The sequence below is a fragment of the Epinephelus moara genome, chromosome 20 (assembly GCF_006386435.1).
Source record: "Epinephelus moara isolate mb chromosome 20, YSFRI_EMoa_1.0, whole genome shotgun sequence".
NCBI lineage: Eukaryota > Metazoa > Chordata > Actinopteri > Perciformes > Serranidae > Epinephelus > Epinephelus moara.
The window spans coordinates 24,922,938-24,981,615 of record NC_065525.1 but is presented as its reverse complement, the minus strand read 5'-3'; the positions used below and the strand labels follow the sequence as shown (position 1 = coordinate 24,981,615).

Here is a 58,678-nt window from a genome sequence, read left to right as displayed (position 1 = left end):
GGGGAGAACATGCAAACTCCGCACAGAAGGGCTCCCACACCCGGGATCGAACCGGGAACCCTCTTGCTGTGAGGCGACAGTGCTAACCACCACACCACCGTGCCGCCCTAGGCTAATTTATGCAATGTAAAATGCCACAGGCTTGTGCTAATAACCTTAGCATGTTGTTTTTTGGGGAAAATGTGTCCAGATAAAGAAGTGTTTTGTTTGTAAATGCTGCGAGTTATAGTGAAGCCAATTTGTGTACTTGTGTTTGAAATTGTCTCTATTAAGCCATGTTTAATGTGTGTTTTGAATCAACCAAACTTTATAGCACTTCACAGAAACCTCCGCCGCTGACAAGTGTTTTTGAGGTGTAATTGCAGAGTGACTGTAGCCATGTTTCCATCCAAAAGTGATTCGAATCATTGGGAAATGTGCATTAAAAGAAATACGAATCCTGTGTGTTTCCATTCCATGGACTTTGGTGAAAACTACGAACTTGCGCAAGTTTTCCGCAGAACTGAAAACAAAACAAGTCTCGCATTCTTCTTCTTCTACGTTTTCTGGCGGTTGGCAACCAGCTTGTAAATGCATTACCGCCTTCCCATCCGGAGTGTGGATATCACCATGGAGAGAGGTGCGCTACGTCAGACTTAATTCGAACATAACTGTTTTCATCCCCCGTTTTGCGAATCAGCATTTTTTTTAATCAACCAAAACCCGGCTAAAGCAAGCATATTTTAGTTTGTGCGAATCAGGGGATTTTAATTCAAATTTTGGCGTTTCCATCATAATTTTCTGATGCGATACTTCTAGATGCACATCTAAACAGGCTGATGGAAACATGGCTACAGACACACAACACACAACATCGTATATAAGTACTGTATAAATCCAGTTTAATATGTAAACCTTAACAGCCTCCTAAGCTGAGCTGTAATGTTAGCTAGCTCAGTGATGCTAGGTGAGCTAGCATGTATGTAGATGATGAATGCATTCCTCTGTGCGGTGATTCAGTTGGCGGATGTAGTATAATAGAAAGAAAACAGTTTCTACATGAAACTTCTCACAACAAGGTCTGTGGATTATCTTGAGTAACCAGGTCAGGATTTCCAGGAAGAGACTTTGCTGTTGAGTTTTTCCAAATGTATATTTCTGGCACTTTGAGCACCACATGCCGAGTGCTATCTAGTTGCATTATATTCAAAAGAAGTCAGACAAGCCGATATCTCCAACACTCAGCAACTCACACCAAAACAGTCTATACTGATACATAGGTAAAAGTAAAAATTTGTATTTTTGATTTGTCTCTTTAAGTGACAGTTTTAGAAAAAGTCATGTTTATATTGTGATGAGATTTTTCCCCATGACTGAGCACTGTGTCTACATTAATGTAAAAGCTAAAGTTGTCTGACCTTATGTCAGATATGTTACCTAAAAACACCCAGTTGTTCACAGAGGGTGATAACGGGATTTAGATTACATTGATTAAAATGTCACAACACTGGTTTTGTAATACTTCATGCATCTGTCACTTTCAGCAAATAAACAGCACAGAAAATCTTACCCAGTTGTTTCACTGGTGCACCACTGCAAAGTCATTCCTAACCTACTGTTGTACCAAAGGAAATGACAAACATAAAAATATCAGGTATTGTATCAAGTATTTGGCTGTTGTGTCACTGCAGGAGCAGAACTAGACTAACGTAACACTACGAACAGTTGGACAGAAAACATTCTCCCAACCATGTTGTAAATAAGCACTGCACTACTGACTCCAAGGCTACTCACTAATCCACAGCAAAAGCATGTTGTCCATCAGGGATTAAATTAATCCAGATTCCACATTTGTCTTTTATTTTCTCTGACGTTTGTTTGGACATTGTTTTTTCACAAACACTGCGCTTTAATGCTTTTGAGATACTTAAACTTTACATAGGTGCTTTCATTATACTACTTTTGGCTTATCCTCCAATGCATTTAAGAGGAACATATTGTACTTTTTTACTCCATTGCTTGAATTTGACAGGTTAATTTACATTTCAGATTAATACGTTGATGTTGAAAATGATGGGTTATTATGGGATACACAGTAGTTAGCTACAACATTAAAATACTGCTTACACATTAAAATAATCATCTATTTTGATCATCAGTTCATCATTTTAGTCATATTTAAAGCAAAACTACCAAACTTTCTCTGCAGCTTCTGAAATGTTTTCTGAGGTGAGCTGCTCGTCTTTGTCTTATTTGCTAGTAAACTGAATATATATTCAGGTTTTAGACTGCTGTTTTGACAAAGCAGGACATTTTAATATGTCACTTGTGAATTCAAATCAAATCAAGTTTATTTATCTAGCACTTTTAAAAACAACCACAGCTGACCAAAGTGCTGTACAAATAGGGTGACACTCATATCTAGCAATTTAAAATGTACATACTGTATATGCAAATATAAATCAGAATATCAATGATAAGAACAATTACATACGTAAAAAATATTATAAAATACTAAAATATTAAAATCACTACAAACAACCAAAGACCATTGAAGATTTGTCTTAAAAGTGTCATTGGAGGGGGAGCATTTAATTGAGAGCGAAGGCTATTCCAAAGCTTTGGAGCAGCTACCGCAAAGGCACAATCTCTCTTACCCACCAGCCTCGATCGCGGGACAGTTAAAAGACCTGGTTAAGAAGATCTAAGGGGTCGGGAGTTGGAGTAGGGGCAGAGAAGTACAGCAATACACTGGAGTGCCAGCCCATGTATGGCTTTAAATACAAATGGAAAAAAAAACCTCGAAATCAATCCTGTATTTGACAGGTAGCCAGTGCAGGGATGCTAGCACTGGTGTAATGCTGTCTCTTTTTGGGAAGTTATGATGGGCATTTTTCTGACATAACACAAACAAAATCAAAAATCAGTTTACTGAGAAAATAAGTGTTGGGAAACTTATTTTTGAAACGTAAGAAGTCCGAGATTAGAAGCATCGTTCACTGGTAGAGGTACTAGAAAAGTGCACCCTTATCATACCATAAGCCGTCACTCATGTAATGGTACACATGCGCCCAGCTAAGAGGGTGACATAACATATATGTTGGGGGCAAAAGCCACCTGAAATGGCATGGGGAAGAGCAGAGATAATACTTTGGATAAGTTATTTTTTCTGGTAAATTTCTCTTTTACTTAAGCAAAATGTTTTATGTATAACAGAGTATTTTTATACTGTTGTTTTTACTGTATACTTCTTCCTCCACTTACATTTTGTTTTGGAATAAACATGGGAAATAAATCATATAGGTTTTGTTTTGGTTAAAATTTCTACACCAAAACTTCTCTGCACTGCACAAAAAACTAAATGAGAATGTCATTTCCAAAATGTCTCACTCATACATGTCTCTGCAGGGGTCAGTCTACACAATAACCAGTTTTAATTTGGATACTTTAAGTTATGTTTAATTAGGAGTATTTTTATACTGTTGTTTACATATTGGTACTTCAAATCAGTGGTTCCCAACTGGTGGGTCCTGTTCCAAAAGTGGGTCCCGGGTCCATTCTGAATGGACTGCAAGTGACTCATGATGGTGTCAAGTTTGTAAAAAAAACCACATACACACGTGATCTTGAAGTACAGTGAATTTGGCACAGAACTTTTATCTTAAAGTGCCACTCCCTGCTGTAAAGTGAGTGACTAATGGACAGCTACGTGACAGAGACAGCAAACTAGCTCAATGACATGGCCAAACGTAAGTATGATGCTGAATACACTGGACTGTGTGGACCTTGGATAAATGACTGGACCCTGTGGCTGGACCACTTGGGAATCACTGCTTTAAATGATCTAAATACTATCCATCCATTTTCATCCGCTTATCCAAGGCCAGGTCACAGGGGCAGCAGGCCAAGCAAAGTACCCCAAACATCCCTCTCCCCAGCAATGCTCTCCAGCTCCTCCTGGGGGACCCCAAGGTGTTCCCAGGCCAGATGAGATATAATCCCTCTAGTGTGCTCTGGGTCTGCCCCGGGGCCTCCTACCAGTGGGACGCACTTGAAACACCTCCAGCAGCAGGCACCCAGGAGGCATCCTGATCAGGTGACCGAACCCCTTCAACTGACCCCTTTCGACGTGAAGAAGCAGCGGCTCTACTCCGAGCTCCCTCTGGATGTTCAAACTACTTACCCTATCTCTTAGTCTGCTTGTATCTGGGATCTCATTCTTTCCGTCACTACCCAGGGCTCATGACCATAGATGAGGGTTTGGATGCAGACAGACCAGTAAATCGAAAGCTATGCCTTCCGGCTCAGCTCCGTCTTCACCATAACGGTTTGGTATGGCGCCTGCATCACTACTGAAGCCACACCAAACTGCCGATCCATGTCATGCTCCATTCTACCCTCACTTGAGAACAAGACACCGAGATACTTCAACACCCTCACTTGAGGGAGTAACTCTCCCTCAACCCCGAGAGGGTTTCCGGCAGAGAACCTCGGCCTCAGATTTGAAGGTGCTATATATATATATATATATATATATTTGTAAATACTATTGTTTAAATTTCTTATATTTTCACGTATCTTTCCTCTCTTGCAAGGAGCACCTGTAACATAAATAATTTCCCCTCGGGGATCAATAAAGTATTTCTGATTCTGATTCTGATTCTGATTCACACTTGGCTGCAAACCGCCCCAGTGCATGCTGGTAAATACTTATTCCACCTGTGACTATTGATTCAGGAACAAACACGGGATTAAATAAAGTTTTTCATATAGGTTTAGTTTTGGTTCAACTTTCTGCACAAAGCTTCTCTGCACCGCACAAATAAATCAGAATAGTTTCCAAAATGCCTTTAATTTTTGACTCATACATGTTCCTGCAGGTGTGTTTACACTTCCTAGTGTGCGTGCTGCAGAAACACACGGTGCATTCACCAAAATCCAGTTAGAGGAGTGCAAGCCGGCCCAGAAATAGATCAAAGACAAGATAAATACAGGCTGGAAACTCTGAGGGCACAAATGCCTAAATGATCGTGACCTGGAAAGCGAAAGTAGAGTTGTTCCTTTCTCCACCTCTCTCTCTCTCTCTGTCTGTCTCTCTCCCTGTACGTGTGTGCTGAATGTGTGTGTGTGAGTGCTAGCCCCGCCCCCAGCCCCTCTCCTCCGTGACGTAGCAGGCAGTATGTCGCCAATAGTGTTCAGTTGTAGAAATGGCAGCGCTGAGACAGGAGCATCGGTATGGGCTCTCCTGTGGCAAAATCAACAAAAACACCCCGAATCAAACTCTGTATCACGTCAAACTCACTGACACTGCCATCCGGACCCTCGAAGCCTACCAGAACCTGAAGGTAAGGAGAAATCATCGGGTTGAACTTTGGAGCTTATGTGTGTGTGCGCGTGTTTTTCTTTCCCAGCTGTATTTTCATTTTCTTAAATCGCTTTCCAACTCCGGGAACAGTAAGGAAACACAGCTCTGTCTTATTTGGTATTAAAAAGTAAAAGTTGAAATAGTTGAGCAGGTTGAATGTGATCGACAGAAGCGCTGGCGTCTGATAAATGTTGCTTTACAGTAAAAGACTAAGCTTGATTTATTATTGTCATCATAGCAGGCAGTTCAGTAGGCTGTGATGAATGAAGGGATTTCATTAAATTCCCCTATAAGCCCCGCGTACAATTTGTTTTGTGCAGAAAAAAAGGAGAGGCTGTTTTTCAATTGTGCATGTCTGCTTGTTTACCAGAGCGTAATCTCCCGAAAAACCAAAAGGTATTAAAGTTCCCATATGACAGAGGTTTGTGATTATGAGCCCTGAGCTTTAAAAGCCTCTTTGCTTTTCTATACATACATTACATCTGAAATTCATTATTTAGATTATGGGCGAACACAGACGATTGTCAGTCATTAAATGTTTAAAAAAAAAGGCTGTTTTTTTCTGTTCGTTTCGCTCTCGGGAATAAATTAATGAACAAGCTATCAAGCAAATTATTCGACTCCTCTGAATCGGGAGACTGTTTTATTGCTTTTATGGTCCATTAGATTAGACCGAGATAATTTAGTCTATCCAAATGGTCTTTCCCTGAGCAATGATAAGACAGTTAGTCCCACAGTTAGGACTGCAGCACTTGGAGGCTCTTTTTTTTAAACAAATAAAGAGTATGTGCGTGTGCGCCACAGTCCCAGGTCACACTAAAACTAGACCTGGATGTGGGACTCGGTGGCAGGGCTAGACAACTTGTCGCTTGGCTCTTGTGTATTATTGTTTTTTGCCCTTTACACGCCTGGAAGTCCGCCCAGCTCCGGAGCTCATTGGTCTGTGAAGCAGAGTAAACTCCAGAGCTCACACAGCCTGACAGCTTCCTCCAGGCCAAAGCAGCCAGGCAGGCAGGCAGGAGAGGTTACTGCAAAAGTTTTCCAAGTCAAAGACCACCCCAGAAAACACTGCCTCAGACCGCTGGACTCCCACTGTGGTGGTGTGGGAGATTTTGTCCTCAGGAGCCTCAGCCTGAAAAAGCTTCCTGTTATTAGATGTGATTTATTTATGATTTTCGTGTCTGTGTTGTGGGTGAGAAGTGGAGAAAGGGCCTTGTTAAACCCTAAAATAAACTTCTTATACATGAAAGTTTGAGGGCTGCAACTAAGGATTTATGTGACAAATGTTTTCTCAAGCGAGTAATTGTTTGGTCAGTGAAATGCCACAATCACAATTACACAAATGTCAAAGGATATTCAGTTGAAAAGCAGTGTAACTTTGCCACTTTTGCAAAAACAAAGGACTCAAACAATCAATAGATTGTCAAAATAGTTTCAGAGTAACTTTTTGCTTTGACCAGGGGCCACTTCTACAGCATGACAGGAGGCCAGGGGCCAGTTAAAAAGCAAACATTAATAATTAATACTTAAATAATTAGCTCTGACCTCTGACTCGGGGTCGAGGGGATCCTCCCTTGGCTCATTTTTTATGATAAACAAGCTCTGTTTTGTGGCTTTTTTTATGCACTTCGGCACCTTAATGACATTCAAAGTACAAAAAAAAAAAAATCCCAGAGTGAATCAGTTTATTTTTATAGTGAATTAGATAATGGTCAGCAACCAGCCGACACCCTATCTGGTCTGGAAGTTGAGAATCATTGCAGAATTTCACAAAGCTGACGTTCTTGTTCTGTCCAAAGATGTTAAATTCACTTTTGTTGCAGATTTAGAAACCAGCAAATATTCACAGTGAGAAGTCAGAACCAGTTCATTTTTCTCTCCTTTGCTTTATAAATGACTTCAATGACTAATCAATTATAAAAATAGCTGCTGATTAATTTTCTGTTGATCCTGTAATTCATTATTCTGTCCCACTTTCTAACACAGCACCCTTCATATGAAGAGTTTATTATTGGAAGTAATGGCTCCATTAATATCAAGGTTGTAAAAAAAATATCCCTCCGGCTGGTGTTTATCATTTCTATTTTGTTGCTTTAAATGTTGGTAATCCATTATTGAGCACTCGTGGGTTTCTAGCTGTCTAATAAGATATCATGTCTGTGGATATAAAGAAGTTAAGTAAATAATTTTTGGTCTAAATGCTGCAGCTGAAAGAGAATAAACACCAGGCAAAGAGTATCTGTCACAACCTGGCAACCCTAAAATTAAAATTCTTATTCATGGCTAATCTATAACTAATATTTATTAAGCTGTTAGTTACAACTTATACGTCCTTCTTAAAGGGTGCCTTGTTAGAAAGTGGTGCTAATTAACTGGCATTGTTTCAGTGAGTACAAAAAAATTAATAAATTATCATATAAAAAATAAACTGCTTTATTTTCCACTCAAGATAAACCATCTGATTTAGCCCTACGGCTGTGTTTGTAACAAACATTAAGTGCTTTAATATTTATTATTCCATTCAATATTAAAAGTAAACGGATGATGAAGAAAATCACAACAATACTCTTCAATGGGGAAGACATTTCCCAAAACCATTAATAATAAATTAAGAGCACTGTCAATCACAGGCACAGCTGTACGTCACGGATAATTGTCTCCATCTATTAAGCATGTATCATGCTGCCTCAAAGGCAGATATTTTTTTATGATTTTGATATTTCTTTCATCAGTCAGGGGGGAAAGAAACAATATGATGTTCTGGAGCTTAAGCCAGGTACACTGTGGTCTTGGAGAGCAGTGCATTTATAAACCGCGGCACAGAGGGCTTATAAAAAGTACATTTTGAAAAAAATATATAATTGGTTTCAGAAGGAGCTTTGTGTCTCTCCCCGGGGATCTGTTGTTGCTTTTATTTATTTAATCATTTAGAGGGGAAATCAGCTGAAACACACAAATAACAAACTGACTGACACAAAGTTTTCTGTAGGCTATAGATTGATTAATCACACACATTCCTCTAAAGATTAGGAGCACGACCCCCTGAACTGTGGACCTAATGATACAGAAATATTGCAGCAATTCATCAGAGCAGAGCCTGATGGGAAACGGCAATTATGGCATTGTTTTGGCATTTAGCAAGAAAAGTTTACCAAGGCCTTGTCTCATCGAGCCAGACTGCTGTTATCTGGAGAAATCCACCGTGCAGAGCTGGAACAATGGCGATATATTTCCACTCATAATGTATGAGCTGTCCGTTAGATTAAACATGATTCCTGAATCAGTGACCACTTTCTTCTCTCTCTCTCTCTCTTTCTCTCTCTCTCCCTCCTCAGGCATCACTATCAAATCAGCCAGCGATTTGCTTCAAGGGGAGCCAGGGGGTAAGATGTTTTGCATACTCTCCCTAATGCCTCAGAAATTGAATGCTCTAATTAGTTCTGATTTGCTGTGGAGCACACTTGTGACAGTTTCTCTGCACATCTTACTCGATTCTCAAGCATTCAATAAGCGCCTGCATGTCACAAAAAGGGTCAAAAATCCTCTGATTATCATTTCAGTCAGTGGATTTTGTTGCTTTGGATTGTTTTCTGTCTTAAAACTGAAAGATCCAGCCATCAACAGGGAGAATGTGTCTGCTTTAAATGTACCAGAGAACAACGCCTGAGGGAAAGGTGTCCTTAATTTGCTTAGTTATACTTTGTTGTGTCAAATATCCTGGACTGCATGTGAAGTACATAATCTACAAAAATACTTGGCAGTGAAAGCAAGAGGGCATTCCTGTGAAGCGTCTGTGAAGAAAGATGCTTGTGTCCGGCCAGATTAACCGGGCCGCTATTGCACTCTGCCTGCTAGGCTACTACACGTCTACCACACAATCAGCCCTGTCTAAAAGGAGCTGTTCTAATCCCTGCAAGAGCCGATTGCATCGACGAAAGTGACTTTGCTCTGTACACAAATGCCTTCCCTGTGTGCTCACACAGACCCTGGAAGCCCTAAGACAGTGTACGCTATACCCCCAGGCTGCTAGCCAGGTTACTGGGTCAGGCTTGCAACTGGGGAGGCTTTGTTCGGGGAGGGGGAGGAGGGTAAAGGGGGGTTGGCGAACCCCAGGGAGCCCCCATGTCTCCATGCCTGTTGTCTCTGTGCAGACATGAAAGATTTGAAATACGGGAATGATACATGAGCGGTGGAATTTATACTCAGGCAGCGTGCAAAATATGCCCAAAACACAAATAATACATGTAAACATGTAATAAAACATCTGTAAGACGAGCAGCAGATTAACCTGCTCATAAGAGTCTTTCTGTGAAGAAATGTTAAGTGAGTGCAATTTAAGTGTTCTTTAATCACTGAATGGGATTTGGTGATTATATCTGGGCTGGCACATTACATATTCAAATTGCTTTGCGGAATTCAAGCGCGGGCTCCCTCCCCCTCCGACAATAGTCCCCGAGCTGGACGATTGGGCATTAATGAGGTAGCTGCAACCATTGGTGGTGGGGGAGGCCAGATTAAGCCGTTAGTGGGGGGAGGATGTTGGTGAACATGGCAGTCTGGCATCCAACAGACCCGAGAGGATAACCAGTATCTGTGTCTCCAGGTTGGAGGTTTACAGCATCACAGATGTAGCTACTTTTTAATTTGCCGGATAAGTGTTTGCCAGAGCTCAAATGCAGCGTGAGCTTCAAGAGGTCAAATGTCGCGAGCAAGGAGGTTTGTGTCCACTGACAGTTGGCAGTTGTAGAGCTCCATCACAGGAGCCACGACTGCTTCTCTCTGATCTTTGTCCTCACTGGCTCATGTCACATTTCCTGTAAAGGGGCACTTCCAGGGCCACAGAAACCAGAGGAATTCTTCAAATCACTGTCCTGGCGTCACTCCAGGGCTCAGCGGTATCAGGGGCCAGGGCTCCTATCAAGAAATAGCACGCTGAGGTTTTTCGGCTGCCTTCCTCCCTGACCCTGCGGCATTTAGCCCTACTATTGTAAATTGTCTGCCAAGCTTGTAATCATGCGATGAAAGACACAGGCGCTTGGATGCCACTGAAACTAGCATTCAAGGCGACTGTGAAACTTAGAAATTGCAATAAGAAAATTCTGCTTCTGAATCTCGCTAACCTCTATTTTTACTCGTCTAAAAGTGGATGATATCGGAGGAAAGTGAGCTGAATGGGTTCGATCAATAACGTCTGGAGCGGTGAAAGAAAATTAAAAAAAAAGTGGAGGCTGTGATGCAACTAGAAAGAACTAAGAGAAGCAGAGAGATACTCTTCACATTTCATAAAAGATGGAAGTTGAAACGAAATTAGATTTCTGGATTACTTTGAAATAATCACTAGGGATTAGGGAATATATTCAGAGCTGGTCTGGGTTCCCATGGCCAGGAATTTCACATTCTAGTGCTTATTTTCCTCCAGGGCTGGCAGCGCTGCTTGCTTGTTGGCATGATCTATATCCATTTAGTGAGAAATGAAGCTTGTGTCAGTTCTTATTTATTAGATCCAGGCCACAGGGTGCATATTGATTAGGAAATGTGTTTTATCCATTGCTACAGTGCTTGTTATTTAAAAGCACATACTTCACATACTTCTTTTTCTTGATGTTTCCACTCACATTTCTGTACGGGCTTGTGAGCACTATGTCTCACCTATTACATCGTGGCACTCTGTATTATTTTGCACCACTGAATATAACTTTTATTGGTGTAATACTGTGGCAGTAAACAAGGACATTACATTTGAATACTCTATGTTGTGCTGTGTCAGGTGTGACATCGGTTTCATTCCTCCTCACTTCATAAATGTTGAATTGCAGTTGCCAGAGTAATTGTTTTTGTTTACGGCCCTGTCTGTATTTATGTGCACAGCTGTCACATAAAGGCAGCGGTGTTGGGATGAGGGGAACGTGGAGGTGCTCTTAAAGATATTCTCATGACGACTGTGTGTGAAGGCTGAGCTTCCCCTGGGCTCCCTCCCACCGGCCCTCTTGATTATTTTGCCATTTCACCCCATGCCTTGGCTGAGTCCTTGGGAGACATCAGGGCCTCTATCTCACACACGGCTGCTCTGACTCTACCCCCCGCCACCACGCCGCTTTGCTTCGCCTCCCCACTCGCACTGCAAATAAGCTTTTGCAGAGTGCAAGTGTGTGTATGTGTGCATGCACACATCCTTTTTTCTCTCGTTTTTTTTCTGGAAGCTAATTAGAATAACAATAACAGGAATGTGGTTTGAGAGCCGTCCTCTCCCAGTGGCATAGCAGTGAGAGGGAGAGTTGTCCCACGTGTTTCTGAAAGGGCACACGCCGCTCTATTCATCCAGATGTGTTAAGCGAGGCAAAAGTCTCTGTGTTCTGCACTCGTCTGAGGCCCACTGTGTTTATGCAGAGCTAGTTTGGCCTAAGGATCTTTGGCTCATACAGTATATTTTAGGAACTCGCCTCATGAGATCCTGCAGTTAAAGAGGACTTTTCTTTACTTAGCTCCTCTGTTATTATTGTGTTCTTTTGCTTAAAACAGGGGATTTCGAAGAATGCCATGTTGACTGTGGCAGCATTTTAGTAGAACATTTTTATGGTTACAAGAGTGCTGTAAAAGATCAGAAATCGGTGATACAAACTGGGCAGGCAGTGCGACTAAAAACGGCAATATGTGAGTAAATAACCTTTAATTTGTAAGAATAAGGAACACAGTGAAACACACACAGAGTTTTGTGTTGTTGTTGTTGTTTGTTTACATTCCAAGCTGGGACCATTAGGACGGAAGATGTAACCATCACCCTGGGAAACTGGAAATAGCAGCAAGAGAACTCACAATAACAACACAGGCTGCTTAAAATAAGTGACTAAGGGAATATTGTTTGGTTGTTAACTCATAGGCACGATATCATAAAACTCAACGAGCAAAGCCTTTAAAGGTTCAATTTGGACTATTGTAAAATATTATCATTTACAAAAAATAAAAGGAAATTAATGTTGCTGTTTCCTGTGGAAATGCAACAGATGATATGATGTTTTAGACTGATGATAAATGTTTGGGCAGTGGAGCTTCTGTGCTCATTTACCCCACAGCCTGTTTGGATATTGGCATCAGAATCAAGATTATTAAAACTGCAACGTCAACGGAATGACTAAATATAACGCTCATTATGCTGTGTGTTATTGAGGGCAGTGTGGTGTTTTTAATTACTACAAATAGTTTATAGTATTAGTAATAGTTTATACAGAGACCCTTGGTGGTTTGTGTCCAGTCAGGAAGACATTGTGTTTTATAATATTCCAGAGGTGTGGAGTCACAAGACTTGGACTCAAGTCAGACTTAAGTCACAAATTTGATCACTTTATTCTCAATTTTATAAAATCAAAAAGACTTGCAACTCGACTTCACTTGGACTTTAGACTTGCAAATACTTGATACCTATAAATTAAAAAAGTGTTATTTGATTAGTGTGCTAAGAATTAATTTGCTTCCCTTTAAATCAACGAACATTAATACTATTCATTCCCAGCAAGATGACACTTAAAGCTGCAGTAGGTAGAAAGCCTGAAAACTGTTGATTTTTGAGTCTCATCTGAGTTAGGTTTCATTCGTCTCCGCCCTGAGCCCCTCCTACTAGACGCACACAGAGTATTTTATCCTACTTGGTTCTATTTCTCCCTCTCTGAGAGCCTTGGCTCTCCCTCACCGCGCAGCAGCCTGCCCCGCACATACCCCCTCCGCTCCGCTCCCACGGCCGACCCTCGCGCCCTCCGGCCGGGCCCGGCCCCACCTCACCCTTCTCCTCCCTCTGGGGCTCCGGGGAACCGAGTTCTGTCTTCCTTTTTTGGGTTGTTTAGCTGCGTAGGCAGTTGTAGCCAATGTTGGAATAGCTATTTTACCTGGTGTACTGTTCGCAATTGCCGTTTGCTCTCCCCTTCTGCTGGCGGCACAGGAACGCGCATATGCAGTAGAACAGCCAATAGGAATGCAGTGGTCTGAGCTCACCTTTGATTGGTTGATGCACATCGGCACGATACTGATTCTTTGGAGGCTGAACACAGAGCCTTGGTGAGGTGCGGAAACCTATTGTTTGTCTCAGACCACTTGATTTACATTGTGCTTAGAGGATATTATAAAATTTTTTACTCTATTATACCAAAACAATGTTGCCTACTGGAGCTTTAATTCCCCAGATCCACTTTGTTTAAACCACCCTACAGTATCAAATTAAGTTGCAGGAGAGAACCATGAAGAAGTAAAATTCATTACTGAGTGCCAGTTGGAAAAAATGATGCCAAAGATACCAGAGTTTGCATACAAAAACTATGTGGTGGTCAACAAAACAAACATGCGGGTCAAACATTGCAGACGGAGACGCAACAACTTCAACTTTGTTCAACTTTTAAAGTCATACAGAGAACGGTAAGTTGAGGCTAATATTAACATAGTTAGCGAGCTAATGCTAATTGTTAAAATGGCATCACATTTGGTGAAGAAACTTAAAGTTTAGGACTTGGGACTTGAGTGCAATGACTTGTCTTTGTCCTACCTCTGTAATATTCACATATTTCTTAAGGTTTCTTTTTAGCAAAACACTCTCAGCAAAATCTAATACATCTGTCAAAAGAACAAAGCCTCAATTTGCCATCTAAACATATTCATACCAGAAATCATTAATATTTTTAATATCTCCGTGACTATAAGGAAGTGACAGTTTAAATGACTTCTGATAAATGTGACAATCTTACTATGCAAAGCTGTCAATTATTCATTCGTCATTTGGCGCTTTAAAAATAAATAACAATGCTGACAATAAGGAAATATTTGGTACAGTGTCTGCACTGACCTCGGAGGAGTCTTATCACAAACATTTTGTTCTTGGATTTAAAAATGTGGCACAACAGGAAATGAGCAACACTAACACAGCAAGTGAGCATGGGCAGTGTTGTGTACAGTCGTGAGAAAGCTTAACCTCAGGAACTTGAAACTAACAGAGAGCTGTTGTTTAACTTAAAGACAGAGAGCTTTGACTGGCTTATATAATCCTTATTAGATTTGTGGAGAAAGATACACACTGCACAAAAAAGACTGTCGTATTGAGATCTCTACAGTTATAATCCACAAGTTTACCTCACAAAGCAGTGTGTGCCTGGATATCAACAGGGACATTTTAAAGTTTTCTAATCTATCTTCATTCATCTTCTAACCGCTTCATCCTCTTGAGGGTCGCGGGGGGGCTGGAGCCTATCCCAGCTGACATCGGGCGAGAGGCAGGGTACACCNGGGAGAACATGCAAACTCCGCATAGAAGGGCTCCCACGCCCGGGATCGAACCAGCAACCCTCTTGCTGTGAGGCGAGAGTGCTAACCACCACACCACCGTGCCGCCCCTTCTAATCTATCTTACTTATTATATTTTCATAAGTAATGGGGATACTATGGAGCTTTTCACCTGAAACATGCCTTTCCTTACACCTGTCACAGTTCAATCACACTGACTGCATTATTTGGCTCACCTCCTCAGTCCATGCAATCTGACGTTACACACCACATCTCCGTGCATGTTTTGGATTTCCCCCTCTTTCTCCAAGTTTCCCTGCAAGTTAATCAGGTTTGGGCATACTTTTCCAACGCACAATCTGTGAATTGTTAAAGGATTACAGACTGCCTGCTTGCGTGGAGAGAAAAGTCCAGTAATGGGAGTACAGCGCAGCGCTCCAAGTGGCTTGTGGGATTGCTCCAGTGAAACAGGCTGGGAATCAACAAGGGAAACACATTGCTGCTGTCAGTGCATCTGAGGTCTAATAACCAGCATGTAAAGGGAATTTCCTAACTTCCAAAACACTGGCACCGTCTAATGCAAATTAGACATGGTTTATTTGGGGGAATCCATTTTCAGAAAAAACCCAGTCTGAGCGTAATGTCGTTTTTGTTTACATAATTTGAATAGAGGAAGCAGTGGCCTAACATAGGCTTTTAAAACCTCCATCCCTCTGTGTATAAAGAGGAAGGCACCTACAGTAAGGAGGGGTGGGGTGTCGGGGGAGGGGAGAGACGGAGAGTGTTTGTTGAGGTTGACAGATTAGCCCCAGCCTCTTGGAAAAAGACTGATTCTGCTTGGCATAACAGGCAGTACCTTGGGGGATGCTCGACAGTTGCCCATCCCCATATCCCTGCACTAACTCCCGTCAGTCCCCACCCCCCTTTCATTTGCTTTCCTGTCTCTACCAACCCCCCTCGATGCAAAGATCCTCGAGAGCAGGAACCACCACATCCATCCTGAGAGCATGATTTAAACCATAAGAGGTGATGTCACATGTTTTGTTTTCAAATGAGTCGCAGAGGAATTGTTGATCATACTGTAGAAAGCTCGGGGACGGTGAGGAAGAATAATTAATGTGACCCCTGTGTTTCTCTGACAGACTGCACTTGCTTGCCTGCATGTGACAGCTGAGTGTTTTCTGTCAATGCCTCAACTTGTGGAGTCCATTATGTGATGTATGATCTCAACTTTGCACGAACGTTTAAACCTAAATAAAGAGGAGGAAATACACTTGCTCCAGCCAGGATCCACCCCCCTCTTCTCTGCTGAGTCGCTCGTCACATTCCTACAGGACGACTATTTAGGGCCATCCCTCATGCACTAGCTCTACTGGGAGCCACCACTACCACTGCCACCCCCCTCCTCTTCCTCCATACACACCCAAACCCCCCAATCCCTCCCTTTACCCTCCAACAACACACAGCCACACGTCCCCGCTGTTCATGAATAATCCAGGCGGGCCGACAGGCCATTGCACTCAGCTTTGTGGGGGAAGAAGCTAGAACAAAAGACGGGCAGCTCACAGAGCAGCTATGGCTGAGTAGGCTCAGATGAGAAGACAATGGTAACTAGTGTCAGTACAGACAGGGGCAGGAGGCAAAGACTTCAGAGTAAATCACATATCCAGGCGCCTGCTCCCATCTCAGTGTTGCCATGCCAAATACCAAAGCTGGGAACCTTGCCGTCTCTCTTTCGTCTGCAGAGCAAAGAAAGGAAAGACAGAGAGAGCAACTATCCTCTCATCTTTCCCTGCAGATGTTTGGACTGAGGGGAACAGCAGATCTCTGCAGTGAAGCTATTTTTTCCTTCCTCATCAAATAGGAGGGTTAAGAACTCTGTTTAACCTCATCAAAGATGAGCAGTTTTAACATGCTCGGGGAGTTAAAGATGAAGTTTTACAAGGACATCACCGATGGTGTCCTTTGTCCTTGTTCAACTGCTGAGCCCCCTGCCAAGATTTTTTGTTCCAGTCCAGTTCACACCTTACAACAGCTTGAAAGTATTTGACATCTCCAAACACACAGGCCCTGGAGTAGCAGATGTGGCTGGGCCGAGGCCACAGAGGCAGTTATTGTATCAGCCTGTACGCCCCGTGGGGGGGCTGCACTGACAAGGTGTTAAGGATTGCCGTTCTGATGCCATTTGGTTGCTCCGACTGTAACTGTCTAACGGCTAAACTCTCGTATCACGATAACACACACAGCTCTCACTGCTGTGTGTTGCTTTTATGAAGCTGTTTAATTTTATTTAACTGACTAATGTTAATATTACACTCTGATGATAATAATACCCCATTAAGCTTTTCTCAGACTAATTAATCATGAGATTAAAGGACACACAATCATAATTAGAATACTATTGAGCATAAGCAATTTAATAAATTCTCTCTGTGGATCCAAGCTGGACAAATACAGCTGATTTTATAGTTATATCCATATCCATTCATTATTAACAACTCAAATAGCAGGAATAACAAATTATACATCAGAAAACATTTGTCTGATATATTTAGTGCATTTTTAATAATGACAGTGGTGTAATTTTCTAAAGTAAAATAAGTTGAGTAAAACCGATATTTCTGTTTTGACTTTTTAAATACCTGACTCTTAAAATCATAGTGAGGGGTCATTAAAAGCTTCCAGTTTATTCACCATAAAACCCATTTTGTGCCCCAGACTACTAGAATATTACCACCATCTACAGCAGTGGTTCCAAACTGCAAATGTGTCAAGTTTGTAAAACCACATTTTATTTTGAAGTACGGTGAATTTCCAGCACCATTTCCTGCTGTGAAATGAGTGAGAGAACAGACAGCAACATAACAGAGACAGCAAACGAACTCAGTGACATGGCCAAATGCAAGTATGACGCTGAATATATTAAACTGCGTGGCTCTTGAACTAATGACTAAGGAAGAATCTGGGCTATGTGGATGGACCAGTTGGGAACCACTGGTCTACAGTACACGTGTGCCACACAATCAAAATACTGATAGGAATCTAAATACTGCTTGACAGCATGACATTTAAAAGTTCAAAAATGCACTTGAAAACCAATTTGCTGTCACAGTGCTTATAGAACTGCATGCACTTTGAGTCATGTGTCTGATACATGAATGTGAATACGTGACTCACCAGTTCCTGACCTTAGAGCACTGGAGCTGTTTTTCTATGAGCTGTTATAAGCTGTGGCTGAACCCTGTTGGCCGGGGTGACACCTTTTAAAAACTCCTGTGTGTGCACTCAGTGTGACTCATGTGCCATTTTACCCAAATTTCAATTAAGGATTGTCTGTGCTTGTATTTTCTGTTTGTACATGGATGAGTGTGCACAGTAATTCCACAGAGTTTGACTTATAATAGTCTCTCTGTTGACACAGAGCCTAAACCAGAATCAGCTAGATATTTGACCTCACTCCCTGCATGTGCCCTATGGGAGTGTGAGGCTTCCTCAGGCTAAAAAAATACAAAATGACAACACACACACACGCACACATAGACACACACACACACACACACACACAGCCTCAGGGGATCAGACCAAAGCTCCATATGGAGATGTCTATGACTCAGCGTCTCTATGTAAATCTACACCTACTACTTGACTGACAGCAGCTTTCAGGATCACAAACCTGCCGGCACAAGGGGTGTCACTCCGTAAACACACAAGAAGTCAGAGTTTATTCCATCAGGCAGGGTGGGATGATAATAACATTGGCCACTTTTCATGACTTGGCTGTAATGTTTAGTGTATTCTGCCGTCACTAATCAAAGCTTTAATCTGTAAACTTGCTATTGTTCAACAAAGTTGTAGCGTTGGTTCCTCTTGTTGTTGGTATGCAGCGAAAAGGTCATCGAAAGACCAGGTAACATGATCGTGAATATGTTATTTCCTGAAGTGATAAAGATCGTGAACAGTGGACTTAATAGCAGGGTGAGACGAGTGTCTCCAACCACGATAAACACACTTTACTTGGTGTTTCAACCCTACCATACAGATGGACACAGTATAATAATGATATATTAATTAATAAAACATTACAGATTTTCACCATTGACTTCCATTAAAACTCAACAATATAACTTTTAATTACATATTCTTCTTACAAATGAACACACAAACAAAAAAAACGCACCGTTGCTAAATGCAAAGGGTTTTGCATCTACAGCGAATAGCCTTACTGATACTGGATTTTTGATGGCAGTGACACTGTTTATAAATCTCCTAAAATTCACATTCACATTCACATTAAATCGACTTCTAAAAGACAGATAGGCTTGTAATTTGAGACACTTTGGTTTCTGCACAGATTAAACAAATTAGATATGGTAAGTGGGTTTTAGAGGTGCTGCAAGGCAGATTTTGTCACCTGTGCACATTGCCAGGCAAGCTGTTTCACAGTTTCTGGTCTACGTGCTAAGCTAAGCTAACTGGCTGCTACCTGTAGCTTCATACAGAGGGGTGGGTGATATGTAGTGAGCAAAAACAGTAGTTAAAACCAAATACCTCGATATCAGTATTGCAATTACATTGTAGGGTTAACTATTGGTGCTTCACAATGAGATTTTTCAGAAATAATCATCAGTAATGTGGATACAATGACTAAGGTGGTAAATGTAAATAATAGAACATCTGTAACAGTCTGGTAGGTTCATGAAAATTCATCACTTTACTGTAATGTAGCCTTTAAAACCAGGAAAAGACCACACTTACAATATTATGATATCCAAAACCTAAGATAATATCTAGTCTCATATTACGACGATATTGATTGTTATATTACTCAGCTGTATTCTCAATAAACTTGGCAAGAAAGCGAATAAGCTTATTTCCAAAAATATCAAACTAGTCCTTTTGGTTTCAAGTTCAGAGTCTTATTAGCTGCAGATTTTTGAACCTGACGTTTTTCAGACAGGCTCTCTTTTAAGAGTCAGAAACTGGGTACTAATGGGTTAAATGACATATGGTTATGTAGCTTGAGAAGGAAGCTGTGAATAAAACGGGGGCGACCTCTGAACAGTCTGACCTGAGTGACATTGATTAGAATTAGAATGTGAAGTGTGCACGGTGGCATGGACGGGGGTGACAGGCAAACCTAATGCATGGCTGGAGGGGGCTCACACTGCTGCCATCGATTGAAAGAGGGGACGTGGTGGCACTATTGCAATGCTAAATGTGTAAATGGGTGCTCTCATCGCATCACAAGCTCGCTTTTGTTTAGCTGGACTCTCATTTTAAGTGGAATTCAAATGCAGTTCTTCTACGTGGCTTTCTCTACCTCAATAACCCCATCCTGGTGACTTGTTGCTTCTAATTTTGGTCAAGGCTCCTACTACTTTACTCTCCTAAAGTAATAGGTCCTGAGGACACGGCTCGCTTCTTGTCCCTGCTCACTTTGATGCTTTTTTGGCTGATCGTCCTTAATTAGCGTAAAATTCAAAGCAGACGTATGCAGGACTCTGCTTTACCACTTCACGTGAACGGTCAGACATAAATAGGTCAGAATTAATGGTCAGCTGTATGTCTCAAGTGTTCATGGCCTTGTGTGCTGCTTTGCGTTTTGTGTTGACATGGGTGGGCTTGTGCACATGAAGGATAGCTGGAGGCTGATGGGGGTGGGGTGAATGGCATGCGTTGGGTTTTAGACATGGAGGAGGGGTGTCGAGCAGAGGAGCTGTTCATTGGCCCCGTGCTGCAAAAAAAATGCTTATGGCTTTGCTGCATGACTGGGCATTTGTGACAGCTATAGTCCTGCCTGCCACATCTGCCAGGGACACTGTGCTCTCAGCCAGTCAGCTTATAATCAATCACTTGCGACTGATAACTAAAGAGGCAGCTTCAAGTCCATCTGACTGACATTTGTTTTTCTTGAGACCTGCAGTTATAAAAGCGCCTGTGTGCTTTGGCCGGAGGTGGTACCACAAGGTCTGCCATAAAATGAAGCAAAAGAGAGGAGAAATTTGAGCTGTTGCAGACATCTCACATTTAGTACTACTCATCAGTAAGCACGTATTCAAGCTTGTAAAGGGCGGGCGATAATCATCGAGCTTCTGTTGAATCTAGGACATTCTATCAACAAAAGTACCAAACTGTCCATTTTCAGGCAGAAACAGCTGCAGGCGGTGCAGGAGAGAGCCGCTGCCAAATGTGTTTTAAAGGACATATTACCTGTTGGTTAATGACTTTCTATGTTGAACTGTCCTTTCAGTGAAAGTAGGTTTTTGGGTCAATTTATGTAACAGGTTCCTGACAGAGATAGACTTCACCCTGCTGGCCTGTTTGTTGCTAGGGAGCCGTGGACAGTCTGTGACAGAGGACGTTATTGCCCAAGTGAAAAAAGCTGTCCGCTATACTATTGTTATGTTTTGCCTTTCAGACAGGCTCCGCCCATGACTGGCTACAGGTCATCATCCCTGACCTGGGAGGTACAATGTAGCCTCTGTGATTGGCCCAAGTGGGAGATTATTTAGGTCACATTTTTTTATGTGCAAAAAAAGACACTCAAGATAACTCTAATCAGTTTTAATAAAAGAAGCTGCTTTGTTGATTTGCTTTATCCAGTGTTTTTTTCCACTTTGATATTGCATTGAATCAGATCAGGCTACATCTGGGAGAGATAAAACATGCTTACTTCATAACACACCGTCCAAGTTAGCAGTGCTAGCAGAGACAGTACACTCAAGCATGTGAGAGTGCACTAGAGCACTGGAAGAGTCCTGACCCCACTATGTCAAGAGGTCTTCTTGACTTTAAGAGGTCTATATCTCAGCAATTTCTGTGAAGAAAACTAAAAGAAATTGCATTTTTAAAGTTTAGATAATTGCTCAAATTATAAATGTCACTCAAGACTCACAGCATAAGGGCACAGCAAAGATCTGAACACAACCTACTGTATATAATAGAGCCTTCACTCTTTGCTAAAGAGCCTTGTCCTGCATTAAAAATAGTATGTCGTTAAAACTTCCAAAAAGCTAATAGCGCAACGGCCAAGCATAGGGGAAATGAAATTCACAGGTCATCTGCTCCAAATTCATCCAAATTGCTTGTTTTACACAAACGTTTTGCAGTTTTTGCGTTCATTAACTGGGTTTATTGTAAAGCCTATCATTTGTTCTGTACTGTAATTATTCTGCATTGAATACACCGATAAATCCATCAAGTATGTCACTTAGTTAACGGTCATCAATCTACTCAATGATAGAATAGGGGCTGCTTGAAGAAAAGGGTTGTGACCCACTGCTGCAGGACACTGTAAAAGCAATATTTGAAAAACCTTTATTTTAGGATCTTGAATTTAAGACAAACACTCAGTACGTCACTTTAAAAACAAGTCCTTGGACTTCAACATTACTAGTAAAAATATAATACATATCAGCAATAGAGTGTGCCAGTAAACCCGGAACTCCGTTAGCGCTTTTAGCACTTCCGGTTCTTTCGTCTAAAAGTCAGTACGTTTTTTGAATGGGATTTTGGTAAAATGCCTCAAATAAGGTCTGTGGTTAACAAAAACTTAAGCAAGTTTCAGGTTTTGTTCTACGACATAAAACACGTCAGTAAATACCCTACTTGTGAATTTTGAAGCTTTTACGTGTCGTAAAAAAGGCGGTTGCTAACAAGTTGCTCAATACGACTACAAACTCTGTCGGGGACATTAAACGTCATCACCCCCAAACAGGCGAGAGTGCTGGCAGTCCGCCATTACAGCTTCTTATTTAGCTTAAACAGTCCGATTTCCCCATTATACAATGTTTCTAAAATAAAGCGGCCGAAATCAGTAGAAAGCTTAGTGGCGGTGACGTCAAGAGTCATGTGACCGTGGAGTAGTCATGTAGTCCGTTAAAGCCTAACATTAGCTTTTTACTTCTGGCGATCGCATTTAAGCTTCAAATGCGGTATGAAAGGTGTTCATATGTGAAGATTATCTTGCTGAACAAAACCTGTAAGTATCATAAACTTGTGTTAGCCACAGAGCTTATGTTCTGACATAATCCAAAACGCAATGCAAAAATCACATTCACTTTCTCTTCCGGGAACCAGCCAAGGCTATTCAAGAGAAGGCTGAGACACGGGGTCAAACATGAGGGGATTGCACATGCGCAGTAAAATCTGGTCTGCACTTCCTCAAAGGCTCAGTAGATGGCGTGAGACCGCGGAATAAAGGGGAAGTGCATGCATGTCATTTTCACAGCTTATTACTGGACTGTCACTGGTGGCCTGCGTTGTGGGTGAGAATGACAGAGATGCAATTCCGACAACTTCAGGCAGCCGTCCAAAAGTTTTTTGTGCGGACGCACACGAAAAAACAGGCGCGTCGCACTGAATGCGCGCCGCTACGGCATCGCTTTGGATTGTGAGCGCGCTTGGCGCATGTCTACATTGAAACTAATGGATTTGTGCGTGCAAAAGACGCTACATCTGAACGGCCCCTAAGGCAAATTTAAGACTTTTTAAGAAAGTTTTAATGCCGAATGGAATGACATTTAAGACCACGTTTAAAATAACAATAATTGGAAAAAGAAAATAACCTACATCATCTTAGGGGTAGGGACAATTTTGCCATAGTGTCAGTATTTTTGTTCCTCACTCTGCAAGTGGGCTTGAATCCCATCGTGCTGAGTTCAAAAAACTTTTCACATAAAATTAACAGTGCCTTGTATATATTGCCTTCTACCAGCCATGCTGCAAAATCTTGGTTAAATAGCCAGTTTTTTGTTAGAGCTGCGCTTCCCCATGTTGTCCAGGGTACAGCGACAGCTAGCTAGCAGACAGTGGGTCCTCTGCTCTGAGCATGCCAAGTGGAAACAAAATTTGAGTGTTGTTGGGTCAACTATCCTGATCTGTGTGTTGTTAATGCCAGAGGCATTGGGTAAATTGTTGTTGTAAGTTGCCAATTATTTTGAGATTTTTGCAACCTTAGAAAAATAAAAAAAAAGAATAAAAACCCTAACTTTTGAAGGATTGATGTAAGGCATTACATAAATTGAATTGGAATAGATTCAGGGCTTTAATGCTTTTAAAAACTTTTTATGGATCTGCGGGAGTGCAGTACCTTCATCAACTCTTTTATCCAGCTATATGTTGGTACACAGTCTCCCTTCTGCATAAGTTTCCTTTGTACAACCATACCGAAAAGACGAAATGTCCCAAGTTTCATACCTGTTTGCCATAGGTCACTAGAAGTTTAGGTTCCCAGTTCCTCTCAAAGACTTTCAATAAGTAAACCACGTCCGACATGCCAAAAGAGAATGTGTTAATATCCCGTCTGCCTTTTTACACCTGTTACAGAGGAGGGAAACTCTTATGCAGTCTGCCTTTGGAGTAATATAGTCGATGAGCTGTTTTATTACCAGATTGTGTACCAGTGTCTAGAGTTTACTGAACGTCTGCGAAAACAACACGACTCAGCTTCTTGTAAACACAAGAGAAAGGACTGCTTGTCATCATAAAAGATATTTAACTCTTCTAAACAATTTGTTTTATTTTTTGTTTTTAATGTCAGTGTTTGTTTGTCTTTATTTGTCTTGACAGTACGTGAAGATCCCAGCACCAACCCCTGAATCTCCGGATGGATTCAGAGTCTTCTCGTTCTACCTTTCCAGTGACAGCAAAGACAAGCCTCAGTCCAGCTTCGACTGCATTCACCAGTATGTCTCAGGGTAAGCAGCACACATAACTCTTTCCACAGTCGACCACAAATGGAATTTGTAGTAAATTTGGTGTCAGACGGAGACCGCAGGGCCTTACCAAACAGTGGCCTCTCTCTTCGGTACTACAACAACAGACAGCACCACTGTCAGGATATACTCAAACAAGACTACAATAACACCCACAACTAACCACAGAGGTGTGACCAGTAATAATTGAGAACAGAGAGGTAGTGTTTGTGGCTGTGCAGTGTCAAAGGTTTAGTTAAAGTGTTAGAAGTCTTCCAGCCTTTGTAACTGATTTATAACACACTATTTAGACTTTGCATGCAGGCACAAGTCACAGAACCAGTTACGTGTGTCAGACAGCACCACAAATTACTGTATGACAGCAAGAATCTCTAATGCTCCTGTTTGACAAATGGCCAATTAATCGAGCTGAGCCAGAGAATAAGTCAGCTTGAACTCTCTTAAGTCTTCCCTCTCCTCCTTCCTCCTCCACACAGGGAGGGCAGGGATCACCTGGAGGGCCAGGGTAGCATTCAGGACAAGATCACAGTTTGTGCCACAGATGACTCCTACCAGACGACCCGGGAGCGCATGTCTCAGGTGGAGAAGGACATCTGGAGCCGCTCAGCAATTGAGATCAAGCCGGGGCCAAGTAAGCTTTTGCCTAATAGCTGTATCTACATTCTGGTGTATCTCCCAGCCTCAGATTTAAGTCACAGCCTTCAAGCACGTAGGGATCAAGGACAGATAAGCGGAGAGTTTTCATGTTCCCAGAAAGCTTCTAAACCATTGCTTCTTACCATTTCATCCTGCTGATAATTGCCATATGGTGTGGAAGTTATCACATAATTGATCAAAGCGCTGCGTTGCAATTATTCATGCGAGAGGGATGCCTCTCTGTCTTGTAATTTTCCTTTCATTTTGACCAGATTGCTCAGGCGCCGTGCCAGCTTGCCTGCCAGCACCATTAATGTGATTGAGTTTGCCAGAAGTATGCGCTAACAAGTCTCATGCTGATGAAGTTTTGCCTAAAATGTAATTACACTGACTGGAATTTAATTCATTTTCATTTGACGAAATACCACTAAATATCATCTAAAGAAGAGGCTGTATGTGACCTGGAGTGATCTGGGTCTAACATGCAGGAACTTCTACTTGCAATTAATTTTCTTTATTTACTGCCTTCCCCTTGCCCGAGTCGTGGTTTTAGTCATTGTCGATTAAATTGACCATGCTACAACTTTATAAATGATCTACCCATGAGGCTTCATGACATTTAGAGGTCCTGTGTGAATTAAAATGCTTGTGTAGATTATATTTTATGAATGGAAACACACCGTGTAGACCAGCACTACGACATGATGTTTAGGGTAATTGCTGTAGAAGCCAGCTGTTTGAACCAGTTCCTACACATTGCATGCCATGCTTTGCTGCCGAACTGTCTCCCAGAGGTTTTTACGAAATAAATCTAATCTGGCACATGCATGCATCTATAAAATGAACAGACATGAGAGATCCTGGTTAGAAACATGCAGCTACAGGATATATAATTTTACTTGAACGCGTCTTTTCAAGCACGTAACTGTCACATTTTATCGTGGACACCAGAGAGAGAATTAAATGGGTTATGGATCACAGTATGTGCCATAAGCAGTGGAGAGCACAAAGTCATTTTGTGGTGAGTGACTGTCTTTTTATGGTGCAGTAATACTATACTCATCAGAAAAAAATGTCCATATACCAGCTCACAATTACAGGTTGCAGAGAAGAAAAATGTCCACAATTTAGATAATAATGTATGATTTTAAAGTTCAGTTGCATTCAGGGAAAAGGAGGCACTGACAAATATGCAGCTGAACTTTGTGCTCACCGGGTGTTGAATAAGTTGGAAAAGTTTTTCTAAATAAATTAAATATTTTGTTTTGATCATGTTCATTTATTGCAAATACTTTTGCTTAAGAGGTGGAAAACCTACAACGACCAGAATAAACGCTCCCACTGGTGGGTGACGTAATGCGAGCTCATCTGTTTTGACACAGGAAGCAAAATGGCAGCCAGTTGGTAAAAAATGATCTCGCATTACAGTCAAACAGTAAGTCAAAATGTGTTTCTGAAATCATTTGTGGCGGGAAACAGGCAATGCAGTAAAATAATCTTGGTTCATATTTGATCAGCACTGCTTAGTTTTATTGTTTTACATCAGTTTTTTCAGCCTATGTTTTTACAGTACAGGAAACAGTATAATGCCCACTTCCTGTTCACAAATTCTTGTATTAGAGACAAAAATATGTTTCTTAAGACTTTTTAGGCAAGAAATAGGCAATACAGTTACAGAAACTTGCACTGCCTAGTTTTACCATTTGCCTAAAATGTCTTCAGAAACATATTTTAGTGCACTGTTTGGCTGTAATAGGAGAGTTTGTGAACAGGAGGCAGGCACCATTCTGTTTTCTGTACTGTGAAAACTGAAGCTGAAAAAACTGAGGTCAAACAGTAAAATGAAGCAGTGCTTATAAAATATAAACCAAGATTCTGTTACTGCGTTGCCTATTTCTTGCCTCAAATGACTGTTACCAGCTGGCCGCCATTTTGTTTCCTGTGTCAAAACAGCCAAACTTGCATTACATCACTCATTAGTGGGAGCGTTTATTGGTCTGGTGCATGCTGTGCATTCTGGTAGTTGCAGGTGTTTTATCTCTTGAGTAAAAGCACATGCCACAGCCCTTTATCTTTGTTTTCTTTGGTCACATAGCACCAACTGCGTCTTCCTGCTGCATGGACAGCCTTCTTTCCATTGGTGAAATAAGTATTTCGCATCATTTTCCCCTATAATATCAACACACTATTGCAAACAGTTGGTCATTGCTCAAATATGCACGCAATTCAGTGAAGCACATCAGTTACTCTAAGTAATACACCTCTGTCATCATGGTAAGTATCATTCCACACAAGCTGCCTTGAGAGTCTTAAAGCTTTCCTCAAGCAGCTTTAATTTATCAGCAGCAAACAATGGTTCTAGTTGCTGCTTGTTTAAAATGTGGCAGTACAGGTTGTTTCAGTGCAAGAAGGATATTTGCTTGACATCTTCATGACCTGGCTCTCGGCAGATGTTGAAACAAGCTGCTGCAAGACTGTTGCATTTTGCAAAGTAGCTTTAAGGCAACCCCATCTGATTCTTACAAGGAACACTGTATTTTACTAAAGCTGAAATCTACAATTACTTTTAGAAAGTTTTGACAGTATTACTGTACTGCAAAACACACTGTATACACGACATTTCCACCATGCTGCCCCGGTGAAAGCACGGTTAGTTTTCGACCTATAGCAACCTCGAAAGTATGGCTTAAAGGTTATAATGAGATTACGGTCTGCAGATATCTATAAGCACTGCCTGCCCGGGTCCAACTGAATTAGTACTGCAACAGGAAGAAAGGGCCTCTCTGTGTTAGTTGCTTTAGTTTCCATGCTCCTCTGTTTACTCAGCAGTATGCTAACCCTACTGTCAACCCCTTTCACTGTTTTCCACTCACAACAACACTACCTCTGCACACGGACACCACAAGTGCATGAGCGCAGTACCGTGTTCAAAGTATTTATGTATGTAAATTGCCTTTTCTGTTACATGTGCACAAAGCAGAGAAGCAGATTGCATGACAATCGAGAGATATAATAAAGATAAAATGTGTCGTGTGCAGGCCTCTTTTAAAATGAGGGTGTGATTTGTATAACTGGCCTGAGGACTGGATTAGGAATGATATGTCGGCTCGGTGCTATTACAGGATACTGTCAACCTATGTGAATCCTGTTATCAGATCATTTATTATCTCCTTGCTCTTCTCTAGTTTTGTGTATTGTGGCGACAGTACAGCCATTCAAAAACAGCTTTAGATTACTGCTGTGATAACTTTTTGATTCAGTGGTAACTTTGCCCTTATCTTCCACAAGTCTCATGTTGAAACTCTGCTGTGTGTCCCTTTGTTTTGATCTTAGGTAAGTGCGTGAAGGTCCAGAGGAAGCAGGGTCTGGTATCAGGCTCAGATAGCAGCAACAAGCACTCCCCCAGCAACAAGAGGAGCCTGGTTCCCAGCCCTGTGGCACACCGGCCCTTGAGAGATCGCATCATTCATCTCCTGGCCTTAAAGCCCTACAGGAAACCTGAGCTGCTACTGTGGTTGGAGAGGGAGCGGGCCAGTCCAAAGGACAAGGCTGACCTGACCTCAGTACTGGATGAGGTGAGACATCTGGCACATTACGTAACCACAGTTGACTAATGATGAAATATACTCAGATGTTAAGTAAAAGAAAACACCAATAATGTTGAGTGTTTTAGCTGCTTTTAGTGTCAGGTGATATCAGGTCAGAGACTGAAACTACAAACCTAAATTAGTCCCTAACTTGCAGTTTTGCCAATAATACTAATGAACCGCTGCACAGCTATAAAAAGGTGATGTCAGTAAGTTTATTTCAGGCATACTTCCTGTGTTCACAATGTTTGAGTGTCCCACTGCAATCATCAAGTGGAGACTGTGCCGCTGCTGGTAGCTGTAATTAGGGCTGTACTTTAATTATCTTTGGAGGAGAAGATTGTGTTTTGACAGGAGAGGGGTGGGGCGACTCCAGCTGGGATCTGACTGCTTTCAGAATTGAAAGTGGTTGGTTTGTCTAGATTTGTATCAGCAGGATTACGTTGTATAAGGGCAGGGTTAAACTGTTTACTGCAGAAACAATAGGGACCCACTGAGTAGCACACAGGTCTTTTATTTAAATATGAGGTGGGGTTACGGCATTGCAGGTTAGCACAGTTCGCTGCTTGTACAACCTCAGCTGGCCTCTTTTCCTGTCGTACCCAGTGCTCTGTCTGTTGATTTATTTACACTGGGAACTGTCTGTTTTTCAGGTTGGTAAACTGAACTCTAAAGACCACAGCTACTCTCTGAAGGATGAGCTCTACAGACACGTCCAGAGAGACTGGCCAGGATATTTAGAAGAGGAGAAGCAACTCATCCACAGGCTCTTGATTAGGTGGGAACTAAGTTAGACATACGCATATACAAGTGAGAGAACTGCAATTGTGTAACAAAATCCTCTGTTTAAAGCAACAGTTCAACATTGTGGGAAATATGTTAGATGAAAAGATCGATACTGTACTAAAGAAAAAGGAACTGCCAGCAGCCTGTTAGCTTAGCTTAGCATAAAGACTGGAAACAGGGGAACTAACTAGCCTGGCTCTGCAAAATTAACCCTCCAGCACCTCTAAAGCCTGCACTTTATATCTTGTTTGTTTAATCTATATAAAAAGCAAACCCAAGAGGTGCCGACAGAAAACTTTATTGCCTTCAGACAGAGACAGTCTCTGTGCTAAGCTAAGCTAATCATCTGTTGGCTGTAGCCTAAAGGCCTACACCAAACCTACATCAAAGAACTAGTGTTGACCAAGGCCGACTGTTGCATCGCCTCATTTCGCCTGTGCCTCGGTCAAAAAGTTTGACTTAAACACACCGCAAAGCCTACAGCCGACGGCCAAGTAGCACGTATGTTCTGCGCCTGCGTGAAAGGAAATAACTCTCCATACCAGCAGGTGGCAGTAGTCTGTATTCGTAATCCAAAAAGGGAAACCAGAAGACGGGCAGCACGGATTCAAGACGCTTGTTAGCGAGTTAGCTCATTAACAACACAACTCAGTGTTGAAAGAACAAAGGATATTCACAGCACGCTAGTGAACAATAGCGCAAACAGTTACAAACCGTGTCTGCTACAGAGCTCAATGGCTAACATCATAATCACGCCTAATATAACAAGTTTATTTCAATGTCATATTCTCTTGACTTTAGTCGTTTGTTTGCTTTCCCCACTTCCGTTTCGCATCTCGTGTGCTGAGCAGAACTGCGAGTAAGTGATTCTGTTTCTGATGCTGATTCAACATGCTAAATCAACCGAAAAAAAGCTGACAAGGGCTGACAAGAACCAACTAGTGCCAACGGTGTGGGAAACACCGCCAAAACTAGGGCGACAGGCGCTTTCTGATGGTCCAGCATTGACCAACAGCTGACCGTCGGCTTGGTGTGTCAGGGCCCTTATATTCACTGTAGATACGTTAGAGTAATGTGTATCTTTTCATCTAACTGTCTGCAAGAAAGCAAATAAGTGTATTTCCCAAATTGAATTAACTGTTGCTCTAAAGATTTTTTTTTTTTAGACTTTTAGAGACCCGGCAAAAGACTAAGGGATGGATGCGTTTTGACATTGCTGGCGTTGATACAGAAAGGCCACTGAATTAATGTAGAAGTCTGCTGTGATCATGTTGAAAGGGGAGCTTCTAAATGACTACTGCTCTGCACTGATGAATCTCTTAATGGACACATCAAAGCGGAGGAAAATATTCCCTGCACCGTGTTGCCAAATGGCATTAGCATGGAAGGTTCAGAGCAGCAAGGCTGAGCTTTTCAGGGTGAGCTTCCTCCCCACGTACGTTTCCTCTGCCTGCCAGTAAACATGCAGGCCATGTGCTTCGTGAGCGTTTTGGAAAAAGCTCAAGTCCTGTTGGCTGATTGCACAACCCCCTCTGTTCACCACCCCTGCTAAGTGTAAAAAGCTTACAACTGTAGTCATCAAATTGTTTGCCAAGTGTGATAAAACTGTGATAGCCTGTAAATACTGTAAACTCCAGATTTCTTTGCTGTAGTCCATTCAGTGGCAGGAGTAGATTCTTCTTATTCAGGCTTCCTTACTTGTGTCACTTCATTGACTTTAATGTTTAATTGTTGACTCCACTCACACTGACCAATTGATTAAAACGGTTGCAAGAATCCACTTGGGGGGTGTGGCTTGTTTTAGAGTCTGTTTGAGGAAGGAGCTGTAGGAAGCAGATTAACAGAAGAGGGTTTGGTCCTACAGAGGTTAAATCTGCTGCTATTGTTCTGCTCACTGGACTGTGTTTAGTCTTTGTGCTTGCCTCCTGTAGTTTGCACCACCAGAGATACAAAACAAAACATACCACATGAACATATAAAAAGCTTTGATAACATGTTTAAATGATTGACAGTTTTATAATATCAATGATTATTATTTCTTCTGTGGAAAAACTGCTCCCGCTGACTTCTCTGGAAGCCGTGTTGTAATAAATGATAATTGCTCATCCACTTGCTCATGAATCTGCCAACGCATGCTTTGTGACCTACATACTGCCTCTTCCTGTTTAGCCTCACAGTCCATTTACCTTGCGGTTACTATCAAGCTGAAGGTGCTGTGCTCTCAATCTTTCTCCAGGAAACTTCAGCCACTCCACAGTAGCCAGTTGAAGAGTCCCCAATCCAACCATTCATTCCACAAAACTCCCGGGGACTCTCCAGCACATCTCAGTCCTGCCAAGAATCTCTCTGTGGTAATTATTCACCTTGAATGAATTCCTGTTCTGCTACTTCTTCTTTCTTATAAGACTGAGAAGAGATAGGGTACTTCCTCTTTTGCAGATACACGTTACTGGAAATAATAAATTGCTATATGTTTAGGTAGTTACTTTAAGTAGCTTCAGACTAAATATAGCCCTGACTGGAATTAAAGGATTAATTAGACAGTTGGGAAATAAGGTTCTCTGAATTCCTCTCAAGGGTGAGATGAGAATATTTACACTACTGTCACATCATGTACAGTAAATATGTATGTAGCTTAAAATGTTACATGCTGGACTTTATATTGGCAGGGATCAGTTGTCAAATCCTAACGGAGACACCATGAAATCGCTCGGCACATAACCCCCCCAAAAAAAGTCGCATTTTTGCTTTTGCACTTCTGTTTTCTATGGATTGTGCAAATGAGATATAACCATGTGAGCTGTTGTTACCTGTGGACAGAGCAAGGCTAGCTGTTCCCAGTCTTTATGCTAAGCTAACAGGCTGTTCCCTGTAGCTTCATATTTACAGTTCTGATAGGAGAGTGGTGTCAATGATCTCATCTTACTCTCAGCAAAAACCCAAATAAACACATTTTCCAAAATGTCAGACCATCCCTTTGAAGTCAAGGCCTTCACTGGTGGATCTGCAACCCCTAGGGGAGTCCTCAGGTTACTGAAGAGGAACCGCCGAATTATTGTCAGATAACATAAGTTGTTTTGTTTTTCCTCAAAGATACAAAATGTCTGAAAATACACATTAACATAAATCTCAAAAATATTTTGCAAAGATAAATCAGCCTATGCATTAAAAATTAATCATAGAAAAAATTAATCTGAGCTAGTTAATGCTAAATCACTGTGTGGCACTTGTCCATAATGGCGAGGCAAAACGGTTGCATACTATCGAAACATATCAGCAGTTTATCTGTTTTATTATTCCAAGTGTATGGACGTTCTTGTGAGCCAAAATAAATAATTTGGTAACCTTTCAAGCAAAAGACTCTGACATAACCGTCCACCTCAGAAACCACCAGCGAAAGTGCAGAGGGTGAGGCTAATGCACCTAGTCATGCTACAGTTGCTGCTAACTTAGCAGCTACAGGCGAGCGCAAACGACAGAAGACCCAAAACCATCCGGAGAATTATCTCAAGTGCAACTCAGTTTTATACAATACATGTATTGGGGGGTCCCTGCTCTGTCTCTCTTTGAGCTGAAGGGTCCTTGGTATTAAAAATGTTGAAGAACCCTGCTGTAAAGTAACTATCTATTTATGCAGATGATACGGGCAATTTTGGCACATTTCATGCATCTTGCACTCTAATATCCAAAAGTTAAAGTGAATCCCTCACTATGTTCTCTTCTTCCCCCTCTAGAAACGCCCGTTGCCCTCGGACCCTTCCAACTTTCAGACCCCTAAAAAACAAAGACTATTAGACCAGTGTTTGCCTCAGCAGTCACCGTCTCATGGAGACTGTGGCACTAATGGTCGCAGCTCCTCCAGTCTTGGAAACTCTAGAGTACAGATCAAACTGGAGTTTGACAAAACCAACAATCATCTCCAGGGGAGCCCACATGGTCTGTACTCACCGCACAAACTCACTGGGTCATCTACTGTTCCCAAACTGGAGAGCACGGAGCCAGCTCCTACTGCACCCAGCCCTAAGCCGCCACACACTGACACGTCCATTTGCACTGACCAACCTTTCACCAACGGCCAACACAAGAAGAAGAGGTCCAAGAAGCACAAAGACAAAGAACGAGAGCGCTTAAAACCAGACTGGATTGAGACAAGTCCAGACTTGAAGCAGAACAGAGAAAATCTCAAAGGTAAACGGCCATAAAACTGTCTTCTCTGTGAGGTTTCATCACACTTTATGTAACCTATTGTGCTGTCATGAGCCTGTTCTATATTATACGCTCAGGCCATAACATTATCAGTTTTCATTTAACAAAAAGAAAACCTCAGGGTTGAGTTAGAGTTACTGCCGGAGGCCCACAAGGAGCAATTCATATATTTTCATTTGAGAGAGTAGTGAGTGTTCGGACTGTAGCACGTTCTCCGCCCTCCAGTCCTCACTCCTCGCTCTAGTCTGTTGATGATTGACTGTGAAACAGCTGGGTGACCTACGGTCGAGCGAGTCAGCAGGCAGCGTTGCCTCCTACTGTGGGCTGCTGACGTCACTGCTCGCCTTGGATCAGATCTCTTATCGGAGAAAGTGATAAATGATCCCATCGGCTTTGATATGATGTGCACATTATCGCATTTGCATTGGCAGATTGCTTTAACCTTTTTTTCCAATATGTGTGTGTGTGTTTTTCCGATCTGCAGACCATGAGGGAGAGAAAACACCTGTCAATCGAACCTCAGCAGAGGAACTGCCTGACTATTTAATGTAAGATTCAAACACACTCTGCTCCTGACTGTGCTTATGTGTTATAAACCCAGATCCAGAAGGGATTTATGATTCAGAAATTAAATCCAAACAATCAGTGTGTCCTCATAAGTCTTTGTTGATATCATCTGTCAAAGAGAAGTTTAGGTTTCACACTGTTGTTGAGAAAAGAAACCAGCTTGTCCCCAAAGAGTTCAGACCAGCTTCAAAACATTCACATAAACAGAGGGAAGTAAAACACATGTCTAAATGAGCTGTCACAAAGCTTCCCTGAAGCAAACACATGATCTTATGTCTTACATTTATACATCTGGTCAACACATCATGCTGTTAAATCAGTGACGTGTCAGGCCTCTCACTCTGCTGTTCTGCAGTGCCATCTAGTGGAAGGAATTGATAAGACCTTGCTTTTTAAAAAAGGCCACTTATGCTTTTAAATAACATCTTGTTTATGTTTTCTTTTTTTTATCTCAGAAAATACAGCACCATAACAGCACTGGAGCAGCGTCAACAGTATAAGGACGACTTCTGTGCCGAGTACGATGAATACAGAGCTCTTCATGACCGGATTGGGGCTATCACAGAGATGTTTGTTCAGTTGGGCTCAAAGATCAACACTCTCTCCCCGGGAACACAAGAGTACAAGGTACTGTCTGCACGAGGAGCCTTTAACTGCTCTGTTTCTCATCAAACAATGACCTGATCAGATACACAACACCCTAACACTTTTTCTTTTCTTTTTTTTTCAGCTTATGGAGGACCAAATACTACAAAAGTACAAAAAGTATAAGAAAGTAAGAATTGATTTTTATCTTATGTCATGTAACAACTCTAGCTCTACACACTGGGCCTCATGCACGAACCATTCATGAACATATTCATTCTTAAGTGGCATTTAATAGAACGTGTTGCATTTAGTAATTCAAAATAATTAAAATAAAAGTAAAATCAATATTCTTTTCACCTCATCAGTGTGATGTGCATCATGGCTTACCGATTAATATAGAGGTTAGACATCTTTTTCCTTTCACATTTTTTTTTTGGCATTGGAGTTTTTTGGATCAACCACTCACACAGCTCAGCAGTTGCTCGGAAAATTCTGCCCCAGTTAAGTTTAGTTTGTACAGATTGCCGTCTAGGGGAACATTTTCCATCAAAGCACCTGAGAGTTTAACATCACCTGAGATCAAATTGTCCTCTATCATGTCATGCCGTCTGGACCACCTCCCATGTTAGTCATGGACTGTTTTGCTTTAGAAAGACATATGACATCTGACCTCATGTAAACCCACTCCTTTTCATTTCTGAGATGCAGTGGCACCATCAAGTGGTGGCTAGAGGACGCCACAGCCACCCTGACACTTGGTTTTGGTGTGCCACCCCAAGATTTTCAGTTGCCCTTTCTGGCCACCCCTATGGAAAATTTCAGGGGCGTCACTGCCTCATATTAGTAGCCAAATTTGTTTGTTTTTTGTCACATTAGGGAAGGAATAGAAAATTGTTCTTGCATGACGCCCATCATGTTGGTTGTTACTGTTACTGAAAGCTCACCCATGCTCCTTCTTGTCTTTTCAGAAGTTTCCTGGATATCGGGAAGAGAAGAAGCGATGCGAGTACCTCCATCTCAAACTGTCGCATATCAAAGGCCTGATCACACATTACGACCAAGCGCAGGGACTCTCATAGTAACCTGCCTCTGCCCTCAGCAGGGTGTAACAAAACTGGACCAAAGGACTCCTGATGGACCCAAAGACTGCCCAGCTGAGTCCTGGAGTCGCTGAGACACTAATCACTTTACTCCTCCAAGTGTTAATGGAATCGAGGAGCGAGGTTATTTTTTTCAAAAGTGGGCTGAGACCACCGACTCGTGATCAAATGTTGCCCTTTAACGTTATGGTTTTCGACTATGATTATCGCTGTAATGGCTGGATTCTGTTCTGCTGTAAAATGGTCCGATGACATAGTGAAAGCCAAATCCATTTCTCTGAAATGCAAAGCAGACGTGATCCTTTCTGCTGTATTGCATTTTTATTCTATCCTTTATCTTATCAGAACTTAAAAAAACATTGATTTATTTAAAAAAAGTATTAAATTGATGGTACAATCAATCTTAACGGGAAACAAATGCTACTAAAGTCTTTATATTTAACATACAGAGGAATCTGTTTATTTGCTCTTTGCTGATAGAACATAAATGTATTCAGTCACAACAATTAATCATTAGTTACAGTAATGACGATAATAAAGTCACACCGACAATTTGTTATCATGGTCTTCAGACCACATGCATACAAAATTTTATCATCCCTACAAAGCCTGTATTTCTGCAGGACGAAGACCCTACAGAGGTGCATCTCAGTGTATCACTAAAATGATCCCAAAATGAAGTTTAAAACATTATACACAAGGTTATTTTGGCTTTCATTATAAAGAATTTTAGCATGTAGCTTTCTGCCAATGTCCTGTGTCATTTCTAAATAGTGTTGGAATGCCACAAAACCACTCCTCCCAGTACCCGGATGCTGGTTTCAAGATAGTGCTGGTGCACGTTTAGTGTCAACTTCACCCACATGTAGCCTACCACCAACTGCCTTTTCATTATCAGCTCTCTCAAGTCCTCTAGTTACAGGTTTGTTTACTGATTCACAGTAATCACGCTTTATTTACGCTGTAGATGAATGACGACAAGTCGCTCCATGAAACTTTTCCTTTTACATGCAGTTTTAAAAGCTTACAGGGTTGTTAATCAAGCTCGTCTACACATTTTTGATTCACTATGATTTTGCTTTGGTTGAAGTCTTGAGATAGATTGCGATAGAGATGCCTTTAACAAACTGGACTGTGGAATTTTTAGTCCCACGTGTGAAGGATGGCGCTGTGGGTCGGTCACTCACTCCATACCACTTTGCTTCAGTTATGTGTGAGGAGCAGGCAGACCTCTGGAGGGTGCTAACGGGGACTTATTTTAGACTTTCTGGAAACATCTGAATAACCACAAACTGTCATTTTATTTCACCTTATGATTAGCTGTAGCCTGAAGCAGGAAATAGTGATCCGATTTCAATGTTCTCTGGATGTTTGCATCAGCTTAGCTGTACTCACAACTGTCTCACAACTGTCTTAACAATGGCTTAAAATGGGAGAATGAAGCTAATATTTGCCTTAACGTGTACGTCAGACATTTCCACGATTACTCCATCCCTGTTCTGAAATGATCTTGGTTTAACCTGCACGGTTCAGAGAATTCTCAGACCTTTTCTGTAGATGTCTTTTAGTTTGAAGGAGCAGTTACTGGATAGTTGTTACTGGATCATCGTATCTGTGTTGTTCTTGTTTTTTTTCCCATATTTGTCTTAATCATTTTCAGTTTTAGCTTCATTTGTTGTCTCATAATACGTCGGATAATCATGAACTGTAAAGGAATTTGATTCACTGTCCAATCCTATCAAGCACCACTATCAGAAGAAAGAATAATTGCAGAAATCTATACACAATAATGCTCTTTGCTTCTCTTGGTTTCTCAATGAAAATGCTCCGTGGGCTTATCATCACATATTTATCAGCTCTTATGCTTAAGTTTAACATATGTTTTTCTAACATTTGGTAGGTAACTTCTGGTATGTTTGAAGGATTTGAGACTAGCAACAGTTGCTCTGTCTTGGCACATATGAACGTTTCCAAGAAAGGAATATTTATTAGCACTGACTATTGGGAAAATGAGAATTGTAAGCCCAGATTTTGAGCAGTAAATATCATCAAAGGTAAAAATGTTGGACTCTTAAAGCTCTGGTACACCTACAGAAATGTTTTGGGTTTCAGATCTTATACTCTAATGATTCTTCTGTCAGTATGTATTTTAATGGGCTAAGCTAATGTGCCATGTAGCTCCACCCAACGTGAGAAAATGTCTGATCACTCAAAATGATTGAAAACAACTGTTTTGCTCTGGTACTGGATCTGGAAATCAATGAGGCATGGTTCAATTATATTAAAAGACAAGAGCACAATGCCCACTCAGACGTATAACATAATTTATTTGTGTTTTACAGAATATCTCATTCAAAACAGAAAGGTACTGAAACAGTGTTTTAACGATGGCGGGATGGAAACATCCACATTTAGACACCATTTAGACCTTAAAAGTAATCGTTTACAGAACTAATTCAAGTTAAGGGCTTCCCGTTTACCACTTATGTAGTATTGATCAATTGTACAAGAGGTATGTAATCAAGCAAACTGCATCACGGGCAAAATATCAGTCTAATCAGTATGAATGAAGATAATCGTACCATACATGTCAATGTGTTGTTTTTGGGAAACCGGACCCTTGGTGAACGGGGCCTCTCAAGTGCTAACTGTGATATTTTTTTTACTGTTGCAGGAGCGAACTACTGATGGTGCCTTTCTCATTTAAAGAGCAGAGTCACTCTGCGTGTAGCGATCATTGGTATTATGGAGAAAATTTTTAAAAAAAAACTTGGGCCAGCGGTATTTTCACATCTGTAGTTTCACACTGTTGCCACTGCTCAAAGTGCTTTGTTCAGAATCTTTTGGATTAAGTTGATATCAGATGCCTTGTTAAATGTATTAAGTGTATCGGCACTGACATTTTTCCAGACGTGAGAATTCGGCATTTTAAAAATGCAGTTTTCCAGGACACCAATCAAACTGCATCTAATGTTGACTGTTTGCATTCATGTATATTTGAAAGAATGGCCTGGATTTTTTTTTCATTTGTATGTGCCGCCCAGCAAACTGTTTCTACAAATTTAATACTGCTGCCTGTTATTTGTTGGTACTGGAAAAACGATGCCACAGTGGAAATGTGAAATCAAACATTTTGCCTGTTATGAATCACTGCAATTGATCTACGTAGGAGAACAAATTTCTTTATTTATTGCTTTCTATGTGTTTGTCCTTTTCTGGGATTCATCTTTGCATTGTTTGTTCGTTCTTTTCACAGCAAAACTCAAAGTATGGTGAAAGGGAAATGGAGTATATTTTTGCAATTTTTGATGGTGGATGCTTTATCACAATGTCATCCTCTTGAGAAAAGCTTTCAGAAAAAAAAATGTATTGTCGTCTCAGTATAAATGAAAAATAAAGCTCTTTTCAATTCAGCAAAGCATTGTGTTTCCCCAAAGAGGGCAGTGTTACTCTGTTTCTGAACTGAACCACAGCTGTTTTCCATTCAGCACCACTCAATTTATGACTAACATTAAAATACAAAACATGCAGTTTTTAAAAACAATTTTATGTTTATTTCATGTTTTTATTACCTTTTTGATCAACTGTGACAGTGAAAACAGTATGTCATCAGAACTAAATGATGTGATAATAAAAGCATGTGCACTAGCAGCTTTACACTTAATATTTCACATTATTGCATAGAGGAATTTGGAGTTTTTTTTAACTTATCCAAGCACACTTGTTTTGTCTGTCACAAAGATAAAAAAAAGCATACATATACAAGCATACAATTTCTAGACAATATATTAATAATTTAATTGTAATCACATTATCGTGGGTGTCTTATCACAATATGCATTTTTTTTTTTTTCTAAATCATTTCTTTAAAGTCAAAGTCAAAGCCCAGAATAGCAGAATGAAACATAAATAGCAGGTACAATGAAAGGGCTTTTTCAAGGAAGACATTTTAACTTGTCACAGCAGGGAAAGCATAGAATTAAAGGGTTCTTGTATAGTGAATGTTCCCTCACCATCACTCTCAATGGGGCGCTTGAAAAGAGCAGAGCCATCATGTTATTAGTAACATTTTCTCCAATGACAAGTCAAAAAGTCTGCTGTGACAAAGGCCTACCACCTGAAAATCTCTCAGCTGCTTTTTCCCCTCTGAAAGCACTTTGGGCTGAGAAGCAGCTTATTCATCACTTGAATCAAAGAGGTAAAATTTTTAGCAGCATCTTGTTACAAAACTGAGAGCAGAGACAGACAGGGGAATACCTGAGGAATACCTCACCCACAAAATGATCATTTGTATATATCAGAGAGTCATAACGTGTTACACTGAGTTCTTAAAGAAAGCTTTGTTTCTCTTGCATGTCCCCATGGAAAACAGTGAACATATTGATTTATGATTGATTGGGGACCACATTTAACAACAGCAAAATTATATCAAAGTATCCATTTACAAACTGTCACACAACTCGTGCAGTGAAATGCAAGTCTCATTTATCCAGTCGTCGATCAGTCCTTTCCAAACACATGCATTTTCGCTAAAACATCTGGCTTTGAAAAGAGCATAGATAAGTTTCAATTTCAGTAAAGGCCTTTGCACACTGAGTCAGATTTTCTCACCTGAAATTGTCGAACTTCTAAAAATAAATACAAGCTCACAGTGTGTCAATTGTGTTTGCACACCGAGTCCAAAACTTTCATCTGTCATTAAAATTTTCTGAACAGATTTGATTTTCCGTGTTTTTCCACATCCGTCAGAAGCCTTTAGAGACGTTTGACCAAGAATCAGATGTGGCGGTGGGACACAGCTGCGACAAGACAGATAAACGGGGTGCACAGCAGCATGTCATAACTACAGCCAGCTACTTTCAACAGGCCAGATAGTAATGTTCAGGTGGATGATGATGATGATGATGAGAAGGAGGATGTGGATCGCACAAAGAATGCGGAGACAGACAGGGAGCACAGCTTCGCCCCTTCATGCAGCTGCGGCACCAAATGCGAGACAGGAGGGGAGTGATGACAGGTAACTCCAGTGGAGAGAGAGAGGAGAGGAGTGTCTTTTCACCTTGTCACGTTTTGTGAATTTTCACACCAAACATAGCAATAAAATGCATCGGAATCACTGTGTAAGGTTTCTGTGTGTAACAATTTTTTTTGGATGATGGGTTAAAAAGAAAACAACTCAGTGTGCAAAGGCCTTAGCATACGACAGGATAAGGGAGACTTGGATTATGATGCATGTTTTGTTGTAGTTTTGCTGCTGTTAAACGTGGTCCCCAATCAATCACAAATTCACATGTTTGCCGTTTTCCGTGGAGGCATTCAAGAAGTTTTCCTTCACTAACTCAAGGTAACACAGCATGACTGACTGATTTACAAAAGGTCATTCTGTGTGTTAAGCATTCCTTTAAAGTAGCGACGCCACTCAGATTAAGATCTTACTATTTTTAAGAGATAGGTGCAAAAGCAAGTGCAAACAACAAAGGAGCCCTTATTTTTCAAGTACAGTAGTCACAAAGCTGTCTGCTGGTGTTATATGTAGTGTTGGAGAAGACAGAAATGCACACAGGTTTAGATGTGCCTCTATTAAGTTACAAAAAAATAAACAAGGCTCCTATGTAAACTTGATTTTCTCCCTTTAAAACCAGTGTTCTGAACTTTAACTGGTCCCCATTTAATGTGAGGTCATTTTGTGTCTCAAAAGTATGATGCAATCAGTTCAATCAACAATCTGTTACAAAACAATCAAATCCAATCATGATTGCTGACCTGAGGTGTAAAATATACAGGCTATTCTAACAAAGATGTGCCCATGATATGTTCCCTAATCTCACTTTGCACCAGGTTGACCTCAGTCCATCACAACAGCTCCAGGTAGATGACAGTACATCACCCCTACCCTTGTCCTCATGGTTTGAGTTTTAACATGGGCTGTGTGAGGGTCACAATCCCAATCACGGAGGAAATCAAACCACAAAATCCCACCACTCCTGCATTCGACTGGTATATACCCAGCCTGTCTAGGGGAATGAAGAGATCGCATATATTTTTCAGCGTGTCCAAGGCAACGGCAGGATGTGATTTCAGACTCTCCCACAGCAGAAAGAGAAGAGCATCCAGCTGAGGGATGACAGCTTCAGCCACTTCAGGACTCTCATTGAGATGCAGCTCCATTTTCTGTCTAAAATGTTTATCTCTCGCTCTCTCTGCCATCAACCGCAGAACCACGTAAACATCTCTGGTCAGACTCATAACTAGCGAGAGGAAGTAGAAGCGGGAGGAGTTTACGCTCCAGCGTTCCTTGTCGATATCGCGGATAAGACCGACACTTCTGGCCCAAAGTACATTGTCACAGATAAAGTAGAGGGCGCGACTCACATTGGCTGCGGTGAGGCACAGGCACAGCACTCGGTCAGAGAGTCGCATGGTTCGCTTAGCAGCCTCAATGGAATTTATTGTGTTTCCCAGCCTGAACACTGACAAAGGAGGAAGAGAAAAAGGATATTAGAGCAGTGATCAATTTAATATGAAATGTCAGGTCAATATTTCATGGTAGCAATCTGCTATGGAGAGTATAATACAATTAAGCTACCTTTAAACCAAACTACAAAGAACTACTGTCTATCATCTTATCAATTCGTCCCTCTGAGGGAAAGAGGTCATGGTCTCCAATCACTCAGTGTGTTTTACTGTGATGGCACCTATTCTAGCCGAGGCTCTTGCGTGCATTTGTTGCGTTACAAGCCTTTCAGCATGTTACTGACATTGTTCACAAGCCACTACCACAGGTAAATTCGCCTCTCACAAGCTCTATTTAATTGTGCCACCTGCATGTCTCCTTTATCCACTATTACCAAAGCCAGACAGACCAGGCATAGCGGCAGGGGAGCCCTGTGGCTGCAGCTCTGATGCACTGAGAGATAATTAACTGGTGCACGAACAGAGCCTGGCCTGGTTCTCTTTGGCTCTGAAAGGGATAAGGTCTCTCTTGCCTGGCCCTGCTCAAGGGCTTTGCCCTATCCTCCATTTCCATGTGGAGCTCGTGTTACGTCAATCGCTGAAAGATTTTAATTCATATCAAAACCCGCAGAGTGTTGTAGAAGAGGTGAAATATGGGGAGATTCTGAGAATTCAACAATCCGCATTTAATGAAAAATGGGAAAAGTGGACCGCTTATTAAGCCCAGCAAAAAAGTACCACTAGAGGCTCTGTGTAAAGAAGTGTACCAGTGTTGTGCACCTAACTGATACAAATGTTTGTCCTGAAATACTTAAAAGGAAAAGCAATAAAATTGAGCCGGAGGGAGTCAAAGTTCAAAAAAGTTTCAGTCCAGGTTATAAAGTAAACCTACTAGCTGTCAAGGCCACTCAAAGGGTCATCAGTGTTATAGTCACAGTGTGTGCTGGTCCGTGTGTCGGTACACAGTGCAGTCACCCACACAATGTCTATCTCAACTCACACTGGAGGAAAAGCTACAGACGTCAACACAGCATCAAACAGCCATTAGTCTGATCTGAGCCCATGGAATGAGAGCATAGAGATGCCAAAGGGAAGTGAACTTGTTAAACGGTCAGTGCAATTTGTACTGCATGTCTACAGAGCACAAACAAACATGACCACGGCACTCTTTTTGGAACATGAACATGAAGAGAATAAAGGCGTCGCTGTAAATGCCAAAAAACAAACACGAAACATGCCAAATTTAATTAAACGTTCAGATTGAGCATCTTGTCAACCTCACAATGTGTCTTAGCAAAATGGTTGTATACAAATTTGTTTTTAAGCCAGTATGTAGGCACGTCTTGTGGTTTAAAAACTTTCGGATTGTGTCCACATCGAAAGAAAAGCAAGCAAAATACTGTTGATGCTGACTTGACGATGGCATGTCGGTGGTCCCGCAGTGTTTTATACCAGTGGTGGGCGACCTCCCCTGAAATACAGACCACCTTCCCGAACATTATTTAAAAAATGAAAACTATTCAGTAAAATATAACATTTACCTTCAAGGCAAAAGAGCGGAGGTGTCGTTTCACAGCAAAAATGACATAAATGAAAGAAGTGTGTCTCCTGTTAAGGCTGTCATGTGCTAATTTAGCTGAACACAGCAAGACATGTAGAGCCTGGGTGGCTTTCCGCCTCTGCTACACAATTTCCTGAGGTTAACCCACTTACAGCAGTTATCGGTTGGAAGGGTTATAAAACAAAGTCTTGCATTTAGCTAATTTTAGATGTGTTTCACTCCACTAATTATGTAACACTACATTTACAGATGAAAATATTTAAAATGTCACAGCTTTAGCTGACTTCTATTGATATACAATCTTACATTACACAAGTCTTTAAACTTTACTTCAAACTTCTTGATTTTTAAAACCATGGACACCAAGTGCCATGCAATAGGTCATTGGTATGTGTTTTTAGAGATAGCAGACAATCATCAAATCTTCAATGGCACTTAGAAACAACTGTTTGGAACATGTTTGTCTTGTTCTTTTCTATCAAAGAAACTTCATTTCCCGAAACAATGGCGGCTGTTCCACAAGTTTTCGTGAAACAGAAGAGGTATTGAATTATTGACAAAAGACCGTCCTTGGCAGAAGCTGGAGAAAAATCAAACAACTTAAGCTGTTATTTGCTGTGACTCAGCGCCTGTCTTGTGGGCAGTCTACAGGTCATCCTAACCTTGTTGACAGATATCATTGTTTTTATAGAGAAACTCTGCAATCTGAAATGGCAATGGAGTGGGAATGTTCATTTCACTTTGATGCAGTAGACCAGTGCAGATTATGGCAGATTGTAAAAACAGAGCAAGTGGTTAAATGCATTGTTAGTATTTAAAAAATCCATCTTCTCAAATGCGAGAATTTGCAGTTTTACATAAATGTACATGATGTTTAGACTGTTGCTGAAACAAAACAAGCTATTAGAAGACGTTATTAGATCACGGTGGGCTCAGGGAAATTTTAAGGAGCATTTTTCACACATTAGGAAATGATCCATCAAAAAGGGACCAATCCAAATAAAAGTAATGACTATAGCCGCTCATCAGTTTTGATGAATCGTTTCTGAACGTGTGAGAAATGGCCCTTAAGATTCCCCTGAGCCCAACGTGATGTCCTGAAATAGCTCGTTTAGTTTCATCACCAGTCCAAACAACATGTGCAACTCTTAAAGGCCAGCGCGGACCTTTAAATGTCGAAAGCTGGCTCGGCAGGATCAGGACCTGAAAGTTAATTACACCTGCATAAAGATAACCAACAGGTTTTATGCAGATTGGACAGATGCTCATTTATTTTCATCCAAATCTCTGTCAGGCAGCATTTTTTTTTGGCAACACTGTCGCTTCCTATTGATCAATTGCAGAAACATTTTGGGGACATGGTTCAATGACGTTTGGTAATATCTGGACAAACCCTCATTGATTTATGGCCAAATTTTGCGAAAGGCCAGTGCACTGGTATGAAGCTGGTGGCAACCCTATTGAGTGGTTTCAAAATAATTTTACACACGTGGTTCAACATTCTTATTCAACACACCCTGCAAGTTTTGTAATGATTGAACAAACAGATACAGATTTATAGTCTGATTTGTGTCCTGCCACACCTATTTCTGAGTGTGCCATTGGCCGTCTAAAGTTTCTGGCTGGTACTTAATTTTAGAAGTGAACATACTGTACATGAGGACATGCTTGAACGCTAAAACCTCAATGGTAAATTATCAATTGGTATAAATATGAATATTGTTTTTTATATTGTGCTACAACCCTACTCCTCATTTTGTTTGGGACCTCCTGAAACCATCAAACTCAACACAAACTGCTGCCACTGCTGAGTGACCCTCCCTCCCATTACAGTTACAGGTATACTCACATTTTCGTCCAGCGCTCATGTTGGTTTCCAGACTTTTAAGTTTCGCCACAAGGTCCTTTCTTTCCGTGTGGTTTCTCAATAAATATCTCGACAGTGCACAGGCATACTGTGTCGCCCTGGACAGAGAAAGAAGACGAAGAGAAAGTAGAAAGTTGACTTTCAATCAAGAGCTCTCCGCGGCACGCGCTGCCATTGTCCCACCTACTAACTTTACTTTTATATCAATAAAATACAACCTCGACAATTTACAACCAGGTTACAAACACTTGAAACGACTCACCTGAATATGCGGTCCCTTCCTTGACTCTGGCTTGTGAAATTCACCACGGCGTCCATGATTAAATCGGACAAGAACAACTTGTTCTAGTAAGCTAGGGCAGAGTTGCACCCTCGGTCAAAGGCGGACCCGGAGAGACGTTAACGTCAGATTGTCGCTGCCGTTGGTACTGTCAGTTACTTCTGTTCAGTTTAAACAACGTTAGTAATGGCTGTCAGTCTAACGTTACCGATTAAAACTCAAGCAGATAATCTGAATTTCGAAACTTCTCCCACGTTTACACTAAGCTAATTATCCTATACACATGTAAGCTGAGCGAAGCGTACTTGTTTCACTACGGACAGCTTTGCAAACGGACCAAAAGCCGAACAGGATTTGTTGACGGACCAGCGCGTTGCTATTGGTTACTATGGTAACTTTACATTTTATCGCAGTTAAAATAAGTTTACAAACACGCCATAGTAAGAGAAACTTTAATTATTCTAATGAATACACGTAAAATATATATTTTTTAATTTTCAAAGTATTTTTTTTTAAGATATTACGAGATGTCAGTTAGCAAACAATGTAGACTACGCGACAAATACAGTCATTGTAAACTTTCCACAGACGCAGTAAGTCCCCTTAAATGTATCACAGCAATTTTACAGTGACTCCTGGGTTGTTTGAAGAGGAATTTACCTTATTTAAGTGTCGCATGTGTTGACAAAAATATGTAGGCTACCTCAATTTTTTTGTGCCAGTTTTTATACAATTTGATCATCTTTGATGAGAATTTGTCAAACGGACAGTCATTTTTATGTTGTTTCTTTGGGGGGATGTTGTGTGTGATAAATTGACATAAAATCGCAGCAAGCCCCACAGACCTATTTTGCTACTTGCCCCTTTGTTTCAGGATACTCCTTGCAAAATGTCATACTTGTATGACTATTTATGCCATCATAGTGCCCTAATATTTGCATTTATATCATTTCGCCGGAAACATGTTCCAAAAAGGGGGTTTTGGGCCGAGTTGGGGGTGCTGGTTATCCATTTGTGATGGTTAAGGTAGCCTATAGGCGTACAGGAAATAGTAATGAAAAAAGGGTAGCAGAAAACATCATGAGAGCTGGACCTGGCTCCTGACCTAACAATAAACAAAGTAAAACTACATGCCACATTGCTTTAATCAAGTGTTCACAGCTTAAATGCTTAAATATAGAAAAAAGGAGACCTTGAATGCACTAGGTCTAATAGCTTGCTCCAGGTATATACTGTATGTCTTCACATCTCAAAAAACACATCGAAGATTGACTGAAATTAGTATGTTGTTTTTAATTGTTCTTATTACAGAGCCTATGATGATGATTGCAATTAACTACTGCTATTAGCCCACTAAAAAAAAAATCATTTGTCTTAAATTGATTGACAAAGATTCAAAGACCGCTTTCTACAGATGAAGACATCTTAAACTTTTGAGATTATCTGTAATTTCCATCCATATAACTGCAACACAGTCATTCAATTTATGTTAATTCATCCTACCATACCACTGCCAATTCAGCTCCAGCTACACGCCCCCTGTTTTTTTTTTTTTAACTCAAAAGGCACAGATTAATTGCTGTATGTGACAGGAATGAGTAGCAGGGGAGCAGCATAAAATTTTCATATTTTATGCATAATCTAATATCTGAAAAGAGATTAGTGACAGTTCACATGATTTGAATGAATGAGTCAGGCTGCTCGCTGGAGGCTCACAGCTGGCATGTGGAAAGGTTTGAAGATATGCTTAACTTCACGTGTCATCTCAGTGATGTCTCCTGTGCCCCTGCTTTTTTTTATATTGTAACAAGGGTCAAGTATCACCTGTCAATCAAACATGGAATCTCTTGTTACAGTCAGTTCACGTGATCGGTGGGGAATATGTAAAGGCCATAAATGAGTGATGTTAAATGTAAATCAGAAGAAGGACGTGTCATAATTTGTTATGATGTTTATATGCATATTTTTGTTCTTCAAACATTCATCTTAGACAAATTGACATCGTCATGCTGTTACTGTAAGATAACCTCCTTTTCATGTAAAACAAAATCCAGTCAGAATCAAGCCTCAAAATCCTGAAAATGAACCATGAGTTTGGAAATATTTTGGCAATGTCAGCACAAGAGGGCATTTGGGGACCCTCTGTTCTTAAATGGGATGTCGAAGACAGGTAGGGTTATCCACGTGGTGGGATTTGACAGCCACCCTTAGGAGAAACAGTAACCAGCAGACTTCTGCAAGAATAAAACAGTCTGTTGTCACAGCGGAGCAGTTTTGCAGGCTTCATCCCTTCAGTTAGCAGATTTCATCGCTCCTTTTGCGAGGTAGATATTTTAGTCACCGTCATTTTGACTGTCAATGTTTGGCATGTGGTGGGCTGATAACTCACATTGTAAAGCTGACTAATTAGACACCACATTCAAATGGCTCTCTGTCACTGGAGGATGTCCAGAGTTAAGGTAATTTCCTGTAACTAAAGAGATAAATCACTTGCACATTTTGTTCAGCACAGCACAAGGCCTCAGTGGCACTCCTTTTCACTGTTCAACACACATTTTTTAAGACTTTAAGACTTGACTAAAGTTAATTTTCTGCAATTCTGACTCAAGACAAGGACACAAAGAGACCAAGAGTGAAAAGAATCATGTACGTAAGCACTTGTGTTGCTCCAGTCTGTCTCAGTTACATTTACATACAGTAAATGTATGCAAATAAACAGGAAGCTACTCATTGTGCAACAACCTTCCTTCCTCCACAATCTACAGCATCATGGGGGAAATGTGATTCTCCTCGGATCTACAGTGAATTTAAGGTTTAGTGAGAAAAGATTCGAGAGCTAGAGAAAATACCAAGAACTGTAAATGTCATCCTGTTTGTTTTTAAAGCAATTTAAAAATACATATTCCTTGACTGTGCCACTGAAATGGCAAATGAGCTCATTCTCCAGAAATGCAGAGGCTGCTCCTGACAATGTGCACGTAGGTGAAATGGTCATTTCTTAATTTGGTGTAAATGGCAACAACAACAGCCAGTCTGGTAAATGTTGCCATCACAAATTATGTAAAGCTTGAATAATGAGTTATTATTTCAAAATTACTGATTGATTAGTCCAATATACACATTGAGTCACAACTACAATATTATCTGATTACTGTAAGGATGAGGTTATCTTAAAAATGTGTGCTGTCATTGTTTTGTCTCCATTCTACCACGTCACTTGAGCCTTTGTCATTTTAGCACAAAATGGGAGATGTGTGAGAAGTTCTGTCAATCTCATTGTGAGACTTGGTGAGGCGGACATAATTTGATGCAATACTTACACGGAATATTGTGGATTGCTAAAATATCGTCTCCACTGTTTGTCCACAGGCAATGTGTCAGTACAATCTATCCAGATATCCACATATTTATCCCATTATTATGACTGTCAGGCTTAATGTCACGTTCCCAAATCCCAGGGGGCTCTTTGTAGATAAGGTCACTCTGTATTGCAATAACAGCTTTACTCATTTCCATAAATATAAAGCCATTATAGAGGTGGACTGGGCTGGGAACAAGTGACCTTGAAATAATTTCATATGCCTGGCTCCTTTTGATGAACAGTTCCTCATATACAGTATATCTTCAATAATAATTTTCATTATTAATGTCAAATGTATAATTTATTTGAAGCAAACTTAAGAGTATGGCTTTGGACATTTTACATTTCAAGGCTGCTGTTTCTATTACATTTAAATATTGAAAGTAATGCGTACAGTATTTTAGTTGGTGAAAGTGTTTTCCAAAGTTTAAAAGTTTAATAGAAGACGAGATGACTTTCAGAGGTTTTATATGAGCTTCCAGTGCTCGCACTGAAGTGGAAAGGTAATTTTGCAACAGGTTCTCAAGAGGCCATGCAGATATTAGAAATTGAGATATGATGAAAAACAAATGAGCAAGAGGTTTAAAAAGTGAGCTGTCATAACAAATATCACTGTCCTCAAAATACTACATCTTCTTGGATGTACTACTCAGTGAAAGAGAAAATCAGATAATAAATATTTAATCTCCCAGTAATATGAGAGGAAACAACATTTAATAATAACAATCAACTGGAGAAATAGCTCCATTTCCTGAAGACTAAACAAATCACTTGATAAAAGCTGTCATATTAGCTGTGGCACAACCACTCCACACTCAACAGAGAAATTAAATGCCATAGACCGCAGACATTTAGTGGGTAATTGAAATCTGATCAATAACTCATGTTTATTGAAAATTTAATGGTTAAAACTTACTGCTCAAAAACACTTCCAGTCCATCTCAGCTTGACTGTCTCATTGTTAATGAAGTCAATACAGATGATTGCAGCAAAGTGATATGACAACACTGTAATTGGACTATCCTCGTGATTGGAATTGGACCAGCTTACCAAAATAATTGTGCAATCATTTTTGCACACAAAGGCTTTACACGACTTTAGCTTTAACAAACAGATGCTAAAAAAGTAGCAGCAACTAACTCTGAAAAGTGAGTCTTAAAGGAGAACGACACCTGTTTTCGAAACTCATACATGCTTTTCGAGCCCAGTCTCACTCCGAAGTCGAAATCCAGCACTTGGGCAGTGATTTGCAGCATCAGCAACCAACAAAAAAGGCATCCTTGTGGCATGATATGTGGCCGGTTGCCGTTATAGTCAACACATTCTCACTTCGACCTCGTCACATATTGATGTTTTGGTCATGGACTTTCCACGTCCACATATGACGTGCAAGGTACGCTGGGTGTGTTGGTTGTTGTTCTGGGACACTGTGTCAAGTTCTCTTCTTTCAAAACACACATTTTCACAGGAAATTTACCGTTTACATACAGTCTCTTTCAAAATAAACGCACTGTGCCGGTACAACACCATGAATTAACTTAGTTTTGCCTTCAACAACAAACACACATGGTTGGGTTTAGGTGACAAAAACACGTGGATAGGTTCTGGAAAAATGAACAGGGCGAACACCTCTCTTTCAGGTGAAAGTCGGTGTTTGTTGGACTAATCCACCTCTCTTCCTGTGCGCCCCACTCAGACTTTCGCCACCTTATCTTTCGTCCTTGTCCTGCCGTGTTTTCCCCGACGCCGCTGGGTGCCATTATCATGCTGACATTAAAGGACGCCTTTTTTTGTTGGTTTCTGACACCAAAAGTCACTGCCCAAGTTCCGGATTTTGACGACTTTGGAGCGAGACCGTGCTCTTATAGTTTAACGATGCCTGGCAGCTTCAGGGAGAAACGCGGCAGGACAAGGTGGAAAGTTAAGGCGGTGAAAGTCTGAGTGGGGTAGGAAGGGCGGTGGATGTGTCCAACAAACCACGACTTTCACTCGAGAGAGCGATGTTTGTGTCCTGTAAGATTCTAAAGTCAAACCATGTTCTTTTTTCCTAAACCTAGCCCCATGCTTTTGTTGCCTAAACCCAACCATGTGTGTTTGTTGTTGAAGGAAAAAAACATAAATTTGACGCGTTGTACCAACATAGTGCATTTATTTTGAAAGAGACTGTATGTAAACAGTAAATTTCCTGTGAAAACAGAAGTGTATTTTGAAAGACAACAATGCATGTAACAGGCAGAACTTGACACGGTGTCCCAGAACATCAACAACCAACACACCCAGGGTACCTTGCATGTTGTATGTGGACATGGAAACCAAATGACAATTGAGTGAGAATGTGCTGGTTATTTATGGTCTAAAACAGTCCAAAACATTAGTAAACTTAAAGCCCCTACAAGGAACTTTAATTTTGAGTTGATTTTGGCGACCCTGTGGACAAAAGCGGTAGTGTTTTGCTGGAATGAAGCCTACATTTCCCATGAGCTCTAGCGCGTATTGTCGTAAAGACGCTTACCTGGCTCGCGCATGTGTTTGTTTTGGGGATGAATGAAACAACAAGACGGGAAAACTTTGCCCCCGCTACTATCGGGGATCCCAGCTCACCTCTGCTGCGCCCCAGCTCCACCTCTCCGGCGTAAGCGCCACCGCCGCCGGGGTAAACGCAGCGGTCGGTTGGTAAGGCTGAAGGCCTGTTTGGCGAGCACTTCCACGGCTTCTTGGACTGAGTATGGAGCGGTGCCTCGCCTCTTTATTTCTCGGCACTCGCTGGACCCTGTCGACACCTGGCTGGTACCTGTTGTCGGCCCGGATGAGGTGTTCCAGCCCCGCGGGCCCTGCTCTCCTCGTCCACGCTGGCACGGGGTGAATCTGCGCAACCTGCGGCCTCTAACGCCGTGGACCCGCCGGCTCCTGCCAGGATTGGGCTGGTAAATGCTAGATCGCTAGCAAACAAAACGTTTATCCTAAAGGATTTCCTGACTTCCCGAGGATTGGATTTTCTCTGTGTGACTGAGACGTGGCTGACTGTTGGTGAGTCCAGTGCTTTCACAGAACTTTTACCCGATGATTGCTGCTATTTTAACTCCCCGCGGACGTCGGGTCGAGGAGGAGGAATAGCGACTACTTATAAGAGTCACTAAATGTAAGCAGCTAGGTAAGATGACGTGTGCCGTCTGAGTGCTGTAAATCGTTTCGTCCTGGAAGCGACCTGGTGCGGACCTGGAGACAGTTTCCTAAAGGTATGGATATACACTATATAGAAATAGCTTATCTTCACACCGATGGTCTCATTTGCTGTTGTAGGTCACACACAGACATCAGCAGAAATGAGAGACTTTTGCATATCCAGTTAAAAGTTCCTTGTAGCGGCTTTAAGGAACTCTCACCAGATCTTAAAACTACGATGCTAAAACTTAAAATTGTAATGTGATCAAGTACAAAGTCTGGAGCTGCTCCATAGTCAATGAATTGGGAAAGATGAGACGACACTGAGAGCAGCCAGGGGAATATTCTGAGTATATGCTTCATAACTGAGAACACTACAACAGAATATAACTCATTTTTATTATTAATACAGTCTGTGAGCCAATAAAATCACGCTCTCATTCACTGTCTATGGAGCAGCTCCAGATTTCATACTTGATGACATCTCATGTTTGAGACACATAGTGCTCCTGCCGAAATCCTTCCTATTGTCTGTTGATTGAGTAATATCCTTGTGAACAACGCTTCATTTGAAAGTGATATTTATGTCTATCTCTGTTTTTAAATAACATTTCTGCTGTAAGGTTATTTAAAAGGTTTCTTTGCCTGTCCTCTGGGGACTGTTCAGTAGAGAGGGGCTGGATGTTTTTCTGGGAATGTTATGAGAACGTTGTATCGTACGCTGCCAGCAGATTTGTTTCTTGCTTGAGTACAACAACAGCATTTATACTTAATATTGTCATCCAGTTCATCCAAACACAAAATACATTTCATTTACAATGTGTTTCGTGTGTGTGTGTGTGTGTGTGTGTGTGTGTGTGTGTGTGTGTGTGTTTAGACGCTGAACACAAATAGAGTAGGGGAGACTGAGGATGATGGTAACAAAGGAACAGTTGTGACAGCACCACTTTCACCTAGAGGCAATGATCTAAGGGTCATGCCATACATTTCTTGTATGACCACTTCCTTCTGAACCCTGCATGTGAAATTTCATAGCTGAGTAGAGAAGTGTGCAGATTTTTTACAGCTAGAACACTGATTTTCAGGTGTGAAAGTAATTTTTAGGACCTATATTTTGATGAGCGATGATACTGTCAAAGTAAGATCATGTAACTTGCATCAGATAAGAGAGTTGACTTTGAGGTAAAATGTAAGGTATGTTATTGATAATGATTTCAAACAACCACCATGCTTTTACAGCTATCTTAACAATGGCTGACAGGTCTTATTATGGAGAGCAGGAAAAATCCCCAGGAATAATGAGGAAGTTCACAGCTCTACATCCAGGGGTAATGTCATGTGGACACTCGAAAAGAGGCCCTCTGCCACAGGCGTAGACCCTGCCGCCCTTCCGCCCTCCCTTTGGTTCTCTGACAGAGGAGTGGAGCATAGCCTGGGTCAGTGGAGCTTGCTGCAGACTGCTTAGGGGCTGTGTGATAAAGCCAGGCAGCTGATAGTCAAGCCAGTGCCCCTGGAGCATGATGGAGGCTTTACCTAAGCTTATAGCAGGTAGTGCTCACAAAGCCTGTTGAAGAACCAAGAACGGGAGGTCTGCGAGGTCCATGCCCACGGTCAAGTGCCTGTTGTCAGGTGGCCTCCAGTGTCCAAACACACTTGGCGTAATAATGCCTCTGACAGGGTTCTAACACCTTTTCAGTGTTACAGCTAGCCCCTAATGACACATACATGTATGCATACATATATAGCGCATACAAAGACCTTGCGAAGGTGAAAAGTATCAGCACCACTGTCAAAAGCAAATGCAAAGACAATGAGCGTCATTCACATACAGTGTGTACTCACAAATCTGAGCTCAAACTGTTTGTACAACTGTTTTATGCACAACATCTCGTATATATCAATATTTTCTGACCTCAGTTTGTTCATGCGCCGCAAACAAATTTAGAACTGCCTCAGACCATGCATACACACAAATAATAAAAGGCTGGCTGTCATAGAAAATGTAAACACATACATCCTTCAGCTAAATGCATATTAAAACTTTTCTCCTCATCAATTATTGTCATATTTAAAATATTCATATATGTTTATAATATCTATTATAATTGTCACCAGGCTTCCAGGGTATATAAAACATTGTGATCTACCTCTGAGCAGGTGTTGAGATGACATATCTAGCCTTGCTGGAAGGTATTGCAGTTCGTGCCCTAAGGAGAGAGTGCATCTTCAGATAGCAATATAAAATGTTTGAAGACAGTAATGAACAGCTTATCAGCTGTTTCCAACTGCCAAGACATTCACAGACGCCCACCGATGGCCCAAAACTGGTGTGTCAGGGTCTTAATATGTGTGTAGAAACAACTTCACTGCTTTCTCCATGATACACCTCTAGACAAACTTATTTCCTTAGGCCCAGTTCGGACCAAATATTCGCGACAAGATGAAATCGTTTTAGAATTTTGCAGAGAAAAGCTGCAGCAGCTGTTCTGAGCTCGACTCATGGTCGAGCTCAGAACGGCTGATGGCCGGCTGATGGTGTCACCTGCAACTCAGCTGGTCAAAATGCTGGCAGCTGGTTTTAGAACATAAGGCTGGTCACCGATTTCAACAGCTGATTAGCTTGTAGTGAAAGTCAAAATGGCTGCAGATGGCGTGTTCACTTGCTGCAGCAGGTGCTCCATACGCGCCAAGCCCTCTGTTTCCATCCTCACAGTGTGTTGGTGTCGGCGGGTCGGTCGTGTATGTGTCTCTTACACACACACATTCTCATTGACTGATTAATTGGCGCTGGCTATTTATATTATAGCGGTATATTTATTATGAACACAGTCCATCTGGTGCTCATTTTGTTTATGTATATTGCCATTTTATCACAACGACAAAGCAACTGTCGCCAGTATCTCACTATCACCATCCTCATTCATATTCTAAGAAGCTACAAATTATATTCAGCCACAACGCCAGCCATAAGCCTGAAAAGCTGGAAATCAGAACTGAAGTGCAGACAGTTGTTGCATAGAGATGATACACTGTCACATCTAGTTGCACTGGTGTGAATCAGCAGGTTTTTGAAACGCTGTCGACTGGCGCATTGCAAGCAGGTGCCTGTTTCAGCTTGTCTCGTTGCAAATCTTTGGTCTGCACTGGGCTTTAGAGAAATGGGGGCATGTCAGTATGCTGACTGCAGATAGCTGGCACGCACCTATTTATTGATAATGATTCAGATTCACTAACATACACATAGCAGTAAGAACAAAATTCCCAGGTGCACACGTGAATCCAATGGTTTTGCATGTACTGTACTTATTTTGTGCATAGAGTAAGAACATTTTTATGCACATATTAATGAATAAGGCCCAATGACAGTGTTCTTTGTTTAGTGCACAAATAGCAGCAACAGCTCATTATTGTGAATTACAGTCATTTTTAAACTGATTTAAAAGTCAGGGGTGGGTTCTTTTTGTTCATTACGAACAACTTGGAGAAGATGTGATGTTGTCTCATCTCATTTTTGATTCTTCAATCTTACTGTTACAACATACCCCAGTGGGGCAAGTTGAAACAGTGGAACTCCTTGTGTTTAACAATTAACTTTGATTAAGTTGGAGAGGTGGGAAACATTGCTATTTGTAATATCCAAATTGAACATAGTGTTAGTTCAGGCAGGACACGATGTCAGGCTCAGCTCACATCCCAGCTACATCAGCTGATCTCAAACAGCCCAGTCAACTGATGGAGCAGCTGATTGATGGAAGGGAGTCAGCTGATATATCACATGATTCCTTTCTGTGCAACCAATTGGTGAATCTCATTCAGGGCGCCCTATTTAAACTGCTTTGGCCTGCCTACTGTTGCTGTTTCCTCTGCAAGCTGCTTTGCAACCCACCTCCACCCCAGCTCCTCCTTTTTATGTTGTGTCTTACTTATTAATGTCATTTCTGTTTGTCATTGATGCTGCTCTGTTCTGTTCCTGGGAGGTCGTTGCTGCTGTTTTCCCTGCCTCAGGCTTTCCATGTAGGCGCATGGAAGGGCAGAGAGGTGTGCTCTCTCTGCCTTAATGCTTTCCATGTAGGCACGTGGAGGAGACTTTCTGCATAGTCCTAGGAAAGGCAGAGAGGCCCCAGAACAGAGCCATATCGCCAAATTTAATACCGTAAATGGAAATAAAGTTTTCTTTGACTAAAGTGGTCCTGACTGAAATGAGAGTACAACTTCTCAAAATTTGAGAGCTCTAACCCAAAAATTCAGTGAGTTACAAATGCTGAGACAAACAGTGTTACAACCATACCTGGTCTCCCCTATCACAATGTAATACGCATAACAAGTACTCTCGCTTAAACCTCAAAATTACTAGTGACATTTCACTGTCTCCTGAATACATCCTAACAGCCCATCGCCATTAAATTCCGTACTCTCCACAGAGCTTACTTTTATTTCTTTATAATAAGAGTGCCCTGTGGGGGAGAAGAAATTAAAAAAAAAAAAATGGAACAGAATATCCTCCTGATTGGGCCGTAAAAGCATAACTGTCAGCTAGTCAGTAATTCTTATCTTTCCGAAAGTAGCTGAGTACAATGTGCCATTAAGAGTCCATTTTGAGTGATTATACAGTATGTTCTTTTGGTCGTTAAGGACATTATGAAAGAGTTTATGTGGGTTCATGAGCAAAAGTAACTGAATACAAGTGCAACCACTGCTGGCCATAACATCTGAGTTCAGACTGTGAAAGTCTTGCTGTTTAATGGTGCTTCTTATATGATAGGTATAATTTCTTATTATAGTTCAGTATACCTTGTGGTCCTCAAAACCATTAGCTGTAACCATATGTTTTACAGTGACCGTTTCTTAGTTCATATTTAGAGAGTTGCACTTAGATAGATTAGATAGCAGCTGGTGTTTACAGTGTCATATGGATGCACTGACTTATAAGCATATGTTCATATCTGAGTCCAAGTTTATTTCTAAGGTACATTTTAAAACACTAAAGGTTGATGAATGTGCAAGAACAAAGAAAGAACAGATGTAGACAGATATTAAACAGTCAACAGACCAGACCAGTGCAACATCAGAACCACAACTAGACACACACCTCCATGCATTTACAGGCATGTCATGGAGACTTAAGGGCCGAAGGGGAGAAAAGAATGTGAGAACATTTTTAAAAGATGGGAGCAGATCTGATAGAGTGTGGGAGGCTGTTCCATAACCTTGGGGCTACGACCTGAAACACCTGAAGCTCCCCCGAGGTTCAGCCTCGACTGTAGGACAGGTATGAGGTCTCTTTCAAGGACCTGAGGGGCCTTTGGGGTCGAGTGTGAGTGTAAGAGTTCAGAAATGTAAGAAGAAGGCAGCCCATTCAAAGTCTTCCACACAAGCAACAGAAACTTAAAGTCGATAAAGAATTCATTGAAGGTGAGAACGTACAGGGCTGATGTGCTCTGCAGTCAGCCAGAAGCCCAACAGCAGCTCTCTTCAATTTTTTGCCAAAGTGTGCTACGTTTTAATCTTTGAATTCCTGAGACAGACGGGGAGAGAAATCTGTCAGTGGCTCCGGTTATTTCTGTGTCATTCTTATTAAATCCACTCGCACTACGTACATGCTGTGTATGCTGAAGTGACACGTAAAGGTGGTTGTTACAACACATTTCACACGCATTGTTGTTTTTCAATAAGCTGAAGCTATAATTAACGATAGCAGGCATTGTTCATAAAAAATGACATTGACGTCAAAGAGGTTCATTGTGACTCGCCTCACGGAAACACTGTGAGGCCATATGTGGAGTTAACGATGTCCAGCACCACACCTGGGCTACAGAGGTACAGAGAGAAAGAGCAGCATTATCATTTATATTCACTGAGAAATGCCACCACACACATTGTACTGTTGAGCTATATTTAGAATTCATTACACACTACCAAGTTGAAACCCCCTTTGCCTTCAGAGCTGCCTTAATTCTTCATGGCATAGATTCAACAAGGTGCCGGAAACATTCCTCAGAGACTTTGGTCCATATTGACATGATAGCATCACACAGTTGCTGCACATCCATGACACGAATCTCCTGTTCCACCACATCCCAAAGGTGCTCTATTGGACTGAGATCTGGTGACTGTGGAGGCCATTGGAGTACAGTGAACTCATTGTCATGTTCAAGTAACCAGTTTGATCTGAGCTTTGTGACATGGTGCGTTATCCTGCCCTGCTG

The 58,678-nt window shown here is 41.3% G+C and overlaps 2 protein-coding genes across 2 annotated transcripts; one reads left to right on the top strand and one right to left on the bottom strand.

Moving 5' to 3' along the window:
• Positions 1 to 5,153: 5,153 nt before the first annotated feature.
• LOC126407489 (RNA polymerase II elongation factor ELL) lies at positions 5,154 to 39,206 on the top strand. The gene is made up of 12 exons (XM_050072416.1): positions 5,154 to 5,324; positions 8,680 to 8,727; positions 24,173 to 24,300; positions 24,795 to 24,949; positions 28,288 to 28,529; positions 29,195 to 29,319; positions 31,564 to 31,678; positions 33,062 to 33,515; positions 34,018 to 34,081; positions 34,556 to 34,727; positions 34,831 to 34,875; positions 35,657 to 39,206. The coding sequence occupies exons 1-12, from the start codon at positions 5,187 to 5,189 to the stop codon at positions 35,765 to 35,767; spliced, it is 1,797 nt and encodes a 598-aa protein (XP_049928373.1). The 5' UTR covers positions 5,154 to 5,186; the 3' UTR covers positions 35,768 to 39,206.
• A 449-nt stretch (positions 39,207 to 39,655) lies between these two features.
• On the bottom strand, positions 39,656 to 46,258 carry pex11a (peroxisomal biogenesis factor 11 alpha). Its single transcript, XM_050072418.1, has 3 exons — positions 45,932 to 46,258; positions 45,652 to 45,767; positions 39,656 to 42,258 (listed from the first exon to the last, which is right to left on the bottom strand). The coding sequence occupies exons 1-3, from the start codon at positions 45,985 to 45,987 to the stop codon at positions 41,690 to 41,692; spliced, it is 741 nt and encodes a 246-aa protein (XP_049928375.1). The 5' UTR covers positions 45,988 to 46,258; the 3' UTR covers positions 39,656 to 41,689.
• Between the last annotated feature and the right edge of the window lie 12,420 nt (positions 46,259 to 58,678).

Excerpts from the sequence above, each read along its gene's own strand:
- LOC126407489 (XM_050072416.1), top strand. The coding sequence starts at position 5,187 with ATGGCAGCGCTGAGACAGGAGCATCGGTATGGGCTCTCCTGTGGCAAA. Across the intron at positions 24,950-28,287 it reads TGAGATCAAGCCGGGGCCAA|GTAAGTGCGTGAAGGTCCAG; the intron begins GTAAGCTTTTGC and ends TTTTGATCTTAG. Across the intron at positions 29,320-31,563 it reads ATCCACAGGCTCTTGATTAG|GAAACTTCAGCCACTCCACA; the intron begins GTGGGAACTAAG and ends ATCTTTCTCCAG.
- pex11a (XM_050072418.1), bottom strand. The coding sequence starts at position 45,987 with ATGGACGCCGTGGTGAATTTCACAAGCCAGAGTCAAGGAAGGGACCGC. Across the intron at positions 45,768-45,931 it reads GGAAGGGACCGCATATTCAG|GGCGACACAGTATGCCTGTG; the intron begins GTGAGTCGTTTC and ends TTCTCTGTCCAG. Across the intron at positions 42,259-45,651 it reads CATGAGCGCTGGACGAAAAT|TGTTCAGGCTGGGAAACACA; the intron begins GTGAGTATACCT and ends CTCCTTTGTCAG.